The sequence below is a fragment of the Helianthus annuus genome, chromosome 9 (assembly GCF_002127325.2).
Source record: "Helianthus annuus cultivar XRQ/B chromosome 9, HanXRQr2.0-SUNRISE, whole genome shotgun sequence".
Taxonomy (NCBI): domain Eukaryota; kingdom Viridiplantae; phylum Streptophyta; class Magnoliopsida; order Asterales; family Asteraceae; genus Helianthus; species Helianthus annuus.
The window spans coordinates 130,747,240-130,819,328 of record NC_035441.2 but is presented as its reverse complement, the minus strand read 5'-3'; the positions used below and the strand labels follow the sequence as shown (position 1 = coordinate 130,819,328).

At 41.3% G+C, this 72,089-nt stretch overlaps 2 protein-coding genes across 2 annotated transcripts; both read right to left on the bottom strand.

Annotated features, from left to right (window-relative positions):
• Positions 1–40,706: 40,706 nt before the first annotated feature.
• LOC110876366 lies at positions 40,707–41,267 on the bottom strand. Its single transcript, XM_022124538.1, has 2 exons — positions 41,249–41,267; positions 40,707–41,197 (listed from the first exon to the last, which is right to left on the bottom strand). Exons 1-2 carry the CDS (start codon positions 41,265–41,267, stop codon positions 40,707–40,709), a joined length of 510 nt encoding a protein of 169 aa, XP_021980230.1.
• Positions 41,268–41,990: 723 nt separating this feature from the next.
• LOC110878702 (probable serine/threonine-protein kinase sky1) lies at positions 41,991–46,074 on the bottom strand. Its single transcript, XM_022127054.2, has 4 exons — positions 45,736–46,074; positions 43,315–44,109; positions 42,574–42,621; positions 41,991–42,479 (listed from the first exon to the last, which is right to left on the bottom strand). Exons 1-4 carry the CDS (start codon positions 45,916–45,918, stop codon positions 42,192–42,194), a joined length of 1,314 nt encoding a protein of 437 aa, XP_021982746.1. The 5' UTR covers positions 45,919–46,074; the 3' UTR covers positions 41,991–42,191.
• Between the last annotated feature and the right edge of the window lie 26,015 nt (positions 46,075–72,089).

Genomic DNA, 72,089 nt, shown 5'->3' with positions numbered 1-72,089 from the left:
CACAGAACCCTCCAGATCATCGGCATGGCCTGGATGTAGGACATACCGGTCAGAGAAAAGAAGGACTGGGTGAAAGCTGGAAAAGGATATGAATATCCTATGGTAAACGGAGTGGCAGGAAAGGCCACCCAGGCGTCGGAAACGAAATCACTCAGAGCGGTGGGAGTAAAAGACTTGAAGACGGTATCCGCCGGAAAACAGTGACGAATCCTATCTACATGAGCATCGGTAAAGCAACATCTCTCCGTAGGAGAGTCCTTAATGATCCCTTGGCTTTTCAAGGGACTGCTCTTCTCGTGATCCTTATGGGGAGAGTTTCGGAGCAACATACTTGTAGCGGAGAAAAAACAGAGCAAAAGCAGAAAAAACAGAGCAGGAAAAGGAAGAGAATACCTGATCAATCTTCGGTGGAGGTTATAAAGGGAGTATATCTTGAATTTAAATGAAGATTGATCCTAACCCTATCTCCTATTTATAATCATGATTTGCAGGGATGTCACCTCAATGACGTAAAGGTTGCAACGGCTAGTTCGAAATTAACGGCTAGTTATCCGAATTGTTCGTTGCAGATAAGATCAAAGCAAAATATAACTCGTTAATTTACAATGAACTCCTTATATTTTGGGGGCAATTGTTAGGGCTGGATTTTTACAATACATGATCCTCACATGTGATCCTAACCAGTGATCCTTGTTTCTTTGGCAGATAGTGATCCTCAGCAGAGTTCCAGGATCAGGATCACGGACCATCATAGGATCCTCATGCTAACAGTTGCTTTCGTTGAATTTAATGTTGTTTTGCAGGAATGACTAGCAGGATCCGCTCTTAGCATCACAATTAAAGGACACGTCTTTACAACTATGGCATGTGCTTAATCGGAGATGGACGTTGTGAAGGATATGGAAACTTGGCATGATTTAAGGGCAATAATTTAGGCTAGATTTACTTTTATTTCTAAAGGGGTAATGAGCTGATTATTAGTCTTTTTACCTAAAATAGGTCACCTACACTTGTATATATAACACTCTTCCTCATTCGGAAGAACACACAACACAACTCTCACACGCTTAGACACTCGAAACTATAGTGATCCTTGTACTCAGCTCATTATCATCCAAAGTTGTAACTATTTTTCTTATATTGAAGTTTGGTGATCGGTAGTTGCCATCACCCGAGGTTTTTTATGCCGGAGATCATACATTGATCAAGGGCTTTTTCCTCGTATAAATCATTGTGTCTTTGCATATTTCACATCGAAGTGATCCTTTACTTTTTCTACAAACCAAGCATCATACCCCATTTACATAAAGTTTGGTTGCATTATCCTTGTGAGATTTTTGACCAAAACAGTTGTGGTACAGAAGAAAAATGGGAAATGGAGAGTTTGTGTAGACTACACAGACTTGAACAAAGCTTGTCCTAAAGACCCATTTCCTCTCCCCCACATTGATGCAATGGTAGATGCCACTGCCGGGCATGAAATGCTGACCTTCATGGACGCATCCTCAGGATTTCAACAGATCCAAATGGAGCCTTTTGACCAGGAGGATACTGCCTTTATGACACCAACAGGTATTTATTGTTATACAGCTATGCCTTTTGGTTTGAAAAATGCAGGTGCAACATACCAAAGATTGGTAAACATGATGTTCAAAGACAAACTGGGGGACACCATGGAGGTGTACATTGACGATATGGTGGTAAAATCAAAGAAAGCTCAGGATCACCTCCAGGATATTAAGGAAGCATTTGATGTCCTGGACAAGTATAACATGAAGCTGAACCCTGCTAAGTGCCATTTTGGAGTGGGGGCAGGAAAATTTCTAGGATATATGGTAACCAAAAGAGGAATAGAAGCAAGCCCAGAGCAGATCAAAGCTATCCTGGATATAAAATCACCCTCAAATATGAAGGACGTACAAAGATTGACAGGCCGAGTAGCAGCTTTAAACAGGTTTATCTCAAGATCCTCAGAAAAATGCAAAGACTTTTATGATATCCTGAAGAAGAACAAGAAATTTGAATGGGGTGAGAAGCATGAAGCAGCCCTGCAGGATTTGAAGCAGTATCTCTCAACCGCACCTCTATTGATGAAGCCTGAGGATGGTGAACCATTATCCTTGTATCTGGCAGTATCAGGGAATGCAGTAAGTGCAGTACTCGTAAAGGATCATGAAGGTCAGCAGTATCCTGTTTATTATGTTAGCAAAAGTTTGTTAAATGCTGAAACTAGATATTCTCACCTAGAAAAATTAATACTGGCTCTAGTAATGGCATCAACAAAGCTTAGACATTATTTTGAAACACATAGGATTCATGTTAAAACTAATTATCCTGTTAAAAATGTGCTTAGGAAACCAGAAATGTCAGGTAGAATGGCTAAGTGGTCAGTAAAATTAAGTGCCTATGATTTAGTATATGAACCTAGAAATGCCATAAAGTCTCAGGCTTTAGCTGACTTTGTGGCTGATTTTAGTAGTGACATTCAGGATGAGGTAGACCTAGAAGTTCAACAGTTTGGAGAATCCTCAGGATCCTGGACATTATATACCGATGGTGCATCTAATGTAAGAGGAGTAGGATTAGGAATACTACTAAAATCGCCACAGGGGGACATAATACCCCAGGCTGTTAGATGTGAATTCCCTGCTACTAATAATGAGGCAGAATATGAAGCTTTAATTGCAGGATTAGAATTGGCTAAGAGTATGAATATCAAGAATTTGCAAGTATATGTTGATTCTTTGTTAATTACTAATCATTTTAATGGATCCTATGCAGTCAAGGGTGAGAAACTAATGGAATACCTCGGTATTCTTAAAAAATTAGCAGGATATTTCGATGTTTTTACGCTTGAACAGGTACCAAGAGAGGATAACGCTGAAGCAGATGCATTGGCAAATTTGGGATCATCAATCAGGATACCGGAAGGAATCCCAATACCGATATTACATATCCTGTATCCTGCAACGGATCCTCAGCATAAGGAAGTAGCAAGTATTCAAGATCCTGAAGTGGTGTATCCTGAAGAGGATCCTAAATCCTGGACAACTCCAATTATGAGATATCTCAAGGAAGGACATATCCCCGAAAATGAAAATCCTAAGGCATTTAGGATGAAGGTATCACGATTCACTATTATAAATAATATTTTATACAAGAAATCCCTTGCAGGACCATACTTGAGATGCTTGAAGGATCCTGAAGCCAAAGAAGTACTTCAGGATATACATGAAGGGGATTGTGGTAACCATACCGGGGGCAGGTCATTATTTTCAAAAGTGTTGAGGACAGGATATTATTGGCCAACAATGAGAAAAGATGCTGCAGAATATGCTCGAAGATGTGATGCATGTCAGAGGCATAGTAACATATTGCATCAACCAGCTGAACCACTATATCCTGTAGCATCCCCTTGGCCGTTCATGAAATGGGGGATGGATATAGTAGGGAAGTTACCGAAAGCTCCGGGAGGAAAAGTCTTTATGCTGGCTGTTAGGTCTGGATTTTTATAGGTGATCCTTACACATGATCCTAACCAGTGATCCTTGTTTCTTTGGCAGACAGTGATCCTCAGCAGAACTTCAGGATCAGGATCATGGGACATTATGGTGATCCTCGTACTAACGGCCACTTCCGCTTAATACAATATTGTTTTGCAGGAACATCTAGCAGGATATGCTCTAAAGACCATGATCCAGGGACGCGTCTTCACAAATATGGCAAGAGCTAAATCAGAGATAGACGTTGCACAGGATATGGAAACATGGCTTGATTCATGGGCAGCAATTTAGGCTAGATTATCTTTATTTCTAAAGGGGTAATGAGCTGAATATTAGTTTAGCTACCTAAAATAGGTCACCTACACACGTATAAATACCACTCTTCCTCATTCGGAAGAACACACACGACATACGACACAACTCTCAAACACTTAGACACTCAGTGATCCTTGTACTCAGCTCATTACTATCCGAAGTTGTAACTACATTTTTATTATATTGAAGTTGGTGATCGGTAGTTGCCATCACCCGAGGTTTTTTATGCCGGAGATCATCCATTGATCAAGGGCTTTTTCCTCGTATAAATCATCGTGTCTTTGCATCTTTATCACAGAAGTGATCCTTTACTTTCATAATTAACCAAGCATCATACCCCGTTTTCATAAAGTTTGGTTACATTATCCTTGTGTGATTTTTGACCAAAACAGTTTGGCGCCCACCGTGGGGCAATTGGTGCTTCATTCATAAGAAAATCTTTTGTTCGAAATCATTTCAGAGAGTTACATGGCTTCATCATTGAAGAACACGTCCACGGCGATGTCTGCGGTCACTTCATCACAGATCACCTTGCCTCCTCCACCGGCAGGATCTCAGAGAAATACTGAGAAGAGATCAACTCCCACTTCCTCTAAACCTCTATCTTCTTCTGCTATGAATTCTTCTATTCCCAGTACTAGTGATGTATTTGCTTTAATTTTGCAGATGAAGGATCGTATGCAGCGGCAAGATGAAACTAACGAAAGGATCCTCAGGGAAATTGGAGATCTCAAAAGACAAAAGAAAGCGGCAGAGGATCATTCTCCACTGATGCCCAAATCCTTGAGCTTTGATACTCCAATGATCACTTCCCAGCCATCAGGGATCCCGGACGTGCAAATTACAGGGGAGTCAAGAGGATCACATCTCAACTCGGCAGCGATGACTCAGACATCAGGCTCACATTTTCAGCCCGTAGGATCCTATCCTCAGTACATGGGATCCTTCAGGAATTCGGGAGCCTATCCGGAGACACAGCAGTTTCCAGGATCCTACTTTGTTCCAGGATCATCCCAGGTTCAAGGATCCTCCTTTGTTCCAGGATCATCCCAGGTTCAAGGATCCTCCTTTGTTCCAGGATCATCCCAGGTTCAAGGATCCTCCTTCGTTCCAGGATCATCCCAGATACCAGGATCCTTACAGATGCCAGGATCCCTAAAAAGTTTGCAAACAGGAAGTCTAGATGTCCATCAAGGGGACTTCATTCCAATGCAGACCATTGCTTCCACTGGTCCCTCCGTTGTTCCAGAATCCCAGCAATATGGATTCCCTAACTTGAACCCAATGGGAGGTAACACTTTAAATAATTATCCTACTACTAACCTTGGATTCATGCAGGATACAGGTACCAATCATGCTATGGCCAGGGAATTACAGAAACTAAAGGACATGATCTCAAGTGTTCCAGGGGTAGTCAAGCCTATCCCAGAGATTGCAGATGGAAGCCACAAGGTATCTCGCTTTGCACCACCAATTTGTGATGCAGAGGTACCCAAAAGGTTCCATATCCCTACCATGAAGCTGTATGATGGCACAACGGATCCAGAGGAGCATATAGCACAATACAGGGAAAGGATGGAAATCAATCCTATCCCAGAAAAGTTGAAGGAAGCATGCCTATGCAAAGGATTTGGATCCACTCTAACTGGATCAGCTCTTAAGTGGCTGCTAAGTCTTCCCCCCTACTCTATTACTTCATTTGCTAATTTAGTTAATTTATTCAATAACCAATTCTCTTGTAGCAGAAAATTTGAAAAATTAACTAGTGATTTGTACAGGATAACTCAAAATCATAATGAATCATTAAGGGATTATATAACTAAATTTAGTAAAGAATCCTTGGACATTCCCAACTTGGATATGGCTACGGCTGTTGAAGCCTTCAAAATGGGACTGCCTAAGGATTCATTATTCTATGATGATCTTGTTATGACACCATGCAGGAATTTAGATGAAGTAAGAACTCGAGCACTCAGGTTTATCCGGCTAGAGGATGACAAGAGGATCCAGGAGAGACAAGTGGGATCCTCAAAACCGGAGAAGCAAGGATCCTCCTTCAAGAGCAACAAATTCAAATCCTACCATAGGAATGAGAACAAGAATGTGCATGCTGTTGACCAGGAAGAGGATGATGAAGATTATCCTCCAATCTCAGAATATTGTTTCTCCGTCGATAATCATGAACTGATCCTTGCAATGCAGAATCTAGGTGAAAAGGCTAGATGGCCCAGGAAGAATGATAAACCATCCGGGACTAAAGATAAGTCCAAATGGTGTGCATACCATGAGGATTTCGGGCATCTAACTGAAGATTGCATAGCCTTAAGAAAAGAAATTGGATACCTGCTAAGCAAGGGGCATCTAAAAGAATTGTTGGGGAGAAAAAAGCAAAGGACCCAGGATCCTGAAAGGATCCCTGAAAAGGCTCCAGCACCTCCGGCAAACGCACAAGTGATTAACTTTATATCCGGAGGATCAGACATTTGTGGTACATCCTTTTCAGCGGCCAAAAGACATGCAAAAGAATCAAAAATGGATAATGGAGAAAGGCCTATTAGAACCTCAAGTGTCTCAGAAGGGAAGATGATAACATTTGATGAGGATGATCGCATTAACATTCAGGATCCTCACCATGATAGTTTAGTTATCACTCTCTTTATCTCTAACCATTTTGTCCGCAGGATCCTTATTGACGGAGGGAGCTCAGTGAACATTATCCAGCTTGATGTCTTGAAGAAGATGGGAATCCCAGAATCAGACATCACACCAAGATCCTCCGTGCTTGTAGGATTCAGTGGGGAAACGAAGAAAACTCTGGGGGACATCAAACTCCCAATCTACGTGGAAGGATTACATAATTACCAAAAATTTTGTGTTATTGACTGTTTATCCTGTTGCAACGTTATCCTTGGCAGGCCTTGGATACATGACATGAAAGAAGTTCCATCTACCTACCATCAATGTGTGAAGCTCCCTAGCCCATGGGGGATAATCAAGATCGACAGTGATCAGCAAGAGGCTAAGGATTGTTATACCTCATCTATGAAGCCAACCTCGAAGCCAAGGGAACAATAGCAATTACAGTATCCTCCAAGGAATGTCTTGGAGGCAAGGGAACAAGATGTAGATGAAATCCTCTTGGATCCTAGTGATCCTGAATCAAAAATCTATATCGGATCAGGGATCCTTGGCAACATGAAAGAAGACATGATATCCTTCCTCAAAAGAAGAAAATCTACCTTTGCTTGGAAACATGAAGATATGACAGGTATATCTAAGGATATTATTACTCACAAACTTGGCATTGACAGGTCTATCAAACCAATCCATCAAAAAAGGAGGAAGTTTGCACCAGAAAGGAATGCCATTATCCAAGAAGAAGTAGAGAGACTACTTCGAGCAGGTATGATCAGAGAGGTAAAGTATCCAAAATGGTTAGCCAATGTGGTTGTTGTCCAAAAGAAAAACGGAAAGTGGAGGGTATGTGTCGATTTCACTGATTTGAATAAGGCATGTCCCAAGGATCCTTTCCCATTACCCCACATTGACTCTATGGTGGATGCAACAGCGGGGCATGAACTGTTAACTTTTATGGATGCATCATCTGGATTCCAACAAATCCAGATGGAACCATCTGACCAAGAGGATACAGCCTTTATGACCCCAACCGGTTTATATTGTTATATTGCCATGCCTTTTGGACTAAGAAATGCAGGTGCAACATATCAAAGGCTGGTAAATATGATGTTCAAGGATCAAATTGGAAAAACTATGGAGGTGTACATAGATGATATGGTGGTCAAGTCAAAGAAAGCTGAGGATCACCTAAGGGACTTGGAAGAAGCATTTGATATCCTTGATAGTTACAACATGAAACTTAATCCTTCAAAATGCCATTTTGGTGTTAAGGCAGGAAAGTTCTTAGGGTACATGGTAACCCAGAGGGGCATTGAAGCAAGCCCGGAACAAATCAAAGCATTAATAAGTATCAAATCCCCTGCCAATGCCAAGGATGTTCAAAGACTGACAGGCAGGATAGCAGCTTTGAACAGATTCATATCGAAATCCTCAGAAAAATGCAGAGAATTTTACGATATCCTAAGGAAGAATAAGAAGTTCGAATGGACTGAGAAGCATGAGAATGCTTTACAAGCCCTAAAAGAGTATATGTCCTCAGCACCAGCATTAGCAAAACCGGAAAAAGGAGATGTGTTATCCTTATATCTAGCGGTATCCTCAACCGCTGTAAGTGTTGTCCTTGTTAAGGATCACGAAGGTACACAGTATCCTATCTACTATGTAAGTAAAAGTCTACTTGATGCCGAATCCAGGTACTCACACCTCGAAAAACTTATCCTTGCATTAATCATGGCATCGACTAAGTTAAGGCATTATTTTGAAACCCATACTATTGTTGTTAAAACTAATTTTCCAATTAAGAATGTCCTCAGGAAACCGGACATGTCAGGGAGAATGGCTAAGTGGGCAGTGAAGCTTAGTGCCCATGATATAAGATACGAACCAAGAACAGCCATTAAATCTCAAGCGTTAGCTGACTTTGTGGCTGATTTCAGTAGTGATCTACAAAAGGAAGCAGAATTGGAGGTCCAGCAGCTGGATGAGACCAAGGATCCTTGGATCCTACACACTGACGGATCCTCAAATATCAAAGGCACAGGGCTAGGGATCCTACTAAAATCGCCACAGGGGGACATAATACCCCACTCCATAGCCTGTGAGTTCCAAGCGACTAACAATGAGGCTGAGTATGAAGCCCTAATCGATGGCTTACAAATCGCTAAGGATATGGGGGTAAAGTATCTTAACGTATATGTAGATTCATTATTGATCACTAATCACTTTAACGGATCCTATGCTGTTAAAGGTGAAAAACTAACCAAATATTTAGAGATAGTCAAAGAATTGGCACTCTCTTTTGTTTCTTTCAGCTTGACACAGGTACCAAGGGAGGAGAACACAGGGGCTGATGCATTGGCCAACCTAGGATCATCCTTGAAGATTCCAGAAGATACAAGTATCCCTATCATCCATATCCTGGCTCCTGCTATTGAAAATCAGGTGGCCATGGAAATAGTAGAGGATACTGCAGTAATCCCTAGTGAAGAAGCTCAACCTTATTCAGGATCATGGATCCCACCAATAATGAAATACTTGCAAAACGGAGAGATTCCAATGGGAGAAAATCCTAGAGCTTTCAGGATCAAGGTATCTCAATTCACAATCTTGAATAATGTGCTATATAAACGATCCCTTGCAGGACCATATTTAAGATGTATTGAGGATCCTGAAATTGAAGAAGTGTTGAGGGACTTCCATGAAGGAGATTGTGGAAACCACACTGGGGGCAGGGCATTATTCTCAAGGATCCTTAGAACAGGATACTACTGGCCAACCATGAAAAGGGATGCTATAGAGTATGCTAAGAGGTGTGATCCTTGCCAAAGACATAGCAATATCCTTCACCAACCAGCTGAATTACTACACCCCATACCATCCTCTTGGCCATTCATGAGATGGGGGATGGATATAGTTGGCAAGCTCCCTAAAGCACCCGGTGGAAAAGTATTTATGCTTGCCATGACTGACTACTTCTCTAAATGGATAGAAGCTGAAGCCTTTGCTCAAGTCAGAGAAAAGAAGTTATATCCTTTATCAAAAGAAATATTATAACTAGATTTGGCATTCCCTCTGAAATTGTATGTGATAATGGTTCCCAATTCATTGGAAGCAGAACCACTAACTTTTGTAACAGTTGGGGAATCAAGATGATCACATCAACACCAGTTCACCCACAAGCCAATGGTCAAGCAGAATCATCCAACAAGATCATCATCAACAATCTGAAGAAGAGGCTAGGATCCAAGAAAGGGAAATGGGCAGAAGAGTTACCTTATGTGCTATGGGCTGATAGGACAACTCCCAAGAATGCCACCGGTCAAACACCCTTCTCTTTAGTATTTGGGGCAGAAGCAGTGATCCCAATAGAGATGGTGATCCCAACTGCTAGAACAAGTGCTCGTGATCCTGAAGAAAATACTACAATCCTAACTCAGGATTTGGATACTATTGAGGAAAACAGGGATCTAGCTAGGATAAGGATGGCAAGCTACCAACAAAGGATGGCTGGTGCCTACAACAAGAATGTCAGGATAAGGAAGTTCCAAGTCGGAGATATGGTGTTAAGAAAAGCATTTCAAAATACTATCAATCCTGCTGACGGGAAGCTAGCACCAAAATGGGAAGGTCCCTACTTGATTGAAGCTGAAGCAGGAAAGGGGGCATACAGGTTGCTAACCATGGAGGGAAACTTGTTACCAAGAGCCTGGAATGCTGTTCACTTAAAGAAATATTTCATGTGAACATGATCCTTCCTGCATGTGATCCTTACATAGAAGTATCCTTGAAGGATCCCGGAGATATCGGTGATCCTTACTCTGGTAATATGCTTATCCTAAAACTATTGCATTTTCTTACTTTTTACCTAAGGATAAGGATCATGTATCCTTCATCCTCTACTCACAAACCATTTGAGTTATGATAGTTCAGGTATCTTCAGCAAATCGTCAAAGATCTCCAAAAAGCACCACAGATCCTTGGGTCCAACCCCAGTTATCCTTGGGATTATCCCCAGTTTCCGCCAGCAGCGCACGATGATCCTGGTATAGTTCACGTCTTTGGGACCAGTACCCACTTTCGGGGCTGACAACCTCATCGTACTGGCTATATTTAGGATCCTACGTATAATGGTGGACGCACCATACATCCGTTCCTAAGGTTTCTAACGTTTTCACGTTAGCTAAGGTTTTGACATTTTCATGTCACTAAGTTTGGATAGTTGCCAGAAAGGGCCATACTCCAGTTTACATACGATCCTTTGGGCTTGTCCCCAGTTATCCTATGGGCTTGTCCCCAGTGATCCTCTGGGATCATCCTCAGTTATCCTGTGGGCTTGTCCCCAGTGATCCTCTGGGATCATTCTCAGTTATCCTTTGGGCACGTCCCCAGTTACTAATTTATCTTTGACATTGGCTTAGTCCCAAGTTATATCTCACTTTTCAGGTTCTGGAAGTCTAAACATATAAGGGCCCTTAATCCTTACTAACGATCAAAGTCTTATCTATGATTATCTTGATTGAAGGATAGGATCCTAACGTGGATCCTCAGGTATGATCCTTCACTATTTTTGATTATACTCTTTATCCTAACCAACCCTTATACTTTGACAACCGAACCTATGATCCTTGAACTAAAACGCTTTGAGAATTTTCAATATGAGGATATTTGATCCAAGATCATATCCTAAGTTTATTAAACACTTTGTCAACTCTTGTTATTTTAACAAATATAGCAATTGAGAAATGAGAGGATTATTGAAGGATAACAACACAAGATAAGCCAGAAAAGTTAAGTTATATTATTAAACAAAAGGATCATTAACCCTTTCAAAAGATTGTCAAAATTGCCAACCCACATTTCTACCAGCAAAACGTGGCCCGTCCACATGGGTTGGCAAAGGGTGTCCATTGTCTATGCGGTCTTAGCATTATGCAGGAAAGTAAAAGCGGCAGGATCACAAAGGCTTCATCCCCCAAACAGAGGATCCCTCCACCTTTTGCAATCCTACCCATTGTTCAAAGGATCCAGGATCCTTAACCCTAAAAAACTATTGTTCAGAAATTACAAACCATAATTGTTCACAAACACCACTACCACAAAAAACCACTACCAATCCTAAAAAATTGGGCTCCGGCTATGTCTAGAAGTTTCCATCATTGCCCAATCATGCAGCCTACACCTTCGCTGCTTCATCACCACCAGCATCTCCACCTTCATCCTTCTCAGCATCACCACCCTCTAGCATGGGGATCTCCTCAGCCTCATCCTCATCCTCCAGGTCTGCAAGCCTTGCCTTCCAACCTTCAACATCCCACGAGCTTTTGTCAAAGGTAGGATCCTGAGCCTCCTCGGCCATCTGAAGTTGTATCTTATACATAGCAATTGCCGCGGAGACCTTAGCATCTTGGGTGATCTCCTGCTTCTCGTTATCCATATCAATCAACCTCTGAGCAGCCTCAGCCTTCATGACCCGGAGTTCCTTCTCAAGATCTCCTATCTTGAGATCCTTAAGCACGCCCATTTGTTGAAGGTCAGCAATCTGGCTCTCTTGGTCCTCAACATGGCCAAGATAGGTCTCAATCTCGGCAAGTTTCTGCAACAGGAGAAGAAAAAGATAAGCATAAGATCATACGATCCTCAAGAAAAGCAGGATACGCTAGGCGGATAACCTACAGGGCCAGTGATCCTTACCTCATTCACATAGTCAAGGAATTGCTGACGGAGGAGGGGAAATCCTTGTAGATCTTCAGTGGTCTTCCTCTTTTTTCCCTTGCCCCGGATAGATGCTTTGGGAGCTGATGCTGAAGGACTGGCAGCAGGAGCCTTCTTCTTCTTTGAAGACGTGACATTGGCAAGATCACTTATCCCAAATATGGAGGTAGATTTAACAGACCTGGCAGATTTTCCAGCACCTACATAATTCAAAAACAAGATAAGTTCCCTTATTAAATTAAATACTTTTACATAAAATTTACTTTTTATGAGGATACTTACTTGACATTGTGGCAGATGCAGAGGATATCTCTTGAGAATCTTGGATAGTGATTTGGAAGCTTCTAACTTCAGGATCAAGCTTTTTAAAAGCTAACACTCTCTCTTTTGCAGCAGGGGTTAATTTCAGACGAGCAATGGAAATAGCTGCATAAAAGACAAAGGAAAAAAGACATCAGCGATCCTCATCATATGAGACAGGACTGATAGTGATCCTTCGAGGATCCTCTACCCTACCATGAGTGGCCCATTCCTTGGGCAAATCCTTCCCATCCGGGATTGAATCCCTCTTAACAAAGAAAAACCGACGTTTCCAGTTGGTATCATTCTTAGTAACTTTGAAGATTGGGTGATCCTCCCCAGCTTTCCGTTTCAACAAATATCGGTGAGAACCGAAGGTGGTGAGATCGTAAAACTCAGCTAACTCCGCCATCCCCAGATCAATCCCTTCCTGCTCGATGATCCTCTCGAAGGTATAAAGAACCCTCCAGATCATCGGCATAGCTTGGATGTAAGAGATGCCGGTTAAGGAAAAGAAAGACTGGGTAAAGTCTGGAAAAGGATACGAGTACCCTATAGCAAACGGGGTAGCAGGAAAAGCCACCCAGACATCCGAGATATAGTCGCTCAAAGCAGTAGGATCAAAGGATTTAAAAACGGCATTCGCCGGAAAGCAGTGACGAATTTTGTCTACGTGGGCATCACTAAAGCAACACCTCTCCGTAGGAGAATCCTTGATAATCCCCTGGCTTTTTAAGGGACTATCCTTCTTGGAATCCTTGTGTGGAGAATTCCGGAGCAACATGTTTTGTGACGGAATAGAAACAGAGACGGAGTAGAAAAAACAGAGCAAAGAAAAGGAAGAAGGGAAAGAGAGAAGAAGAGGATACCTGAACAACCTTCGGTGCAGAATATAAGGGGAGTGTATCTCGAATTTAAATACAAACTGATCCTCACCCTATCTCCTATTTATAATCATGATCTGCAGGATTGTCACATCTCTGACGTAATGATCACAACGGCTAGTCCGAGCATAACGGCTAGTTTCTTGGAGTCGCCCGTTAGAGATAAGATCGAAACAAAATATAACTCGTCTATTTACAATTAACTCCTTATATTTTGGGGGCAATTGTTAGGGCTGGATTTTTATAGGTGATCCTTACACATGATCCTAACCAGTGATCCTTGTTTCTTTGGCAGACAGTGATCCTCAGCAGAACTTCAGGATCAGGATCATGGGACATTATGGTGATCCTCGTACTAACGGCCACTTCCGCTTAATACAATATTGTTTTGCAGGAACATCTAGCAGGATATGCTCTAAAGACCATGATCCAGGGACGCGTCTTCACAAATATGGCAAGAGCTAAATCAGAGATAGACGTTGCACAGGATATGGAAACATGGCTTGATTCATGGGCAGCAATTTAGGCTAGATTATCTTTATTTCTAAAGGGGTAATGAGCTGAATATTAGTTTAGCTACCTAAAATAGGTCACCTACACACGTATAAATACCACTCTTCCTCATTCGGAAGAACACACACGACATACGACACAACTCTCAAACACTTAGACACTCAGTGATCCTTGTACTCAGCTCATTACTATCCGAAGTTGTAACTACATTTTTATTATATTGAAGTTGGTGATCGGTAGTTGCCATCACCCGAGGTTTTTTATGCCGGAGATCATCCATTGATCAAGGGCTTTTTCCTCGTATAAATCATCGTGTCTTTGCATCTTTATCACAGAAGTGATCCTTTACTTTCATAATTAACCAAGCATCATACCCCGTTTTCATAAAGTTTGGTTACATTATCCTTGTGTGATTTTTGACCAAAACACTGGCAATGACGGATTATTTCTCTAAGTGGGTTGAAGCTGAAGCATTTGTGCAAGTTAGAGACCAAGAAGTAGTTTCCTTCATCAAGAGGAATATCCTGACCAGGTTTGGAGTACCAGCTGAAATAATTTGTGATAATGGGTCCCAGTTTATAAGCAAAAGGACTACTGACTTTTGCAAGAGTTGGGGAATCAAGATGATAACGTCTACTCCGGTGCATCCTCAAGCGAATGGGCAAGCTGAGTCTTCAAACAAGATAATAGTGAACAACTTAAAGAAGAGACTTGGAGCCAAAAAAGGAAGATGGGCAGAGGAATTACCCTTTGTGTTATGGGCTGACAGGACAACGGTAAAAAATGCAACCGGCCAAACCCCATTCTCCTTAGTATTCGGAGCAGAAGCAGTAATTCCAACGGAAATGGTGATACCTACTGCAAGATCTATCCTACAGAATCCTGAACAGAATCCTGAAGCCTTATGTCAAGATTTGGATACCATAGACGAAAGAAGAGACGCAGCAAGGCTAAGGATGGCAGCATATCAACAAAGAATATCCAGAGCATACAACAAGAATATAAGGACTAGGAGATTTCAAGTGGGTGATTGGGTGCTAAGGAAGGCTTTTCAGAATTCTACTAATCCTGCCGACGGCAAGTTAGCTCCAAAATGGGAAGGACCATACGAAGTTGAATCAGAAGCAGGGAAAGGAGCATATAGACTCAAGAATATGGAAGGGGATATGCTACCAAGGTCTTGGAATGTTGTACACTTAAAGCTCTATTTCAAGTAAGAATAGAATTTAATTCCTATCTCAGAATGGTATGTATCCTATCTCTTTTAAATATATATGTTTATTATCTTGAACCCAATACTGACTTAGGCATCGGAGGGGTGTTAGCCAAGCTAACACCCACCTTAGTTTACAATTGTTTTGCAGAATATGCTCCAGGATATAGCTCCAGGATGTGTACTCAGGATAACTCAGAAGATTAGAGGATTGGCCCCCTCTCTCACGTTTAAGGGATACTGATCCCTTCACAGGTTTAAAGGTATTCACCTTTCTCCCGAATTGGGTTTAAACACCCCGCCTGGAGCGCAAGTTATTCAGGGATAGTTCAAGGTGGCGGGACCAGTCCATGTAAAAGTGGCTGACAATTTCGTTACTGTTGGCTATATCCTGAATTCTAAAGGTATATGAGGATTGATCACCCTCTCTCACGAAAGGGTATTTTCATACTCTCTAAGGTTTAAAGGTTTTCACCTTTCTAAGTCTTGGAATTTATACACTCCCGCCTGTAGCGCATGAAACTCAGGGTTTATCCCCAGTATACTAAGGGTTCATTTCAGGATATCAAGAGTTTTGCCCTGAGGTATGTGGAATTCATTCGAGTCAAGAATATGAATACATTTGTGTTTCTATGTTAAGTACAGGGGACATACGTCATACTATTCTGAAGATGGATTCGAGTTTATACGTGTGCACTGGGGACAAGCCTATAATGAGGAATTGAAATTGATTCACTAAGAATCTCTGGTATGATCTTTCCTTTTTACTTAGACAATTAATAGGTTGTATTTTGATATCTTTATCAGCATATCTTTCAGGATATCTACCAGGATATATCTGTAATATGTTCCCAAAAATGTTTGAACAAAACAATTTTCACAAGAGAAATTTATAACAATAATAATAAAGTCTAAGGAAGAGTTATATTATTAACATACCAAAAGATGTGCTCTTAGTTTCACCTAATAACAAGGCCCATCCACTAAGAGCACTAATAGTTCATTACCATATTTACCCAACAGTTGAAGGCTTCATCTCAAACCGAGACCCATCCACCTCCAACTGTTGTATTGTTCAAAATAAACCATACTAACTGATGACCAAGGGCTTCGTCCTGAAACTCAGGATCCCTCCACCTTTGGCCATCATATTGTCTACGTGCAGGAAATTAAAATTGTTCAACAGACAAGAAAAGTAAATTGTTCAAGACGTCAACCATTAAACCTAAAAAAGTGGGCTCCGGCCTAGGCATCAATATCCATCATCGCCCACTCAGCTGCCCTCACACAGCGGCATCCTCTCCTGCTTTCCCCGGCTTCTCAGCACCGGCATCCTCTCCAGCATCCTGTCCAGCATCCTCACCAGCATCCGCTCCAGCATCCTTCTTGTCTCCAGCCTGATCCGCCACCCCTGCTGACTTGGAAGATTCACCGGCTTCAGATGGGAGTGGCACAGCCTTGCCTCCGAGCTCCTTCAGCTTGACTACCCAGGATTCAATTGGCCAGGATGGGCAAACAAGACCTGTCTCCTTGGCCTCATAGGCCATCTTGATGCGTGCTTGTAACAGGAAGACAATAGCGGAAGTCTTGATTCCTTCCCGAAAATTGATCATGGCTTGATCGTGATCCATTTGCATGGTGGCCAATTTGAGCTCAGCATCCTGGGTGACCTTTTTCAGCTTATCCTCATAGTGCCGGCTCTTTGCCTCGGCGATGGCACCTTGGTCGGCAACAGTGGTTTCGAGCTGCTTAATCCTGGCTTCATGGAGGGCGACAGTACCACATGCATCGTTGTACAAGTGGAGCAAATGCTGGAGGCCCTGTGCATCAATAACAGGTACGAGTTAGAATCTATATATCTATAATGATCAAGATATCCTATCAGGATATCCTGTTAGGATATCCAGGCAGGATATGTGTGCAGGATATATATGCAGGGTATGCGTCAGGATATTACCTTGTTAAGGAAGGATGTCATCGGCTCTAAGGAATCGGTAAAGCTGAGCTCGTCATAGGAGAACCCTTCTGAGCTTGGAGCGCTGACTTCAAGGCCTTTCCTCTTTTTCGCCGTGGAAGCACGAGTCCTTGGGTTGGCCTTGGGAGCTGGGAGTGGCTTGGAGCTAGTAGCAGCAGGAGCCTCCTTCTTGACTATGGAGGGGGTTGGATAGCTGTCAAGTTCGTCAAGGTCTAGATAGACTGGGACTTTGCTGGAATCTGCACAAAGGGAGTAAAATTCTAAACCTTTCCTAAAGATATCAAATAAAAAACATGTGTCTACAGGATATCTTGTAGGATCCTTACCAGACATGGTTGCGCTTGAAAGAGGGCTTGGAGTTACTGGAGATGGGTTGAAACTTCTCTCTGCTTCTGGAAGGAGCCTGATGGCGTCTATTCTTTTCTGAGAATCTGCAAGAGGAGGTGCTAGCTTCCTAAAATCAGCTGTACAGGAAAACGACAAAGTCAGTTCAGGATATAAAGCAGGATAACAGGCAGGATCATCTTTAAACCCTAAGTCCTACCCTTCTTCAACCAATGCACCGGATAATCCGCTCCACCAGGGATTGAATCTCTTTTTACGAAAAAGAATTTGGATTTCCATTCCTCTTCATTCCTGGTGGCTCGGAGGATTAGTGGGTCACTGGAAGTAGAATAAAACAAGAATCGACAAGAACCGTGGCACCTAAGTCGGTATGCTAAAGGGAGATCGTGAACAGAAAGGTCAGGGATATGGTTGTTCTTGATTTGATCAAGAACGGACAAGACTCGCCAAAGCATTGGCATTGTTTGACTGAAGCAAATTTTTGTGACATCAAAAAACTCGGTGATAAATTCAGAAAAAGGAAATTGCAGCCCTAGAGTAAAGGGGAAAGCATTGAAACACAGCCACTCGTCGGAAACTATATCCGATCGGATTTCCCGGTCAAATGGCCGGAACACCGTCCCTTTTGGGAAGATGCCGGAGGATTTGAGGGCCGACAAGTGGGCACTGTCGAAGGAGCATATTTCCTTCTCCGGATCTTGGAGAATATTCTGGTGAATGAATGTGGGGGCGGAATCGCCGGAGCTGGATCTTGTCTGCCTTGTCATGTTGCCGGAATATTGAAGAGGGTGAAAAAGGAAGATGAAGTTGAGAGAAAGTGTTTACCTTTTTTCTCTTCGGAGATAGTTAAATGAAGATAAGGATGAAAAAGATATAGGGTGTGATGAGTAATTATAGGCCGGGTGGTTGAAAGCTATCACATCAATGGTCTTATCTCTTCATTGCCTCGTTCTTCGGGAAAAAAAATATAACCGTTAGTGACCAGGATACTTAACGGTAACATTTTTTGGGGACAATTGTTATGGGTGAAATTCTGAGCCTATATCCTGGAAAATATCTTGATATATATCTTGTTTATTGTATCTGTTTACATCCGGGATGCTGACTCAGGATATTGGTAACATCCTGAATGGTATCCTCAGGATCACTAACGGATTAAATGCAGGTACGTGGGTTAGAAGCTAGCAACGTTCATGAAGACCTTTTCTACTGAAGACTCGGTCCAAGTCGTTCACAATAAGCCGTTGAAGCCGCATTACTCGGTCTACAACGTTCACATTGGAATATTCGGGGCATCCCATGTTTATAGGAATTTTAGTTTGTAATTCGTTACTATAAATAGTGGGTATATCAGATCAACTAGGACATCACAATCACACTCTCAACACTTGCTCTCTCGCAACTTTCACAAAATTCATTGTAACACTTAGCGATCTGATCTATATCCTGCACTGTATCCTGAAGTTTAAAGCAATAAGAAGAACTAGGCAGCTGCGATTGTCAGCTCCCGAGGTTTTATGCCGGCGATCTAGATTGATCAAGGGCTTTCCTCGTACATCTCGTGTCATTTACTTTACTTTATTGCTCATTGTTTGATTGTAGATACAGCTCAATATCCTAAGCCGTATCCTGAACACTGTTTTTCCAAAGAACCTAACAATCATATTTTCAACACACTTTTTAGCACACTACCTCACTCAACTAATTTGATCACTTAATTGCTTCGGTAATTTTTGACCAAAACACCTGGGGTGTCACATCATCCCCCCGTTGATTTGGAATTTCGTCCCGAAATTCTGTAGTAGCTTCAGTCTCAGTAGTAGTTGCATTGTTCTGAAATAACTGGGGATATTTGAGTTCCATTTGGTCTTCTCATTCCCAAGTATACTCTGGGCCACGACGGGAGTTCCAACGAACTCGTACAAGAGGTATTCTAGTATTCTTGAGGACCTTAACATCCCGGTCCGTGATTTCAACAGGTTCCTCGACGAAGTGCAACTGTTCGTCGATAGTGAGTTCCTTCAAAGGAACTATGAGGGTCTCATCTGACAGACACTTCTTCAAATTCGACACGTGGAAAACGTTATGAACTGCACCGAGTTCTGCTGGTAAGTTCAGTTTGTAGGCCACCTTGCCTATTCTTTCAATGATTTCGAACGGTCCAACATACCGCGGATTGAGCTTGCCTCGTTTACCAAAACGAACCACACCCCTCCAGTGTGAGACTTTGAGTAGCACTCGATCCCCAACTTGGAACTCGAGCGGTTTTCTGCGTTTATCAGCGTAGCTTTTCTGACGGTCACGAGCTGCCGCCATGCGTTGTCGTATCTGTGCAATCCGTTCAGTTGCATCAACTACCATTTCTGGACCTGTGATCTGACTATCACCTACCTCTGCCCAACAAAGAGGTGATCGGCATTTACGTCCGTATAATGCCTCGAATGGAGCGGCTTGAATGCTGGTGTGGTAACTGTTATTGTATGAAAACTCCACTAGAGGGAGATGCTTTCCCCAGCTGTTGCCGAAATCAATAACACATGCCCGAAGCATGTCTTCTAGGGTCTGGATAGTGCGCTCAGACTGCCCATCTGTCTGGGGATGATAAGTTGTGCTCATGTCTAGCTGTGAGCCAAAGGATTTGTGCATTGCTTGCCACAGTTCTGAAGTGAATCGTGCATCACGATCCGAAATAATAGAGGTTGGCACTCCATGCCTCGAAACAACTTCTTTCAAGTAAATGTCTGCTAGTGTAGAGAACTTGTCAGTTTCCTTGATAGCCAAGAAGTGAGCAGACTTTGTGAGTCGATCCACGATCACCCAAATAGTATCGCTCCCACGCTGGGATCTAGGCAGGCCAGTAACAAAATCCATGGAAATTTCCTCCCATTTCCATTGTGGTATCTTTGGTTGCTGAAGTAGGCCTGATGGTTTCTGGTATTCCGTCTTGACCCTCGCGCAGGTCAAACACTTGCCGACGTAAGTTGCTATGTGGGCCTTCATGCTAGGCCACCAATACGTAGTTCTAAGATCGTGGTACATTTTATCCGAACCTGGATATACCGAGTAGCGGGACTTATGAGCCTCATATATTACCAGCTCGCGTAAGTTACCATAATGTGGAACCCAAATGCGTCCTGTTACGTAGTAGGCGCCGTCTTCCCTTTGTTCTAACCGTTGCCTTGAGCCGCGTAGGGCTTCAGCCCTGACGTTTTCTGGTTTCAATGCTTCTACCTGAGCATCTCGTATCTGTGCGGGAAGACTAGACTGAATAGTAAGTTGTAATGCTCGCACGCGTCTAGGCGTAGTGTCTTTCCGACTGAGTGCGTCAGCCACAACATTGGCTTTGCCTGGATGGTACTTGATAGCGCATTCGTAATCATTAAGTAGCTCGACCCATCGACGTTGTCGCATGTTCAATTCCTTCTGCTTGAAAATATGCTCGAGACTCCTGTGATCGGTGTAGATAGTGCACTTGGTACCGTACAGGTAGTGTCTCCATATCTTAAGCGCGAAAACAACAGCTCCAAGTTCTAAATCATGTGTAGTGTAGTTCCGCTCGTGAACTTTAAGTTGCCATGAAGCGTGGGCAATGACTTTATCCCTTTGCATCAATACACAACCAGACCCTGAATCGACGCGTCGCAGTAGACCACAAAATCATCTGTGCCCTCTGGCAATGAGAGAATAGGTGCGCTGCATAGCCTATCCTTTAGGTGTTGAAAAGCTGTTTCTTGTGTATTACCCCATCGATAGGTAACACCTTTCTGTGTCAGCAATGTAAGCGGCCGTGCGATCTTTGAGAAGTCTTTGATGAACCGTCTGTAATAACCCGCCAAACCCAAGAATTGGCGTATTTCCGTTGGTGTATGCGGTGCAGGCCAGTTCCTGATCGAATCTACCTTGGATGGATCAACGTGAATCCCATCCTTGTTTACCACATGGCCTAGAAAGTGAACTTCACGAAGCCAGAAGTCGCATTTTGAAAACTTGGCGTACAGTTGTTCCTTTCGAAGAAGTTCCAAGATAAGTCGTAGATGCTGCTCGTGTTCCTCCTGACTCTTGGAGTAGATCAGTATGTCGTCGATGAAGACAATCACAAACTTGTCTAAATAAGGCTTGCACACCCTGTTCATAAGATCCATGAAAACCGCAGGCGCGTTCGTTAGCCCGAATGGCATAACTAGAAACTCGTAGTGACCGTAGCGAGTTCTGAATGCTGTTTTAGAGACGTCCTCATCCTGGACTCTCAGCTGATGGTAACCTGACCTCAGGTCAATCTTGGAGTAGTAGCTCGACCCTTGCAGCTAGTCGAACAAGTCGTCAATACGTGGCAGAGGGTAGCGGTTCTTCACTGTCACCTTGTTCAGTTCGCGGTAATCTATGCACATCCTGAAAGTTCCATCTCTCTTCTTCACAAACAGTACTGGAGCTCCCCAGGGCGAAGAGCTAGGACGTATAAAACCGTTATCCAAGAGTTCTTGCAGTTGTTTAGATAATTCTTCCAGTTCAGTTGGAGCTAAACGATATGGTGCGCGAGCTATTGGTGCTGCTCCAGGAGCTAATTCAACCTGAAATTCGACCTGGCGTTGAGGCGGTAGTCCAGGTAGATCTTCAGGAAACACTTGAGGAAAATCTCATACAACAGGGATATCCTCTAATCTCTTCTCTTTCGTTGACGCATCTGTAACAAGTGCCAAAATGGCAGTGTGACTCTTTTGCAAACATTTCTGAGCCTTCAAAAAGGAGATGATGCCAACCACAGCACCACTCTTGTCGCCTTGAACCTCGAGAGGTTCTTTACCCGAACGGGGAATACGAACGATCTTCTCCTTGCATAAGATCTCTGCTTGTTGCTGGGATAACCAATCCATACCAATAACGATGTCGAAACTACCCAGAACTATAGGAATGAGGTCGATGGAGAAAGTCTGACCGGCTAAAATGATGTTACAACCTTTAACTACATGTGCGACCTCTAAACTTTTACCGTTGGCTAACTCTACCACATGTTTGGTGTTTAAGGGTGTTGGTGTACGTTTTAACATTTGACTAACTTTTAGAGACACATAACTGGTATCCGCACCCGAATCAAACAATATAGTAACATAAAAGTCGTCGAGAAGAAACTTACCCATAACCACGTTAGGATTATTCCTTGCATCACCCTGCCCCAGCACGAACACACGACCCCTAGCATCATTGCCATTATTGTTTCCCCCGTTGTTGTTGCCATTGCCCTTATTGTTGTTATTGTTGTTGTTCTGGTTCTGGTTTAACTGGGGCAGTCACGTTTGAAGTGGCCTTCAGCACCACATTGATAGCATCCTCTGTTTCCTCGCTGCTGTTGTTGCTGCTGGTTTCGTGGAGCAGGTGGTTGTTGTTGCTGATTCTGGTTCGTAGGTCGTGAGCTCCTGTAATCTTTAGCCTCATGACCCATATTGAGGCACCGCTGACAACGACCCTTGTTGCACTGGCCGTTGTGGTGCTTGTTGCAAGTATTGCACCTTGGGAGATTTCCCCGATATCCACCCTGTCTTTGATTACCCGAAGCTTGCTGACCAGGGCTCTTGTAGTTATCAGTCTTGCGCTGCTGAACCTATGACTGAGCTGTAGCTGAACCTTTGTTGGAATCCCCATCCCATTTCCGTTTGTTATCACTGAGAGTAGCGTAAGTAGTAGCACCGGTAACACTGATACGTTTAAGCAGCCTGTTCTGTTCCACTGCCTGGTCTGTGAGGCGATGAGCAAGACACTGAATATCCTGGATGTTAGCAAGGTTGGTCGATGTCACGTGGCTTTGAATTTCTGGTGCCAGCCCTTTGAGATACAACTCAATACGTCTGTTAGGAGGGTCCACCATAGTTGGACACAGAACGGCCAGTTCGTTTGACCTTTTAGTATATGCCTCAATTTCCGACCCAGTCATCTTCAAATGAAAGAATTCCACCTCTAACTTGTGGATGTCATCACATGTGCAGTATTCCCGTTTAATCAGCTCCTTGAAATCATTCCAAGGAGTGGCGTTAGCAACTGCCAATCCTAAAAGTTGAACTTGCGCATTCCACCAAGTCAGCGCGATTCCTTCCAGTGTGCCAGTGGCGTACTTCACCCTGCGAGCCTCAGGGCATTCACACATCTCAAACACGGACTCGAGCTTTTCAAACCAATGGAGGAGTCCCACCGCTCCTTCAGTGCCACTAAACATGCTAGGACGACAATCCATGAAGTTCTTGAAAGTGCAAACAGGTTGCTGAGCGTGTTGACCTAGTGTGTAAGAATAGGACAAGGTTAAACACAAGAGTTGGTTTAGGAAATGTAGGATCTAAGGATCCTAGTGTGATTCACAACTGCAGGGTATACTACCTGCTTGTGCAGCTACAAGTGCCGCAGCAACTTGTTCGTTGATGAGAGTCGTCAACTAGGCTTGAGTCAAGTTAATAAGTCCGGCCATGATCTTCATAGCAAATGTAACATAAGTGAGAAAGGTTCGCGAATAGCGCGATGACAGAAGAGAGTAAGCACACAAGTGTTCTCAATCAATAACGAATAGTAGACAAGGTAATCTAAGCATACCACGAGCAAAGTTCTATGTAATTCTAGCAAGTAGGTAAAGTAAACATGAATAGTAGTACTTATGATGTTGAGCCTTGCACGTGGAGCGAAGCTCGTTGTGGATCGTTGAGCACTGTACTGGTTATAGTCTGGTTTTAATAAAAACGTTTTCCCCATATTAAAACCAAGTTCTCTATAACCAATGGCTCTGATACCAATCTGTCACACCCCCAAAATCCACCCGCGGAGTATCACCGCTTGGGAGCGTGACTGACCAGGATCAAGCCACCAATCATATTGAACATGTAAATAATAAGTAAAAGTAAATGTATTTCAACCAAACCAATATGAAAGGTGTTCAAAACATAAGTGCAATATCAATGTTTAGCGGAAGCATGAAAATAAACCCAACATAAGTATGAATATGTAATGTCAAAATGTTAAATGGCCACAACGACCACGCCTCCCAGTGCAAGCTCCATGTATACCTAACGACCTGCAAGGCATGTAACAGAGAGTCAACAACTAGTTGAGCGAGTTCACAGTGGGTTGTTTAGTAAAAGTGTTCCTTTCGTAAAACGTTTGTTTGTTTAGTAACCCATGTATCGTTTATAATTACATCGAGGCCCTCCAGGCATGTTTGCAAAGATTAGTGGGGGTTTCCCATGTATTGTAGACTAGTTTTATTTGTATCGCGGCCCTCCAGGCATGTGTGCGAAGTTTAGTATCAGTATCGCGGCCATTCCAGGCATGTGTGTGAAGATCAGTATCAGTATCGCGGCCATCACAGACATGTGTGCGAAGAGTAGTGGGGGCTTCCCCTGTATCACTAGTCTAGCAGTATCTATAAGTGACCTTTCCCAACCGAGGTCAGTATTTCATAATTCCCAACAACAACGTAAATACAGATAATCATCCAATCCCATTCCCTAACCTGGGAATCCTATGCCTTGGTAAGAGTTTGAACTCACCTTGGTTTGCTCGGTTTGTTATTGTGCTTCTAGTGTTAATTAATGGTTAGGTCCGTTACACACGACCTAGGGTACATTGCACATAAACTCGATGTAAGTGTTTACGTTCAATTAGGGTTTACAATTCCTTGATGTCCAAACAACTGTGTTCCGTGTGATAGTTGTGTACAGAATGACATGACATAGCTTGTTCATACATACAGTATCATCCAGTAACATACAGTAAGATACAGTAACATACAGTAGCATGCAAAGTGTTCCTCATACAGGGTTTTGAACTTGGCATTATAAGTAAACTCGGATCCCTAGTGTTAACATTAGGCTCTAACACTGGTGTTTGCAATAAACTCAGACACTTATTTATAAATGAAATTCGGACCATATAGCATCAACAAACTCGGATCATGCTTTCCCTTCACAAAGTTCGGACCAAGCACCCCCCACAAAACTCGGACCAAACACCCCCTCTTAAAACTCGGACCATGTATCAATACTTAAAAAGTCGGACCATACATTACATCATAAAACTCGGACTCAGGGAGTCCTTATAATATTCGGACCATGTTTCACTTATATAATTCGGACCATGATTCATTTACAAAACTCGGATTTTTGTGACTTCACAAAACCCTGACACAAATCTTCGGACTAACAATCATGCAAAATATTCAAAACCAAATCACAATTTTCAATGGAACAGTTACAGGTTACGATCAAAACCCTACTTTTCATTCATTGGCAAATGTTGTAACCTAATAGACAATCAACCAATTCTAACATATCATGCATCTCATTGTCACGCATTTGATTACACAACTATTCACAAACCATTTCACAATAATCAGGAGGATCAATAAACACAGAACCATTATTTGGAGAACTAGGGTTTGCAAGAATCAAATAATCAATGATTAACAAGAAATAATCATTAAACATTTACCTTAGATTGATTCTAGATGAAGAGAGAGATCAAAAGTGATGATTGAGAGCTTGTGCCACCAAGAATGATGAAAAAGATGATTGCAGGAGATGATTGTAGAGGAATATTGAAAATACGTACAATGATTTGTGAGAGAGATTAGGGTTAGAGGTTATTAAGGTTTCACTAACTACTCTACTCACCCTTAAGTATCATCTTTTACATAAAACACACACACCACATATAATTTACAGTTTTATCATCAAGTTCATGTATTTGTTAAATCATTCGTAAAATAACACATAACCATGCAACAATTACAATACACTTTATCATATCACAATGTATACAGTTACAAAGCAAACAAATTGTGTAAGTAAACAACTAGACAAACAGTTAACGTGCAATAAATGCGAAAGTGGAATCTCGGAAACTCGAGTTGTCACATTATCCCCAACTTGAAAGAAATTTCGTCCCGAAATTTAGCATGCGGTTACTGAGGAAGCTAGTTAAGTTGTATCGTTTACTGGTTTCCCTGGGGTGTCACATCATCCCCCCGTTGATTTGGAATTTCGTCCCGAAATTCTGTAGTAGCTTCAGTCTCAGTAGTAGTTGCATTGTTCTAAAATAACTGGGGATATTTGAGTTCCGATTGGTCTTCTCGTTCCCAAGTATACTCTGGGCCACGACCGGAGTTCCAACGAACTCGTACAAGAGGTATTCTAGTGTTCTTGAGGACCTTAACATCCCGGTCCGTGATTTCAACAGGTTCCTCGACGAAGTGCAACTGTTCGTCGATAGTGAGTTCCTTCAAAGGAACTATGAGGGTCTCATCTGACAGACACTTCTTCAGATTCGACACGTGGAAAACGTTATGAACTGCACCGAGTTCTGCTGGTAAGTTCAGTTTGTAGGCCACCTTGCCTATTCTTTCAATGATTTCGAACGGTCCAACATACCGCGGATTGAGCTTGCCTCATTTACCAAAACGAACCACACCCTTCCAGTGTGAGACTTTGAGTAGCACTCGATCCCCAACTTGGAACTCGAGCGGTTTTCTGCGTTTATTAGCGTAGCTTTTCTGACGGTCACGAGCTGCCGCCATGCGTTGTCGTATCTGTGCAATCCGTTCAGTTGCATCAACTACCATTTCTGGACCTGTGATCTGACTATCACCCACCTCTGCCCAACAAAGAGGTGATCGGCATTTACGTCCGTATAATGCCTCGAATGGAGCGGCTTGAATGCTGGTGTGGTAACTGTTATTGTATGAAAACTCCACTAGAGGGAGATGCTTTTCCCAGCTGTTGCCGAAATCAATAACACATGCCCGAAGCATGTCTTCTAGGGTCTGGATAGTGCGCTCAGACTGCCCATCTGTCTGGGGATGATAAGCTGTGCTCATGTCTAGCCGTGAGCCAAAGGATTTGTGCATTGCTTGCCACAGTTCTGAAGTGAATCGTGCATCACGATCCGAAATAATAGAGGTTGGCACTCCATGCCTCGAAACAACTTCTTTCAAGTAAATGTCTGCTAGTGTAGAGAACTTGTCAGTTTCCTTGATAGCCAAGAAGTGAGCAGACTTTGTGAGTCGATCCACGATCACCCAAATAGTATCGCTCCAACGCTGGGATCTAGGCAGGCCAGTAACAAAATCCATGGAAATTTCCTCCCATTTCCATTGTGGTATCTTTGGTTGCTGAAGTAGGCCTGATGGTTTCTGGTATTCCGTCTTGACCCTCGCGCAGGTCAAACACTTGCCGACGTAAGTTGCTATGTGGGCCTTCATGCTAGGCCACCAATACGTAGTTCTAAGATCGTGGTACATTTTATCCGAACGTGGATGTACCGAGTAGTGGGACTTATGAGCCTCATATATTACCAGCTCGCGTAAGTTACCATAATGTGGAACCCAAATGCGTCCTGTTACGTAGTAGGCGCCGTCTTCCCTTTGTTCTAACCGTTGCCTTGAGCCGCGTAGGGCTTCAGCCCTGACGTTTTCTGGTTTTAATGCTTCTACCTGAGCATCTCGTATCTGTGCAGGAAGACTAGACTGAATAGTAAGTTGTAATGCTCGCACGCGTCTAGGCGTAGTGTCTTTCCGACTGAGGGCGTCAGCCACAACATTAGCTTTGCCTGGATGGTACTTGATAGCGCATTCGTAATCATTAAGTAGCTCGACCCATCGAAGTTGTCGCATGTTCAATTCCTTCTGCTTGAAAATATGCTCGAGACTCCTGTGATCGGTGTAGATAGTGCACTTGGTACCGTACAGGTAGTGTCTCCATATCTTAAGCGCGAAAACAACAGCTCCAAGTTCTAAATCTTGTGTAGTGTAGTTCCGCTCGTGAACTTTAAGTTGCCGTGAAGCGTAGGCAATGACTTTATCCCTTTGCATCAATACACAACCAAGACCCTGAATCGACGCGTCGCAGTAGACCACAAAATCATCCGTGCCCTCTGGCAATGAGAGAATAGGAGCACTGCATAGCCTATCCTTTAGGTGTTGAAAAGCTGTTTCTTGTGTATTACCCCATCGATAGGTAACACCTTTCTGTGTCAGCAATGTAAGTGGCTGTGCGATCTTTGAGAAGTCTTTGATGAACCGTCTGTAATAACCCGCCAAACCCAAGAATTGGCGTATTTCCGTTGGTGTACGCGGTGCAGGCCAGTTCCTGATCGAATCTACCTTGGATGGATCAACGTGAATCCCATCCTTGTTTACCACATGGCCTAGAAAGTGAACTTCACGAAGCCAGAAGTCGCATTTTGAAAACTTGGCGTACAGTTGTTCCTTTCGAAGAAGTTCCAAGATAAGTCGTAGATGCTGCTCGTGTTCCTCCTGACTCTTGGAGTAGATCAGTATGTCGTCGATGAAGACAATCACAAACTTGTCTAAATAAGGCTTGCACACCCTGTTCATAAGATCCATGAAAACCGCAGGCGCGTTCGTTAGCCCGAATGGCATAACTAGAAACTCGTAGTGACCGTAGCGAGTTCTGAATGTTGTTTTAGAGACGTCCTCATCCTGGACTCTCAGCTGATGGTAACCTGACCTCAGGTCAATCTTGGAGTAGTAGCTCGACCCTTGCAGCTAGTCGAACAAGTCGTCAATACGTGGCAGAGGGTAGCGGTTCTTCACTGTCACCTTGTTCAGTTCGCGGTAATCTATGCACATCCTGAAAGTTCCATCTCTCTTCTTCACAAACAGTACTGGAGCTCCCCAGGGCGAAGAGCTAGGACGTATAAAACTGTTATCCAAGAGTTCTTGCAGTTGTTTAGATAATTCTTCCAGTTCAGTTGGAGCTAAACGATATGGTGCGCGAGCTATTGGTGCTGCTCCAGGAGCTAATTCAACCTGAAATTCGACCTGGCGTTGAGGCGGTAGTCCAGGTAGATCTTCAGGAAACACTTGAGGAAAATCTCGTACAACAGGGATATCCTCTAATCTCTTCTCTTTCGTTGACGCATCTGTAACAAGTGCCAAAATGGTAGTGTGACTCTTTTGCAAACATTTCTGAGCCTTCAAAAAGGAGATGATGCCAACCACAGCACCACTCTTGTCGCCTTGAACCTCGAGAGGTTCTTTACCCGAACGGGGAATACGAACGATCTTCTCCTTGCATAAGATCTCTGCTTGTTGCTGGGATAACCAATCCATACCAATAACGATGTCGAAACTACCCAGAACTATAGGAATGAGGTCGATGGAGAAAGTCTGACCGGCTAAAATGATGTTACAACCTTTGACTACATGTGCGACCTCTAAACTTTTACCGTTGGCTAACTCTACCACATGTTTGGTGTTTAAGGGTGTTGGTGTACGTTTTAACATTTGACTAACTTTTAGAGACACATAACTGGTATCCGCACCCGAATCAAACAATATAGTAACATAAAAGTCGTCGAGAAGAAACTTACCCATAACCACGTTAGGATCATTCCTTGCATCACCCTGCCCCAGCACGAACACACGACCCCTAGCATCATTGCCATTATTGTTTCCCCCGTTGTAGTTGCCATTGCCCTTATTGTTGTTATTGTTGTTGTTCTTGTTCTGGTTTAACTGGGGCAGTCACGTTTGAAGTGGCCTTCAGCACCACATTGATAGCATCCTCTGTTTCCTCGCTGCTGTTGTTGCTGCTGGTTTCGTGGAGCAGGTGGTTGTTGTTGCTGATTCTGGTTCGTAGGTCGTGAGCTCCTGTAATCTTTAGCCTCATGACCCATATTGAGGCACCGCTGACAACGACCCTTGTTGCACTGGCCGTTGTGGTGCTTGTTGAAAGTATTGCACCTTGGGAGATTTCCCCGATATCCACCCTGTCTTTGATTACCCGAAGCTTGCTGACCAGGGCTCTTGTAGTTATCAGTCTTGCGCTGCTGAACCTATGACTGAGCTGTAGCTGAACCTTTGTTGGAATCCCCATCCCATTTCCGTTTGTTATCACTGAGAGTAGCGGAAGTAGTAGCACCGGTAACACTGATACGTTTAGGCAGCCTGTTCTGTTCCACTGCCTCGCCTGTGAGGCGATGAGCAAGACACTGAATATCCTGGATGTTAGCAAGGTTGGTCGATGTCACGTGGCTTTGAATTTCTGGTGCCAGCCCTTTGAGATACAACTCAATACGTCTGTTAGGAGGGTCCACCATAGTTGGACACAGAACGGCCAGTTCGTTTGACCTTTTAGTATATGCCTCAATTTCCGACCCAGTCATCTTCAAATGAAAGAACTCCACCTCTAACTTGTGGATGTCGTCACGTTTGCAGTATTCCCGTTTAATCAGCTCCTTGAAATCATTCCAAGGAGTGGCGTTAGCAACTGCCAATCCTAAAAGTTGAACTTGCGCATTCCACCAAGTCAGCGCGATTCCTTCCAGTGTGCCAGTGGCGTACTTCACCCTGCGAGCCTCAGGGCATTCACACATCTCAAACACAAGCTCGAACTTTTCAAACCAATGGAGGAGTCCCACCGCTCCTTCAGTGCCACTAAACATGCTAGGACGACAATCCATGAAGTTCTTGAAAGTGCAAACAGGTTGCTGAGCGTGTTGACCTAGTGTGTAAGAATAGGACAAGGTTAAACACAAGAGTTGGTTTAGGAAATGTAGGATCTAAAGATCCTAGTGTGAGTCACAACTGCGGGGTATACTACCTGCTTATGCAGCTACAAGTGCCGCAGCAACTTGTTCGTTGATGAGAGCCGTCAACTGGGCTTGAGTCAAGTTAATACGTCCGGCCATGATCTTCATAGCAAATGTAACATAAGTGAGAAAGGTTCGGGAATAGCGCGATGACAGAAGAGAGTAAGCACACAAGTGTTCTCAATCAATAACGAATAGTAGACAAGGTAATCTAAGCATACCACGAGCAAAGTTCTATGTAATTCTAGCAAGTAGGTAAAGTAAACATGAATAGTAGTACCTATGATGTTGAGCCTTGCACGTGGAGCGATGTGTCGTTGTGGATCGTTGAGCACTGTACTGGTTATAGTCTGGTTTTAATAAAAACGTTTTCCCCATATTAAAACCAAGTTCTCTATAACCAATGGTTCTGATACCAATCTGTCACACCCCCAAAATCCACCCGCGGAGTATCACCGCTTGGGAGCGTGACTGACCAGGATCAAGCCACCAATCATATTGCACATGTAAATAATAAGTAAAAGTAAATGTATTTCAACCAAACCAATAGGAAAGGTGTTCAAAACATAAGTGCAATATTAATGCTTAGCGGAAGCATGAAAATAAACCCAACATAAGTATGAATATGTAATGTCAAAATGTTAAATCAAAGCATTCACGATCCTTGACCACAACGACCACGCCTCCCAGTGCAAGCTCCATGTATACCTAACGACCTGCAAGGCATGTAACAGAGAGTCAATAACTAGTTGAGCGAGTTCACAGTGCGTTGTTTAGTAAAAGTGTTCCTTCTGTAAAACGTTTGTTTGTTTAGTAACCCATGTATCGTTTATAATTACATCGAGGCCCTCCAGGCATTGTTTGCGAAGATTAGTGGGGGTTTCCCATGTATTGTAGACTAGTTTTATTTGTATCGCGGCCCTCCAGGCATGTGTGCGAAGTTTAGTATCAGTATCGCGGCCATTCCAGGCATGTGTGCGAAGATCAGTATCAGTATCGCGGCCATCACAAGCATGTGTGCGAAGAGTAGTGGGGGCTTCCCCATGTATCACTAGTCTCGCAGTATCTATAAGTGACCTTTCCCAACCGAGGTCAGTATTTCATAATTCCCAACAACAACGTAAATACAGATAATCATCCAATCCCATTCCCTACCCCGGGAATCCCATGCCTTGGTAAGAGTGTGAACTCACCTTGGTTTGCTCGGTTTGTTATTGTGCTTCTAGTGTTAATTAATGGTTAGGTCCGTTACACACGACCTAGGGTACATTGCACATAAACTCGATGTAAGTGTTTACGTTCAATTAGGGTTTACAATTCCTTGATGTCCAAACAACTGTGTTCCGTGTAATAGTTGTGTACAGAATGACATGACATAGCTTGTTCATACATACAGTATCATCCAGTAACATACAGTAACATACAGTAATATACAGTAACATACAGTAGCATGCAAAGTGTTCCTCATACAGGGTTTTGAACTTGGCATTATAAGTAAACTCGGATCCCTAGTGTTAACATTAGGCTCTACACTGGTGTTTGCAATAAACTCAGACACTTATTTATACATGAAATTCGGACCATATAGCATCAACAAACTCGGATCATGCTTTCCCTTCACAAAGTTCGGACCAAGCACCCCCACAAAACTCGGACCAAACACCCCCTCTTAAAACTCGGACCATGTATCAATACTTAAAAAGTCGGACCATACATTACATCACAAAAGTCGGACCATGTGTTCAATCCAAAAGTCGGACCATTCATGCATCAAAAAGTCGGACCTTGTGCATTTCATAAAACTCGGACTCAGGGAGTCCTTATAATATTCGGACCATGTTTCACTTATATAATTCGGACCATGATTCATTTACAAAACTCGGATTTTTGTGACTTCACAAAACCCTGACACAAATCTTCGGACTAACAATCATGCAAAATATTCAAAACCAAATCACAGTTTTCAATGGAACAGTTACAGGTTACGATCAAAACCCTACTTTTCATTCATTGGCAAATGCTGTAACCTAGTAGACAATCAACCAATTCTAACATATCATGCATCTCATTGTCAGGCATTTGATTACACAACTATTCACAAACCATTTCATAATAATCAGGAGGATCAATAAACACAGAACCATTATTTGGAGAACTAGGGTTTGCAAGAATCAAATAATCAATGATTAACAACAAATAATCATTAAACATTTACCTAAGATTGATTCTAGATGAAGAGAGAGATCAAAAGTGATGATTGAGAGCTTGTGCCACCAAGAATGATGAAAAAGATGATTGCAGGAGATGATTGTAGAGGAAGATTGAAGATACGTACAATGATTTGTGAGAGAGATTAGGGTTAGAGGTTATTAAGATTTCACTAACTACTCTACTCACCCTTAAGTATCATCTTTTACATAAAACACACACACCACACATAATTTACAGTTTTATCATCAAGTTCATGTATTTGTCAAATCATTCGTAAAATAACACATAACCATGCAACAATCACAATACACTTTATCATATCACAACGTATACAGTTACAAAGCAAACAAATTGTGTAAGTAAACAACTAGACAAACAGTTAACGTGCAATAAATGCGAAAGTGGAATCTCGGAAACTGGAGTTGTCACACGGATCGCCGTCCGACCGAACCGTCGTTCGATCGACCGACCTGAAGGGTAGAGATACTTCTCTGTTTTCAAAATGCTAGAATGAAAACTTCAAAAGGCAAGCTATCATACACAAACGCATCCTCACCAAGCGAGATGACAATCCAATCGAATGGCCACCCGATCGGGTGACCATCTGAACGGATTGCCATCCGATCGACCGGCCATCCGATCGGATTACCATCCGATCGGATTACCGTCCGATACCTTGACACCTTGTATCGTTTTACGCGCCGCTTATTGTTTATGCTATCATTCTTATCAGGCTAATCTTACTCTAGCGCTCCCTTCAATCCATCATCGCTGTGAGTATACTCGAACCCTTTTTGCTTTACGCACTTTTGGGTATTACATACGTTACTTATTCTAAATCACATCGAACACACTACGCAATACTTTAAACGTTAACCGTTACCGCATGTTATACGTGACTTAATGAATGCTTGTTTGTTATGTTTACACATGGATTGCTGTCTGCCTTCCTTAGCAACGATAGTACTATAGTTTGGACTCAGCACCTGTTCACTCAAGGGTTGTTAAGGACAATTAATTACATGGCTCACAGTGGTGAGTGTGTATTACGAACTGCCTCGGGTAGTCAACCCGTAGTCATTGGTATTGATAGGATCATGTCGATAACTTACGTGCTTCATTTCACACTGTGTACGTGCTCGTTATGCATAAACGATTTCGAACTCTATAATATCTATTAAAGTTGTATCTCACCTTTACACTATGTGTATTGACTTTTACTTTAACGTATATGGCAGGTGCTTAAAATGTTTAAATGCTTGGCTTGCTGTGAAATCGAGGCTAGGAAAGGTCTAGAAACAAATAAATGAATTGTCTGTATTTAAATTCTGAGTTGTCGAAACAGAACAATTTGTCTTGACTTTGCCTGTAATAATTATGTTACTTTTTATGTCATGGTATGGGACGTGATGTTTTAAATAATTGGTAATCATAGTTGTTATGGAAACTTCTGAACAATCTGTATCGCTCAGTGCCACGCCCCGATGTTTCCGCCATCGGTTGGGGTGTGACAGATTGGTATCAGATCCATAACTATAGGGAATTAGGCAAGACTCGACCTAATTCGGGTCGATGTCTTAGAAACAACCTAGTCTATAGTTAGGTACCAAAAGACCGACTTGTGCACACCCTATAGGGGTTTTGTACGAACTTACTTGCTATTTCTCGCTATTCTCGCCTACACTACACTATCACTGCACTCTAATTTTCGAAAATAAACAAGTGATTAGGTCGAGATTAGGTGTGAAAACCGCAAACTCTCAACTAAATTGCTTGTTCGACCCGCATTTTACCTATAAACGGGAGAATTCGCGTTGAATCAGGAGTGAAATCCATACTTTGATGCACAATTCTTCCTTATTTTATTAAAACAGGAATGAAGTTGTTAAGTCAGGGGTGAAACCCGAACCTTGATGACTTGTTCCGATCTCTATTTTTGGTTTTACAAAACTCTCACCAAAGTCTCGACGGACTCCAACGACTTGAAGTTGCACTATAGCTGTAAGGATGCGTGCCGATCGCCCATATTCGAGGCGAGAGCACAGTCCCGAAAATCAAAGTGTGTACTGAAAGTCCTTGTGAATAGTCGAACCACTTTGGGTAGTCAATGTCTATCAAGCCGCAGACAATCTATTCTCGATTTTTACATGTTTCGATTCTGAGCTCGCAACTGCCGACTCTGATATTCGTCGTTTTATGTGGATTATGTGTGTATTATGTGATTTTATCTGTTTATGTGTTACGATTTTTGATGATTTATTCGCTTTTTGCTATCGCTTTGATCGACACACACAACCCGCACTGCACATCTATCTCAACACGCTAACAAATCGCTACTTATGGATGATCGTATGCTATGTTACTCGTTTATGCTATACTACTCGCTGTGTATTCGCTAATCGCAATCGCTATTCTCGAACGCGCGCGGACTTTGATTGATAGGTTTTTGTATTCTGACTGCCTCTCGTGCTTCTGTGCTTATGTGTTTCTGTGCTTTACGTGCTTATGTGCTTCTGTGCTTATGTGAATATGTGATTGTGTGCCTATGTGTTTACGTGATCGTGATCCTGAGCTTTAGTGGTATTAGACGTGTGAGGTGAGATTCGATTTTATTGTGTTTGAGTCCTATGGCGATGTCTGTTGCAGACAATGTCGTCATCTGGACCCCGTCACCCCCGAACTACTCGTCAAGAACAGAGAGACAAACGCCTTGCTGCACTCGTCGTTAAGCAAGTGGCGAAGGTTGTTCCTCAGATCGTGAGTGAACTATACGAGAATGTGAGCAAGTCTTCGGAGGAGTCCAGGACTAAAACTCCTAAAGCTACTCCTAAAGCTGCTTTTAGCTTCAAACATTTCAAAGCTTGCGTACCGAAAGAATTCACTGGCGAAGATGGCCCTACGGCTTTATTCCAATGATTTGATTCGATCGAGGTCACCCTGCGCCAGAGTGGCTGTCCTGACAATCTCTGCACTCTGAATGCTACTGGCGTCTTCCAGTCCCGTGCTTTAGACTGGTGGACGGCCGAGAGGAATAAACGCGGAAACGATGCAGCTTATGGTCTAACATGGGATGAGTTGAAGAACGTCATGTTGGAAGAGTTTTGCCCTCCCCATGAGCGCCAAAAGTTGGAGGACGAATTCTAGCATCTGAAGCAGAAGGATGGTGACAACGCTTCTTTAACTGCTCGCTTCAATCAGCTCAGTATAATCTGTCCTGATCAAGTGAAGACTGCTGATATGACGATCAAGAAGTATATCCGAGCTCTGCCGGATTGTGTTGCAGATTTTGTGCATGCCTCAAAGCCAGCAACAATCGAGGAAACTTACCTGCTTGCCGCCGAGATCAACGACAAGCGAGTCAAAGCTGGGTTTTGGGATAAAACTGCCAAGAACCAGCATCAAGCTACCGCCGCACCAACCATTGAAACCACCACTGCTCCTCAGTCATCAACGTCCTCTCGTCGCAATAAGAAGAACAGCAACTCCAGCAACAAGAACTGTGATGTCACTACTGCTGCCCCGCTCCAAGCTGTACCAGCTCCACAGCAGACTCAGCACCGATCAGCTACAGCACCAGTCACCCACGCACCGCCTGCAAAGCGTGCTTACACTGGTCCTCACCCTGCTTGCACGACATGTACCTACCATCATCCAGTGGGTATTGCCTGCCGATTTTATGTGCATTACAACATGTACGGCCACTTCACTGCCAACTGTCGTACAGGTGCTCGACAAGCACCAGCTCAAGCTACTGCTCATCAAGCTCTACTTCCTGCCCCACAAGGCCAGCAAGCGGCTCAGGCACCCGCGATCAACGCAAGAGTCTGCTTCGCGTGTGGTGATCCACTGATCCCAACCATTTCGCGAAAATGTGCCCGAACAGTGTTGTGAAACAAGAGCCACGGCATCAGCAGCCTCAGCAACAGCAGCAGCAGCAACAGCCTCAACAGCAACAAGCCGCCCGCGCCCGAACCTTTAACATCAATGTGCGCCAAGCCTAGGGTGACAACAACGTGGTCAATGGTATGTTTCTCGTGAATGGTATTTATGCTTCATGTTTGTTTGATACTGGAGCCGATAACTGTTTTGCATCGTTTGAGTTCGAAAAGCTCCTTAATAGTAAGCGCTCCCATCTCCCCTCAACGTTCGATGTCGAAGTTGCCACCGGAAGAACTGTCGCCGTTAATTCTGTTCTTCGTGATTGTACTCTTAAGCTCAATAGTTACGTCTTTCCGATTGATCTCATTCCGATGCAGCTCGGAAGTTTTGACATCATAGTAGGCATGGACTTTTTTCGAGAAACCCATGCTGAAGTTGTGTGCTTTGATAAGATGATTCGATTCTCGCTCGCGAATGGTGACCAACTGTATGTTTATGGCGAAACTCCCTCGAAAGGTTTTAAACTCATGTCATGTGTCCAAGCTAGCAAGTATCTCGGCAAGGAATACAGAGCTTTCTTGGCTAATATTGTAGTAGCGGAGAAGGAAAAGAAAGGAAGACCTAGTGTAAACGATGTTCCAGTGGTTCGAGAATTTCCTAACGTTTTCCCTGAGGATCTTCCCGGACTTCCGCCAAGTCGTGATATCGACTTTCGTATCGACCTCATTCTTGGAGCGAACCCTATTGCTAAAGCTCCCTATCGACTCGCTCCGTCCGAAATGCGTGAACTCTCGAGTCAGCTCCAGGAATTGCTTGATAAAGGCTTCATTCGCCCGAGCACCTCTCCGTGGGGCGCACCAGTCCTCTTCATCAAAAAGAAGGATGGGTCGTTCAAGATGTGCATCGACTATCGAGAATTGAATAAGTTGACAATCAAGAATCGTTATCCCCTGCCTCGAATCGATGATTTGTTTGACCAGCTACAAGGTGCTACGTGTTTCTCGAAGATCGATCTACGCTCAGGCTATCACCAGCTACGCATCTAAGAGGAGGATATACCCAAAACTGCTTTTCGCACTTGTGACGGCCATTATGAGTTCGTTGTTATACCTTTTGGTCTAACTAATGCACCCGCGGTTTTCATGAATCTGATGAATCGCGTGTGTAAACCATTTCTTGACCGCTTCGTCATCGTGTTCATCGATGATATCCTGATCTATTCCAAGTCGAAAACCGAACACGCGCAACATCTACGTTTGGTTCTCGAACTGCTCCAAGGGAATCGACTCTATGCCAAGTTCTCCAAGTGCGAATTTTGGCTGGAGGAGGTTCAATTCCTCGGTCATATTGTCAATAGTCAAGGTATTCATGTCGATCCAGTGAAGATTGAAGCTGTTAAGAGTTGGATTACACCGAAGAACCCGTCTGAAGTTCGTTCTTTTCTCGGACTAGCGGGCTATTATCGACGATTTATCGAAGGGTTCTCTAAAATCTCCGTGCCACTTACCTCTCTTACGCATAAAGACAAGCCTTTTGTTTGGGGAACCGAACAAGAGTTTGCTTTCTAAACCCTCAAGCATATGCTTTGCAATGCTCCCGTCCTCACTTTACCCGACGGAAACGACGACTTAATCGTCTATTGTGATGCCTCGAACCTTGGTCTTGGTTGTGTTCTCATGCAACGAGACAAGGTTATCGCCTACGCATCTCGTCAGCTCAAGATCCACGAGAAGAACTATACAACCCACGACCTTGAGCTAGGCGCAGTTGTTTTTGCGTTAAAGATTTGGCGACACTACCTGTATGGTACCAAGTGTACGATCTTCACCGATCATAGGAGCCTACAACATATCTTTGACCAGAAAGAGCTAAATATGCGTCAACGCCGGTGGGTAGAACTTCTCAACGATTACGACTGTGAGATTCGCTATCATCCAGGCAAAGCAAATGTCATTGCCGACGCTCTAAGCCGACGAAGCTATTAGCATAGCGCTCGTAATGTTCCCGCCCAGCATTATCTCGAAATCCTCATCCGCGAAGCCCAACATGCTTGTTTTACCGAACGCACCTTTAAGAAGGAAAGAATCTATCACGATGGAGCCCATCTTGTGAATAAGTCGAATGGGATATTCCATTATTTGAACCGAATTTGAATCCTCAAGCGGACCGATTTGCGATAGATTTTGATGTACGAAGCCCACAAGTCTCGATATTCTATTCATCCTGGTGCCGATAAGATGTACCAGGACCTTCGCTACAAGTACTGGTGGTCGGGCATGAAAAGGGATATCGCTCTCTATGTTTCGAAGTGCCTGACTTGCTCGAAAGTCAAGGCTGAGCACCAAAGACCCTCTGGCTTGCTTGAACAACCCCCAATCCCTATGTGGAAGTGGGAAAGTATAGCTATGTACTTTATAACGAAACTTCCGCGTACGCCATCAAGTCACGAAAGCATTTGGGTTGTCGTTGACCGTTTGACCAAATGTGCTCATTTTCTGCCGATACGAGAAGATTACAAGGTAGAAAGATTAGCCCGAATCTACACCGATGAGATCATTTGTCGACATGGGACGCCTCGCGACATCATCTCTGACCGTGATGCTCGATTTACGTCGCGTCTTTGGGAAACGTTTCAAACAGCTCTCGGTACTACGCTTAATATAAGTACCGCTTTTCATCCTCAAACCGACGGTCAGACTGAAAGAACGATTAGTACCTTTGAAGACATGCTCCGTTCGTGTGTCATAGATTTCGGTGGTAATTGGGACGTGATGATTTAAATAATTGGTAATCTTAGTCGTTATGGAAACTTCTGGACAATCTGTTTCGCTCAGTGCCACGCCCCGATGTTTCCGCCATCGGTTGGGGTGTAACAGAACTGTCTATAAAATGAAGCAAGACAATGGAAACTATGTATTTCAGTTATCGTAGTGGGAGTTGGCCATTGCTTAACAGCCGCTACTTTTGATTCATCCACCTGTATGCCGTCACCAGAAACAACATATCCCAAAAACAGGACCTTAGGGACCATGAAGACACTTCTTCTTGGCTGTATACAAGTTATCCCTATGGAGCAAGGTCAAAACCTGCCTTACATGCTCATTAAAATCAGGGCTATAAATAAGGACATCATCAAAATAGATGACCACAAATTTACCAATAAAGGGCCTAAACAATTGGTTCATGACGCGCATAAACGTACTAGGGGCATTCGATAAACCAAAAGGCATCACTAACCATTCATACAACCCCTCATGAGTCTTGAAGGCGGCTTTCCACTCATCAGCAGAGCTAAGTCGAATCTGGTAGTACCCACTCTTCAAGTCTAGTTTTGTGAAAATAGTGGCACCGCTAATTTGGTCAAGTAAATCATCAAGTCGGGGAATTAGAAATTTGTACCTCTCAGTGATCTTGTTGACTGCACGACTGTCAACACACATACACCGTGTTCTATCCTTCTTTGGAGTCAACAGAGCAGGAACAGCACAAGGACTCATGCTTTCCCGAACATACCCTTTAGAAATTAAGTCTTCAACCTGTCGACGCAATTCCTCATGCTCTTTTGGGCTCATTCTGTAATGGGGCTTATTGGGTAGTTGGGCCCTCGGTTCCAAATCAATGTGGTGTTGGATGTCTCATAAGGGTGGCAATTTGGCAGGTAAATCATCAGGGAAAACATCAACAAACTCCTCAAATAGCGGAACCGTACATTCAGGAATTTTGACTTCCTCAGGCACTGGCTTCCCTATCAAAATAAAAACATTGTCTGCTTCCTCCAGCTCATCTTGAAACTGACTAAGGGTCAACAGAGTACCCGAATGTTTTGTGGTTAGCTGCTTAGGCTTGCTAGGAACAAGAGTTATCTTCACACCATCAAACAGAAAGCTATAAGTATTGGACCGCCCATTATGCTCTATACTATGCTCATACTCCCAAGGTCTACCCAACAATAAGTGACACGAGTCCATAGGGACCACATGACACACATCATCTTTATATGTGAACCCAATAGAAATAGAAACAAGGGCTCTCTTAGATACCGTTACTTCGCCTCTCTTTTTAAGCCACTGAAGCTTATAAAGCTTGGGATGACTCTCTCTCTTCAAAGCCAACTTCTGGACAGCCTCTTTAGAATCAAATTATAACAACTTCCAGAATCAATAATAAACGTTCAAACCTTTCCCAAAATGGTACATGTTGAGTGGAAGATGTTATGCTTAAGCCAGTCATCCCAATCTGCCTTTGGTGTATAGTAAGAGCGCCTGACTACCAGGTTCACCCCAACATCACCAGTCACAACCTCTTCCTCGTAGACTCTTCCTCGTATTCAGTTTCTTCATCGTACACTGGGGTATTTTCGTACTCTTCATACTGGTCATCCTCAGACTCGTTTGTAGTGTTGTTTACCGGCCTTTTTACACTCAGCTTGACGATGACCCGTTTCACCACAATTGAAACATTACGGGCCACTACTACTAGCCCCCTTAAAAGTTGGCCCGGTATTGTTAACCCCGGCATTTGCTGACTAGGCCCGCCACGAGGTGCCCCACTACCCGACCCAACATTTCCTCCGGCAAGGGCATGAGCAAATGAACCACTCACCCGACGATTTTGTATATATATGTGTGTTAGTATATGAAATAATCCCCCCTCACGCCGCTATGATTTTCACAGGAGCTGGAAAAAAACACCCAATAGCGCCCGCCGTAGTGGTGTTGGCGGCGCTATGGGGGCGCCAAATATACTTTTGGCGTGATATAATGCTGCACTACAGACGGCCTAACAACCAAAACAAGTTAAGTGAGAAGGCTGTCAGATCCACACACAACCTTTGCCTCACAACTTTTAACAAGATAATCAAACATGAATAAACTTCATAAAATCACAAAACAATACATACATGTGTTTATGCAGTTTTCTACCAAAAATTTAATTATGAATTGAACCCGTGTGTGTATGTATATAATGTATATGGTTCAAATGAGAACCACAAAATATTTAAAAACTACCATATTCCCTTGTAAATTTCACAAATGAAGTGAATATTTTGAGGTTATGTCAAAACTTCAAATCAAGTGATAAAATCCGATACAACTGCCTTGTTCTGTAATTGATTTTTATCACTTGACCTGAAGTTTGGACATCTGAGAATCCAGGTTCTGGACACTAAATTCAGATGATTTGTTGAGCCACGGGTGTTGCAAACATTGGTGAGCAGTGGGTCGTTTTTCTGGTACAAAATCAAGAATGGGAATCAAGAAGTCTGCAAAATCACGCGCATCGTTCATGCAGAATTTATATTTCTCAGTCAACAAGCAAGTGAGAGGACAGTGTTTCAATCTACGTATCCGTTTGAGGTCACCATATCTGTCAAAGTAGTCTTTCGATCGAAGCCCTCCAATGGCTATCTGTTGTTATCAGTTGTCAACAAAACAAATAGATCATTAGAAAAAAACTACTAATATAACCAATGGTCCGGTTAATTAATTAGTTATTTATTACCTTTCGTGGCATCTTCCCGAGCATTTCCATCATTAAAGCAAGGTGGGCCTGTAATCATTCCAGATCACCAAATCAAATCTAGGGTATTCACAACGCAAATTGATCAAACCGCCCAAACCATTAAGGGATTGGTTTGTATTACCCATTTGGCAACTAGGGGTGTAAACGAGCCATGCCAGTCGTAAGCTACTCGGTTGGCTCGCTAGAAACAAGCTCGAGCCTAACAATAAGCCCGTTTATTGAACGAGCCCGAGCTTCACTTTTCGGGCCTGAGTAGTTTCGCGAGCCTAAACGAGCCTATTTTTTATATAACTTTTATTTGATATATTAAATATACATTTACATAAGAATTATTATTATATACAACATATTGATAAATATAATTAAATAATATATATTATATGTTACAACAAAAAGTATAATTATATATAGTTATAAATGTATAAAAATAAATTAATAAAATAATTAATAAACGACCAGAGCCCGGTCCGTGATCGAACTTGAAAAAACTAATCAAGAGCCAAAGTGAAGCTCGAGCTCGGCTCGTTTACACCCCTACTGGCAACTAGTGAAAGAATGAGAAAAGGTTGAGTAACAGGTCAATTTTGTACGTGGCCCGAAAGATATAGCATTACAAGTATCGACCCATACATAAGTAAACAGAGCGAAGTTGCTACCTTTAGATACAAAATAATTTAAATAAAGAAAAAAGTGCTGAAGAATGAAATCCAAAATACGTACCTCATCTTCACTGAAACTTTGTCCGGATTTGGGAGCAAACATCATCTCGCCAGTAGCAAGCTCAAAGGCGGTGCAAGCAAACGACCACATATCAGCTGAATGCGAGTAGCCCGACTGTAATATAACTTCAGGAGCTCTATACTGTCGTGTTTGAATTTCATCTGCAAGTGGTCTATTAGCCCAGCATGCATTCCCAAAATCCACAACTTTACACCTAAAATCAATCCCGTCAAGACACCTGTCTCTCGTTGTAACGGGCCGCACGCCTCCCAAAGAAGCACGTCTTGCGGTTATCCTAGCAACTGCCCGTCTAGCCCTCTGCTTTAGCTTTTTCTCAATAGGATTAACTACATATCCACCACCGTTATACATACCCCCCTCGGGTTTACTAAGAATGGGGATCGTTTTTGACCGAATTGGGTCATTTGAAGGATTTATGGTGGAAACAAGAAGTATATTTTCGGGTTTTAGGTCCGTGTGTATTATACCAAGTTGTCTGTGTAAATAGTCTAATGCGGTTAGTATGCATCTACAAATATCCCTTACTTTGTTTAATGGAAGGCCTTTATAACGGTTGTATTTTATTAGTTGGAGAATGCTATTGCCGAGAAATTCGAAGACCATGCAAAAATGTTGACCGTTTGGGCCTCTATGCTTGAAGTGGTCCACTAATCGTATTACACATTTTTTGTTCTCTGGGTCATGTTTAGTGAGTGCAGAAACAACTTCGATTTCATGAATGGCAGATTGAGCAAATTCACGCGCGCTTTTCTGGATCTTGAGGGCAACATAGTTCTACATCATCAGTTGTGTAACAACAAAATATTAGATATGGTTACCAAAACGCTAAAAGTGTGTTTTATTATTTTATTTAATACATTCTAAATACACCACAGCTTTGATAACCACAATTCCAAAGAAATTATGACACCTGGCTTATGTCTTTAAGAACCCGCTATGCAGTTAATGCGGTAAAATATCGGATATCGGTCAAGGACCGATATTTGAGATATAGGTTATCTCGGTGAGATATTGGTGGGATGTCGGTAATTTTAATATAATGCATTATTTATATATATATATATATATATATATAGCAATTTAACACTAATAATTCAGTGATATATCGGTTATACAGGTCAAATATCAGTGATATAGCGATTATATCAGTCAATATCGCCGATAATATCTGTACCGATATTTTACTAGGGGACCGATATATCACCGATATTAACTGCATAGAGAACCCGTCAATATCAATACCTATTCCGAAATTTCCTAATACGACATTCTTTAACATATGCTGTATAAGATGATTCGGTAATTATTTAAGCTGGTCACGTAACTCTCTGCTTCCTTTTGCAGTGACAATCTTAGTGGCGGATAAATCATAAAAATATCACCATTAAAACAAGATAACAATCATCACCTTGAACAATTGTACCACCATCAACTTTGATTTTTGGTCGAGATAACAAGATACTAACAACGTGGATTTAGAAACACTAAGCATTTTGTAACAGACCCGAAATACTTAATTGATGCAACTGTAACAGAATTACAATCTAACAAACAAAGTAGAAATGATACGGGTTAAGATTAGAGTGTTCCCGGAAACTACCCTTCTGAAAACAGTGTCTGCTTACTTACTACCCTAAGCAGGCCTAACTGTTCATTAGTTCTTGATTAAGAGCCAGATGAACTTCAATGGATATACCACCTTGGTTTAAAAAGCGGGAGGCGCTCCGAAGAGTTTAGCACGCACATCATATACGTACAGTACAGCCAAATAAGCCTTGTTTATAGAGGAAAGGTTTCCTTCATCCCACCCTACCAATAGCTTTGCTACGAGTGGGATTTTACTCGGTACGTTATGTTTGTTTTACAACCATAAGCGGTGGTCCTGTGACAAGGTAAAGCCTTTTAAAACACTAAAGTGTGAGGTATTGGGTTCAAGTCTCACAAGGAGCAAGAAATTCGCCGTTAAAAAACGTGTTTTACATATATTTCTTCATCCTTTTGGGTTTTTTTTTTAAATATAAACCTCGTTGAGACCCGAACTTTGACCAATATTGACCCAGAACTACATGACCTGATTCTTTTTCCTAAACACCATTTTTAAACCAAGGATATACCCTTTTAACATTAGTCTACAAATCCTAAATTTAAGTAGCATTTTTATTAAATCAAATGCAGCAGCAGCCCATGAGTAAAACATAAAGGAAACTATCTATTTACAGATACAAACATAATAATATTAATAATAACTTCCCCTTTGGAAATAACGAATCACCAAAAATTTTATAAGTAGCATTAATTAAAGGACCATTTCATATCTTCATAACTTTGTAACTAAATGTAATCATAGCAAACTATCACTGTACATGATCATATATCAATCAAACAGAACAAAAAACTTACAGATGTTTGAGAATCATACACAAGCCAAACAGTGGAGAACTGGCCCCATCCGAGCTTCCGTTGAGCGATGTATCGACCACCGGAGAACTTATCGCCGATTCGAACCGCGTGGTAGCCTCCTCTCCTGTACGAATTCATGCATTCATCCTCTGACCCAGATGAAGAAGACGAACACGACATCATTGATTGATCTGGATTAATACCCACTTGATATTACAAAGAAATGTTGGAGAAGATTTGGGGGAAAATATTGATTTTGGGGGGAAGAAGAAGAAGAGTGGGTTTGTTGATAGACGCTCTCAGCATCATACACTATCAAGTGTTTCTACTGATAAAGGGAGACCGAACTGTTTATTGAACTTGTGATAAAGTTATACTGGGTTTTACTATCATTACGATACCCGCACTTAGTAAAGTAATCATACAAGAAAATATAAATATAAAGTCGGTTAAAAGAATATAACGTACATTACGACTTAACATATGACCGGTAACAGCATTACATAAATTAAGGAGTGTTATCTTTGTATTTGTTATGTATTATTTATTTTCTAGTATAGAACTAGATTGTATTATATATTGTATCATTCTGTGCATAATAGAATCATTGATTGAGAACCCTTACATGGTATCAGCCAATTAGGCGATCCCACCCTCCCTCCTCTCTCATCTTCTTCGGCCCACCCCCTAACCCTAACCCTAACCCTAATTCTTCTTTTTCCCTGCCTTCTGCCGTCGTTGTGTTCTTCATGGCCGCCTCCTCAGCCTCCAATCCCATTCCCCTCCACTCTCTCCTACACTTCATTCCTCTAAAACTCACTTCCACAAATTACCTTGCATGGACACAGCAGGTTACTCTTGCTCTTTCCATGCAGAACCTTCTTGGCCATATTGACGGCACAGCCTCCATTCCAGCCGAAACCATCACTGAATCGGAAAAACCTGACAAACCGGTCCCCAATCCTGCCTATGCGACCTGGTTAACCAGTGACCGTTCCGTCTGTCTCCTTCTCCAATCATCACTCTTTGAAGAAGCCATGTCTGAAATCATTAGTATTTCCAATGCTCGTCAAATATGGCTTGCGTTAGAGACTGCCTGCAGTCAACGCTCTACTCATCGCATGCACATGCTTCGTGACACCCTACGGCTTTTACAAAAAGGATCATCCTCTATCACCGAGTTTGGTCGCAAGTTCAAAAATATTTATGACCAACTCGCGGCCATCGGACACCCTGTTCCTGAAACCGACAAATGCCACTGGTTCTTATCTGGTCTTGGCACTGCGTTTGAACAGTTCTCCACTACCCACCGTGCCCTCGGCACGGCCTCTTTTAGGGAACTTCTTGGAAAAGCCGAAAATCAGGAGACATGGCTTGCCTCCATTCACGGCTAACAAACACCCTCAGCCGTCTTTGTTGCTCAACCGTGGTCGTGGTCGTAGTGCAGGTCGTGGCAGAGGTAAACGACAGCCTCATTGCCAATTGTGTAGGAAAGATGGCCACTACGCAAATCTGTGCCCAAACCTTGCCTCTTATGCTCAACAGGCTACTCCTACTGATGCCAATTTGGCTCAAGCGTTCCATGCTCAGTGTAACCTCACTGAGGAGTATCCTGACTGGACATGTGTACAGGTGCGTCTGCCCATATGACACCCTCTGAACAGGACCTTACCCATACCTCGGGTCATCTCCGAAATGACTTCGTCTGTTTTGGGAATGGCCACACATTGCCGGTCACCCAAGTCGGCATTGCGCCTCTTACCCCTAATATCTCCTTAAAAAATGTTTTAGTTGTGCCCCATCTCACAAAACGACTTCTTTCTATTAGCAAACTAACAAATGACTCACCCGTTAATGTTTTGCTCTCTAATAATTTTTTTCACATTCAGGATCGAAAAACCAAGGAAATCCTGGCAAGGGGAACATGTGAAAATGGGCTCTATATCCTCCGTGAAGGAAATCAAGCGTTTCTTGCTTCTTACTCGAGTCGTCATCTTAAAGCCTCTTTTGAACGCTGGCACGGTCGTTTGGGTCATGTGTCTTTTGATATTATTACTAGATTACATAAACTTGGTTCATTATTTGTAACTTCTTTGCTACCTAAACCTGGTATTTGTTCACCTTGTCGGTTATCTAAAGCACATCGATTGCCCTTTGATTTAAATGATAAACGTTCTTCGCATGCTTTAGATATGGTTCATTGTGATCTTTGGGGTCCTTCACCGGTCACCTCTACTGATGGTTATCGCTACTATGCCATATTTATTGATGACCATTCACGTTTCACATGGTTTTATCCACTAAAAAATAAATCTGACTTCTATGCCATATTGTTAATTTTTATTCCTTTCGTTCAAAATCAGTTATCCAGGAAAATTAAAATTTTTCAAAGTGATGGTGGCACTGAATTCACGAATCATAAAGTTCAAAAACTTTTTCAAGAACAGGGCATCCATCATCGCCTATCATGTTCTCATACGCCTCAGCAAAACGGCCGTGCTGAACATAAACATCGTCACATTACTGAAATCGGTCTAGCCATGCTATTTAACTCTCATGCGCCTGCCACTTTGTGGACAGACGCTTTTGCTTCAGCCACGTTCATCATCAACCGTCTACCAACTCCGTTGCTTGATTTCAAGTCCCCTTATGAAATCTTGTATGCAACTCCTCCCACATATTCCACCTTTCGTGTTTTTGGTTGCCGAGTTTTTCCCTACCTACACGATTATGCGAAACACAAACTCTCCCCTAGAAGCTCCGAATGCATCTTCATTGGTTATGATGCGAGCTACAAAGGGTATCGCTGTCTTGACCCAAAATCTCATCGTGTCTACATCACCCGTCATGCTCAGTTTGATGAGGACACTTATCCTTTTAGTGGACCCACAAACCCTGTTGATGAAGCCACTTTGGTCTTTTTTAATTTTGATGAATCACCTTACCCAATCTGCCACAAAAAAAACTAATCATGCATGTTGGAAACATAAATCACGTACGTAATCATGCATGCCCTATCTCACAGTTCAAAAATCGCATCCCCTGTTCTACGATCTTAAACCATTGTTACTGCCCTCTGACTCCAATCGAATCAAAGCTTGGTCATATTCCTGCATCCTCTGTTCCACGGTCTGAATCAAAGCTTTGTCATGTTTCTTCATCCTCTGTTCTATGGTTTGATTTCGAGGGTCGACATTTTGATGAAACTTTTCAAAATCAACGATGAATTTGAACCCAATTCGATGAAATTGACCGAACAATAGCCAATTTGAAATGAAACGAAAAGAGAATTGAAACGAATTGGACGAAATTGATCAGACCCATCCTAAATGAAAATTTGATATAATCACGCACGTTGTCGTACGTGATGTACGTTAAGCCGTAATGTATTTTACACTTTCTCTCTCTCTCTCTCTCTCTCTCTCTATATATATATATATATATATATATATATATGGGAAGGTTCATTCGAGAAAAAGTTTAATGTGAGAATAAAAAGAAGAAAGGGCATATTAGTAAAATATTATTTCATTTATAACTCATATCATTAATTTTTCTCTCTTTAATTAATTAGTCAACTAATCATTAATTATCCTACATTGAATCCAAAAAAAACCTACACATATCAAAATTTTCCTACATATACGCTACATATTATAGAATTTTATCCTACACAGTCGAAATTTATCCTACACACCTCAAAATATATCCTACACAACTCATAATTTATCCTACACAATTAGTAATTTATTCTACACTTTAAATTAAGTTGTTTTTTTAAATTTGATAAAAGTATATATTTTGAAAAGGAGTTACAAATTTAGTTTAGTTAGTTATTAAAAAGGGAAGAATACAAATTAATGATTTATGTAAGTTTACCAATATACCCTTATATTAAAATTAAATGCAAATATTAAATGAAGTAAAATGAAGCATTCTTATTGGTTGAAACTTCTTCTTATTTCTTCTTACAAAAAAATTCTTCTTATTTAAACCCTCCACTATATATCCGTTAGGAACCACCCTTTATTGCGAGAACCGCAAGAACCAGTGTGAACACATGGCATTTTTGTAATTATATTATGTTTATACAAAACACGCGTTCTTTTTTTTCCTTATGTCATTGTTATCTCTATTTTAGGGTTTCAGTAGTTCACCAGTTCATGGTCTTCACACTCGGTTGAGAGGCATTCACGGCGGCGGAGAGCCGTGCACGGTGGTTTTCACGGCTGATGTGTGTAAAATGCAACATATAAATCACATCAATTAAGGCATAAAACTAACCCTTTTTAAGTACTAATGTTGGAAAAAGAGTGTTTTTGTCTTCCTTTTGTATTTTCAGGATGAAATGAGCTCAAAATCACAAAAGAAGCAAAAAGACAACTAATTCTACCATAAATACAAGAAAAAGGAACAAAAGTGGACTGCCCGGACCCTCAACGGCACCTCCCAAGGCAAAGGAGAAGAAACAGAGTCTGAACACGCCCCGTGTCCAGCGAACACGGGGGCGTGCCCAGGAAGCAGCAGAAAAGACAAACCAGTAGAAGCTTCCATTGCCCACCACGGGGCCGTGTCCAGCGAGCACGGGGGCGTGGTGAAAGTACAGCAGGCGCATTAATTGTAATTCGCAATTACAATTAATGAAGTGAGAGAATGTCAGACGGGCACGGGGCCGTGTCCAGCGGACACGGGGCCGTGTCCAGCCTTCTGTTCAGCCTATAAATAGAGGAGCTTGGCTTCATTCTCTCTCATCCCTTGGCACACCACCTCTCTCACACTTCATCCACCACCCACCACCACCATAACACCATCATCCACCACCATCATCCATTGTCCATCGTAGAGTGTGTGAGTCGTCTCGGGATCCAAGATTGATCGTAAGAGTTCTTGACAATCAAGGCCATGTTTGCCTAAGTCTCTTACATCACTTGGTGAAGACAAGTGTTTAGTATAATACTTTTTATTTTTAATCTTTTGCACTTTTTATTTGGTTTTGTATTAATGACTTTAATAACTAGTTACTTATGTTGAAGGTGATCTTTCCTTATCGTTTGTCCGTGGTGTCTTGGCATTATTTTACTGTCTATATAAAATAAAAGATTTTCACCATTCATATCTCCACGGTCTATATGGAGGTATGTTGGCTACCTGGTCGGGGGTTAAGGGAACGGTTTGGTAAGGGTCTTGCCCTTGTTCAGCGTTTAGAGGTCCTGCTTGGGACCTGGGTCAAATTTAGTAGGATCTCCTTCAATGCCCATAGGTATTGGATGGCGGGGATCCAAACTCTTTGACCCCCTCATAAGTTAACTACTATTAATACTATAACCCGGCTATTTAGGACTGTATCCCTGCTGACTCAGACTACTTAGCCGAGGGTAACGTCACCGCCAAAAGCGGGGCCTACCACAATTTGCATTAATAACTTAATTCATTATCTTTCAATAATCCGACCCTTTAGGATTGTATCCTTGCTGACTCAAACTACTGGGTTGAGGGTAACGTCGCCTTCAAAAGAGGGGCCTACTACAATAACTAAGATAATCTCTTAAACAAGTGCAAAAGTGCGAAAATAATCAAAGGTTATACTAATACACGTGTCGGATCCAAGTGATTCATCTTGTCTATCTGTTTTTATTTTATTTTTATTTTCAGCATTTAGTTAGTTTTTATTTTTCTTAGTTTAAAACATTTTTCTCACTTTTTGATTTGATTAGACGTTGAGGATAAACCGGTATTAAAAGCTCTTGTGTCCTTGGACGACCTCGGTATCTTACCAACACTATACTACGTCCACGATGGGTGCACTTGCCCATATGTGTGTTTAGTGTTAGTGAATATCGTGTTTTATAAATTTAAAACTTGGCTAAAAGTGTAAAAAGGGGCTTAAATACTCATCAAAAATATAACACACTTCACGCACATCAAGTTTTTGGCGCCGCTGCCGGGGACACAAGGATTTTAAGAAAGTTAGGAATCAACGGCCTAATCATATTTTTATTTTTCTTTAATTTTTTTTTTAGGATTTTTCTTAGATTTTTAGCTTCTGCAGAGCTCAACACGGGGCCGTGCCCGCTGAACACGCCCCGTGCTCAATCATTGGAACTGGCAATCCTGTTTTAAGTCAGACAGTAGGCTAAACACGGGGCCGTGTCTACTCAACACGCCCCCGTGCCCAAGATTCAGTTGCTGAAAACAGAACCGTTAGATCCCGGCGGTTGGTAATTTCTGACACAAACATGAGTGATAGTAATTCTTTTTACTTTCGGCACTCTTATGGTTTGTGGTGTCGAATATGTGGAGGCGAACATGAGGAATTAAAATGTTTTTTCCTCACTTATAGGCCCCACTATATAGACCCACCGATTCCTTGTAACCTTAAGAGGAGCGAAAGTAAAAATAAGCACTATTTCTCCCTCGAATGCGCCCAACCAGATATTCTAGGAGAAATGCTCCTTGACGAGCTATTTCAACTAGAAGAACTACTTCTCAATTGGTCAAAAGAACCCAGGAAGGATTTTTTAGATCCATCCCAAGATGATGACCATAAGGAAATGTTGGAACCGCATTCCGACAACCTCGTTGCTCCCGAAAATACCTTCTTACCTAGAAAAGACGCGGACGATAGTCGTCCCTGTGCCGATTGTGCCGTGAAGGACTCCCCTTCGACTTCGTTTGATGCATACATAGACCTGAGCGATTCGGCATACACCTTCTTTAACGAGAGCCCGGGAAAGGGTTGGACTTGTCCACCTAGAATGAAAATAGGAATTACCCTCACCGACAACCTCTTGCGTTCTCGCCTTAGTATAGGACAATTAAGGTATCTTAGGCACTTTGGGGTTGTTCCAACAAGTCAAGAGCCACCCGATATAGATTAGCTCCTTAGTAAAGACAAAACTCCATAAAACAGCCTGCCGACACGGGGCCGTGCCCGGTCAACACGCCCCCGTGCTCACTCAGAAGATTCTCTGCTGATTCTGTCAGAATACGGACAAAATGTGTCAGGATTTTTTCTGCACACGGGGCCGTGTCCAGCGGACACGGGGCCGTGTCCAGTGTGCTGTCGTTTTCTTTAAATGCAGCCTGAATCCTGCTCATTTTTGACCACTTCACCAAGCAGAGATTCCAGGGATCTTCACATATACCATCCTAGGTAAGTGCTAAAAGAAGGTTCCTAAGGACCCTCTTGTCTTTTCCACTTTTGTTCATTTCTCCTTCTTCCAAAAATTTTTCAAACCTTACCTCCATGGAAGCTTGGAAACCCATGATTCCAACCTTCTATGAAAAGTTTGTAGGAACTTTTTCTACGGATTCTTGTATAAAGTTAGTTCTATAACTTTGTTTTAAATTATCTGAGCTTAAAACACAATAAAAGTGTATTAAAATAATTTAAAAACCTGGAATCGATAGACAAAAAAGTCCTGCAGACAGCTGAACACGGGCCGTGCTCACTAAGCACGGGGCCGTGTTCGAGGTACTGTTTTGCAAAAGTTTAGTTATCTTCGGTTTATTTCGCAGAAAATGGCCAGCAGAAACAGCGGAACATCTTCAAGAAATAACCGAAATGGAAGGAGATCGTCCACGGCGGAGGATTCCCTAGTAAACTACGTTTACGCTTTGAGGGAAGCCATAGACGAAATGACGGGGGTCGAGGAAGCATTGGTGGACCGTATTAATCATCTGACGGTAGGTTTGGAGGGCTGCCTGCGAGAAGTAAACCTCCTGCACCAAAGGTTAAACCTTCTCGCTTCCCCGCCTTTGGTTCCAGTGATAACCCAAAGGGCGTGGAATGTAGTACCCGAGGTCATCATTCCAGCCGAATGGCACGCCATGCACCAAGTACCTCAACCAAGGGTGGTGCAAGGAGTCCCGGTGAGCGTTCCTCCCCGAGACACGGAAGAGAATGAAGCTACCTTCTACCTCCCAAGGGAGATAGAAGAATGGCTTTGAGTAACAACTGAGGAGTCATCGGCTAGGAAGAGTTACTACATCGGGAAGCTATTCCCGAAATTTTCCTAAATAAGTAGAACCCTTATGATAACCTTATGTATCCCTTAGTTATTTAGCTAACTTAATGTAATGTCTCTCTATTAGCAATGTTATGATGGTTTTAAGATTGATGGTTGTTTTGAGAATAAAACACACTCATGGTGGTAATGGATGAAAAAGGGAACGAGAAAAATGGAACCATGCACGAAGAACAGAGCAACCCGACAAAAATCTCCATCACAGAAGGCTCAACACGGGCCGTGCCCAACCAACACGGCCCCGTGCTGAGCCCCTGCAGAAAATCACCCAGTTCAGGTAACTGGACACGGGCCGTGTTCAGCGGACACGCCCCCGTGTCCAGGCTTCTGTTTCAATTCTGTAATTTTTGTTACTGGCACTTGACCACGGGGCCGTGCCCGGTCAACACGGGGCCGTGTCCAGGATGCCAGTAACATAAATCTTTGCTTTTTAACCCACTTTTATACATTCTAATCAACCAAAAACATTATTTTTGGACACATTGAGGACAATGTGTAATTTAAGTGTGGGGGGGATGCTAAAACCTTGAAATTTTGCAAAATCCTAAACACAAGCCTTACACAAAACTCTATTGGAAACGCTAAACACCCCAAATTTTTTCAAAAACTTTTTCATTTTTTTTATTTACTTGTCTTAGTTTAAGTTGGGAATAACAAGTTCTAAAAAGGTTATATTTTTACAAGTTTACAACCGATAGCGTCGTGATAAAAAAAGAACCAACATAAGAAAATTATGAAACGGTATAACAAGTCTAGTTAAAAATTCGATTATATATGTTTGGTCACATTAAAAACCCATTCCCACAAAAGTGAGTTTTGAGCCTTTATTGAGCACAAAAATACACATATTTAGATTAAATGCTCATTTTTCGTTTCTTGTGTGAATAGCCGCTCGGTCCTTACAAATCTAGAACTTGCCACGACGATACATTCCCGGTCCTTACCAACTTAAACCCAAGTAAGTAAATGATGGAGGCATTAGGACTAACCAATTTTCTTTCAAAACCATTATTTTTCATTTTTTTTTACCTACCCAAAATCCCCCTAGATAGCCCCTTTGAGCCTAAACCTTTCATTTCATTACCCCAAAACCCTTTTTATCCACCAAAAACCTTTTTTTTATTTTAGTAACAAGCTCGTTTTTTCGTAAACTCACCTTTTTATGTGACTATCGAAAAAAAAAAATAAAAAAAAATGATGATGATGAAGTCAAAAACAAACAAAAGCTATAAAAGCTTGTTTGGAGAAATACTTCAAAATAAAAAGTCACTAAAAACAAGGTACTTCACGAAAACCGACGCTTGTTACGATTTTCGCCCTTTTTACTAACCACTAACCAACCACCCACCTTTAAACCCAAGCCTTCACCCCAAAAAAGTCCTCTTGATATTTACAAAGGTAAAAAGTTAAAAAGGATGAGGATTGATTGCTTGGCAAGCATATGGAAGACGTGAGTTCCGTGCCGCTCTCGAGTGATTCACTAAAATATACACCTTCGGCCGAGTGTTGAGTGATCTCCCGTGAGGTATGTGAACTTGTATATAAATGGAATTTTAATAAGGCATGCTATGCCCAAATAAGTAATTCATCTTATGAAACGTTCAAAATAAATCATAACGAATAGGATTGTAAATAAATAAAAATAAAACCTATAAAAACCTTGGATTCCCGACACTCTAGGACAAGCTAAAAAACTTCTCTTCTACCTATTCCATTTGGGAGTGTAAGCCACATTTAAAGAGTTTTGCTTGAGGACAAGCAAAAGTTCAAGTGTGGGGGTATTTGATGTGTGTAAAATGCAACATATAAATCACATCAATTAAGGCATAAAACTAACCCTTTTTAAGTACTAATGTTGGAAAAAGAGTGTTTTTGTCTTCCTTTTGTATTTTCAGGATGAAATGAGCTCAAAATCACAAAAGAAGCAAAAAGACAACTAATTCTACCATAAATACAAGAAAAAGGAACAAAAGTGGACTGCCCGGACCCTCAACGGCACCTCCCAAGGCAAAGGAGAAGAAACAGAGTCTGAACACGCCCCGTGTCCAGCGAACACGGGGGCGTGCCCAGGAAGCAGCAGAAAAGACAAACCAGTAGAAGCTTCCATTGCCCACCACGGGGCCGTGTCCAGCGAGCACGGGGGCGTGGTGAAAGTACAGCAGGCGCATTAATTGTAATTCGCAATTACAATTAATGAAGTGAGAGAATGTCAGACGGGCACGGGGCCGTGTCCAGCGGACACGGGGCCGTGTCCAGCCTTCTGTTCAGCCTATAAATAGAGGAGCTTGGCTTCATTCTCTCTCATCCCTTGGCACACCACCTCTCTCACACTTCATCCACCACCCACCACCACCATAACACCATCATCCACCACCATCATCCATTGTCCATCGTAGAGTGTGTGAGTCGTCTCGGGATCCAAGATTGATCGTAAGAGTTCTTGACAATCAAGGTCATGTTTGCCTAAGTCTCTTACATCACTTGGTGAAGACAAGTGTTTAGTATAATACTTTTTATTTTTAATCTTTTGCACTTTTTATTTGGTTTTGTATTAATGACTTTAATAACTAGTTACTTATGTTGAAGGTGATCTTTCCTTATCGTTTGTCCGTGGTGTCTTGGCATTATTTTACTGTCTATATAAAATAAAAGATTTTCATCATTCATATCTCCACGGTCTATATGGAGGTATGTTGGCTACCTGGTCGGGGGTTAAGGGAACGGTTTGGTAAGGGTCTTGCCCTTGTTCAGCGTTTAGAGGTCCTGCTTGGGACCTGGGTCAAATTTAGTAGGATCTCCTTCAATGCCCATAGGTATTGGATGGCGGGGATCCAAACTCTTTGACCCCCTCATAAGTTAACTACTATTAATACTATAACCCGGCTATTTAGGACTGTATCCCTGCTGACTCAGACTACTTAGCCGAGGGTAACGTCACCGCCAAAAGCGGGGCCTACCACAATTTGCATTAATAACTTAATTCATTATCTTTCAATAATCCGACCCTTTAGGATTGTATCCTTGCTGACTCAAACTACTGGGTTGAGGGTAACGTCGCCTTCAAAAGAGGGGCCTACTACAATAACTAAGATAATCTCTTAAACAAGTGCAAAAGTGCGAAAATAATCAAAGGTTATACTAATACACGTGTCGGATCCAAGTGATTCATCTTGTCTATCTGTTTTTATTTTATTTTTATTTTCAGCATTTAGTTAGTTTTTATTTTTCTTAGTTTAAAACATTTTTCTCACTTTTTGATTTGATTAGACGTTGAGGATAAACCGGTATTAAAAGCTCTTGTGTCCTTGGACGACCTCGGTATCTTACCAACACTATACTACGTCCACGATGGGTGCACTTGCCCATATGTGTGTTTACTGTTAGTGAATATCGTGTTTTATAAATTTAAAACTTGGCTAAAAGTGTAAAAAGGGGCTTAAATACTCATCAAAAATATAACACACTTCACGCACATCAACGGCATATAGATAGTCGGTGTTCACGTATTCCTCGGCAGTTGCAGTCGGCACGGTGTTTACGGCGGCATATGGCGTCTTCTAATTCATCATGTGTCGATCCTCGTATATCTGATGATCTTCCTCATACATTGTCTGAATATCATCCTCATACAACATCTGATGCCGACTTTGGTGGTCCATATGCTGTCAATCCCGTTGACAGTCACAGAATTACGTCTAAAACTGTTGAAAGTCGACTTACCCTTCATTATCTTTTGACACTACTTCGACTGGTACAACACCTACAAATATAGAACATCAAGAGTTGCAATTCATTTGATTTGTGACTAAAGGTATTATGTTGACTGTAAATGATGTATATACTTTGTAAATGATATTGTATTAAATGACATGCACATGTGCATTATATTGACTGTAAATGATGTTGTGTTAAATTATATGTATAACAACCCTCGGTAAAACCGACACCCTCATAATATTTCTGACACCCTAATATATCTTTAAATATATCAATATGTCTTTATATGCAACCCGTATGTGAAAACCGAGCCCAAATTAGAATATAATATATAAAATAAATTAAAAACAATAATTATTAAGCTGAGGCGGGCCGCGTAGGACCTCACCTCAACTTAACGCGGCCCGTATGAAGGTGTAACCGGACTCCGCTGAATTCTTTAGTTGACGCGGGCCGCGAGTGTCTCAAATGGTGGCGCAGCCCGGTGATGACACGTGTCATCATCGTGGCAGACCTATACGCTGACCCAGCCAAGCTACGCGTTGACCCAGCGTTGACGCGGGCCGCGTAAGCTTGGCCTGTTCTTCACGCGGGCCGCGAGAAAGTGCGATTACAGCTCTATAAATAGAAGGCAACGGCCTTCAGTCCGTCTCGCTCAAATCTTTCTTTTTTTCTTAATTTTCTGTAGTGGCGTTACTATACCCGGGCATTATACCCCCTAAAATAGCGAGGTTCTGCTACGATGTAAGTATTATAACCCCTGGAGACGTATTAGATACGCTGCCCGATTGATCTAGGGTTCCGTAACGGCTGTCGTGGTTCTGCCCGACGTAGTCGTTGGAATGCCGTCTCGGGGAGGGTATTACTAATGTTAAAATGGGTTATTATACTAACACACGTGCATTTGTGTAAATTATAGATATTCACCAGGAAACCCTAAAGAATAACCTAAAACAGCAATGTGAGTAATCTCCTTTTTGTTAACTGTTTTTACAAAACCTTAAATACCTTTCCATGCGAATGACAGTTATTGAGTATTTGTAAGAATACAATTATCGTGGGTATGTTGGGGTTTTGTATACAAAATTTGTTACAACCTGGTTAAGGAGTAACATTTCCACAAGTCGGGTGTCGACAGTACCAACGGGTGATAATTAATATAACTTGGAAACAAATGTAATTGCGGGATCGCCCTCAATACTGTTCACTGTGAATTTTATTTAAACTTGATTAAACTGGGATTCACTCACCAGTGTTTCCCACTGACAAAATGTTTTAAAACGCGTTTCAGGTAACAAAATGTGAAAGCCAAATAGAAGCCAGCTGGACAGCACTGGAGGCTTGGAAAAGTGGCAATAAAGTTACCTAAGAATAAAATGGATGTTTTATTAAATAAATAGGATTTATTCCTATGAAACGTGTGTATTGAAAACTTGGGTTTTTACCCATATGTTTAATGTTATAAAACATGGTGGTTTACTCTGATTAAATATTTCCTAACTACGGTCCTGATGAAAATTTCCGCTGCCAAATTGGATAAATAAATGTGATACCACCGAAACTGGCTCACGGCCGCCCGCTCCCGGGAACTAGGGACCGGGGGTTGTGACAGAAGGTGGTATCAGAGCTATGCCACTGATTCAGCCACAGAAGTGTTCTGCTGACATCGAAATACAAAAGTGTTAGGAAATAAATTATGGAAATACGTGTATAATTGTATTTCTTGCTATGTGTTATCTGACTATTTGTTAGTTTACAGTATGAGCGACCAAGGACCTTCTGACGCCTATCGTCAACTGTCTGGTTCGCCTAGGAGCGAAGGCACCTCCTCTTCTCAGCCTGCCCTCTCGGGGTATTCTGCTGACACAGAAGAAGGAATCTTTGTGTTTAAGGCTCAGTCTGAAGAGCCATTTCCTCAGAAAAAGAGGGGATGGTTCAGTAGGGGAGCGCACGAGCGTAGGAAAAGAATGAAAAAGTTGCAGGAACAGCGAGTGTTAGCCGCAACAAAAAGAGAGACTGATGCTTATAATCAGGACATGCTCAATAGGGGTATCGCTAATATCCATATTTTAGCAACCACTGCTGCTGACCCAAACCTGGAACAAATGCTAGCACCACAACCACAAAATCTTGACCAACCCATGGAAGTAGAAAACCAGATAGAAATGTCTGATTACAACCCGGAGGAGATACCTAGGGTACCTGCACCAGATCCCCTAGACCCAAACAGTTACGACCCCTGGTGGGACAATGTTAGGGACTACGTGCAACAAAACCCAATACAGGAAAATGTGCCAATGCCCAACTTAGGAGCTTACCCAGGGTTAGATCCTCAAGATCCCTACAACATTAGTGATGCATATGTTAGGGAAATTTTAGAGAATCCATACCCGTACCAAGCCCCTATGCCTCCGTATCAGGAACCCGTACTCCAGTTTCCAAACCCAGTCCTAGAACCTGCACCCCCAATGAGTGCAGAAAATGTCCAAGAACTTAGGACTTTTGGGGAGGAAATTTTAGAAAGCAGTGATCGAATGCGACAGGTGGGAGAACGCCTCGTATGGAAATACGATGAGCGTAATATGGATTTTTGGATGAATCCATATCAGTGAAGGTGATGGTAGAAACAGTAATAGTAATAATAATAAATTAAAATATATGTGTGTATGTGTTAGAAAAAAAAACAATACCCGATGCCTACTATTAGTATTGTAGCTTTACATTTCAGTCAGTATTGTAATTTAAATTTCAGTACTAGTGTGTAATGATGCATACTATATAAATAGAGTAAAAGTCGCAATGCTCGACGCTTTTGGTTAAAAGTGCGTGTCGTATGATTGGCTATATTCAAATACTAATTGTGATATTAATATTTGGTAAATTGTTTAAAATTCAGATGGCCGACGAGGAAAATCAGGATAATCTGAATAACGATAACCAGAGTAACATTAACGTGGTTAATGAGAATCCGGACAACAATAACAATGGAAACCAAATGGATAACAGTGTCGTTCAACATATAGTGGCACAAGGAATTATAGATGCAATGCCATTTATTATTCAAACAGTTCAAGAAGCGAATAATAAAAGTAAGCATAGCAGTAAACGACCAAGTGAACTGGAAAACAGCGTGAACAATGGACCCGTACTTCAAGCGCCCATTCCCAAAAGAAGAAGAACCATGCCATATGGTTGTTCTTACAAAGAATTCTGGTCCTGTAAACCAATAGAATTCTCGGGCAATGAAGGACCCATTGCAGCCCTACGCTGGATAGAGAAAACTGAGGCCGTTTTAAAAATAAGCAAATGTGCTGAAGAAGATAAGATAATGTTTGCTTCAAATCTGTTTAAAAACGCAGCCTTAGAATGGTGAAACACTATCCTCCAGTCAAGAGGAAGTGATAAGATTTATAACATGGAATGGGAGGAATTTAAAAATATGGTAGAAAGGAAATTCTGCCCTCCCAACGAAAAGGAACAGATAGCAAATAAGTTTCTGAATCTTAGAATGACCGGGGTAGACAGTAAGGGTTACACTACCACATTCTTTGAGTATGCTAGGATAGTACCAACCCTTGCATCACCTGAACCGGTATTAATCTCCCGTTATATCTGGGGATTAATTGGAGAGATTAGACATGTAGTCAAGGCAGCTAGACCCCAAACTATAGAAGAAGCTGTAGAACTAGCCAATACCTTGACAGATGAGTTAATCCGTACTAGAGAAGAAGACCAGAGGAGAAACCTAACCCAAAGGCTTACCCAAGAATTCCGTTCTGGGAATTCCAACCGTAGAAATATAGGTTCTACCTCTGCACCATACTGCAGGAACTGCAAGAAGAAGCATTCTGGAAGATGCTCTACTTACTGCAATTACTGTAAGGCGCCAGGACACAAGGAAGAAAATTGCAGAAGAAAAGCCAGTAATGGAATGTGCTACAACTGTGGAGAAAAAGGTCATATTAAGACAAACTGCCCAAAATTGACTCCAGCTGCAAACAACAAGAATACTAAAAATGCTAGAGCATTCGTTTTAACTGCAGATGAAGCCAGGATGATTCCAGATGTAATTGCTGGTACGTTTTTAGTTAATGATATTTTTGCTAAAGTATTATTTGACTCTGGTGCCAACCAAAGTTTTATTAATACTTCATTTTGCAAACTCCTAAATCAATCATTAACTAAACTACCACAAGAATGTTTAGTAGAAACCGCAAATGGAGAAACTGTTAGAATTTCTGAAATCTTGCAGGGAGCAAGAATAGAAATTTTTAATCAAAAATTTATTGCAAACCTTTACCCAATGAATCTGGTAGGATTTGATGTCGTATTAGGAATGGATTGGTTAATAGCCAATAAAGCAAATATCTTATGTGATCAAAAGTCAATACAGATAAAATCACCAAGAGGTGAAAAGATCACAATTAAAGGAGATAAGCCATCTAGACCCACTAAATTCATCTCTGTAATGAAAACTGCAAGTTGTATAAGGAAAGGATCTATAGTGTATTTGATTTCTGTAATCACTAACACTAAGGGAAAAGAGTTAAAAGACATTCCAGTAGTGTCCCAATTTTCAGATGTCTTTCCAGAAGAATTGCTAGGACTACCGCCAGACAGGGAAGTTGAATTCAGAATTCACCTGTTACCAGGGACAGCACCGATTGCCAAAGCACCTTATCGTTTGGCACCCGCTGAAATGCAAGAACTAAAGAAACAATTAGACGAATTGTTGGAGAAAGGATTTATACAGCCAAGCTCATCGCCATGGGGAGCACCAATTTTATTTGTCAAAAAGAATGACGGATCAATGCGTATGTGCATTGACTACCGTGAATTGAACAAAGTCACGATTAAGAACCGGTATCCATTACCAAGAATCGATGATTTGTTTGATCAACTTCAAGGAGCTCGATTTTTCTCTAAAATCGATTTAAGATCAGGATATCATCAATTAAAGGTACAGGAAGAGGACATTCCTAAAACCGCATTCAGAACAAGGTATGGTCATTATGAATTTACTGTCATGCCATTTGGTTTAACCAATGCCCCAGCCGCATTTACGGACATGATGAACCGAATATGTAAGCCATATTTGGATAAATTCATAATTGTTTTCATAGATGATATTCTAATTTACTCTAAAAGTAAAGAAGAGCATGCAAAACACTTGCACTTACTTTTAAGTTTATTGAGAAAGGAAAAGCTTTATGCTAAATTTTCAAAATGTGAGTTTTGGATAGAACAGGTACAATTTCTCGGACATTTAGTTAACCATGAAGGAATTCATGTAGACCCAACAAAAATCGAGGCAATTACCAAATGAAAAACCCCAGAGTCACCAACTGAGGTTAGAAGTTTCTTAGGATTGGCCGGTTATTATAGAAGATTTATCCGAGATTTTTCTAGAATAGCCATTCCTTTAACTAAGTTAACCTGTAAATCTGTTAAGTTTGAATGGGGACCAAAACAAGAAGAAGCCTTTAGAATTCTTAAGCAAAGATTAACCCATACACCGATACTAGCGTTACCAGAAGGAACTGAAGACTTTGTAGTCTTTTGTGACGCTTCTAAGTTAGGTTATGGATGCGTATTAATGCAACGCCAAAAGGTTATAGCTTATGCATCTAGACAGCTTAAGAGTCATGAAGAAAATTATTCGACCCATGATTTGGAATTAGGAGCCATAATTTTTGCCCTTAAGATTTGGAGACATTATCTTTATGGTATTAAGTTTACCATATTCACGGATCATAAGAGTTTAAGATATGTCTTCGGGCAAAAAGTGTTGAATATGAGACAGAGACGCTGGATGGAGTTACTTAGTGATTATGATTGTGATATCCAGTATCATGCAGGAAAAGCCAATGTGGTGGCTGATGCTTTAAGTCGAAAGTATCATGAAAAGCCAAAAAGGGTACGTTCTCTTAAATTAAATCTACAAGTAGATTTAAACAATCAGATTAGAAAAGCACAAGAATCAGTAATCAAGGAGGATACTGAAAAATTAAAGGGAATGATTAAGGAATTAGAACAAGGAACAGATGGAATTTGGAGGTTCCATAAAAAGAGAATGTGGATACCTAAATTAGGAAATTTACGTCACCATATATTAGAAGAAGCTCATAAGTCTAAATATACGATGCATCCAGGAAGTAATAAAATGTACCAGGATTTAAGGAAAAATTTCTGGTGGATAGGAATGAAAAAGGATGTAGCAGCTTATGTTTCTAAATGTTTAACTTGCTCACAAGTTAAAGCTGAACATCAGAAACCCTCAGGTTTGTTACAACAATTAGAAATACCAGTTTGGAAATGGGAATTGATAACAATGGATTTTGTTACCAAATTGCCTAAAACAAGGAAAGGTAATGATACAATCTGGGTGATTGTAGATAGGTTAACCAAGTCAGCTCATTTCTTACCAATGAAGGAAACCTTTAGTATGGAACAATTAGCTAAATTGTATGTAAATGAAATCGTTTCTTTACATGGCATTCCTTTATCAATTGTTTCCGATAGAGATAGCCGTTTTACTTCTCATTTTTGGTCAAGTTTCCAAAAAGCAATGGGAACCAGGATAAATCTAAGCACAGCTTATCATCCTCAAACGGACGGACAAAGCGAAAGGACAATTCAGACAATGGAGGACATGCTTAGAGCTTGTGTAATTGATTTTGGAGGTAATTGGGACGAACACTTACCTTTAATAGAATTTTCTTATAATAACAGTTATCACACAAGTATCAATGCTGCACCATTCGAAGCACTTTATGGACGAAAGTGCAGAACCCCAGTCTGTTGGGCAGAAATTGGGGAAAAACAATTATCTGGACCCGAGATAGTACAAGAAACAACTGATAAAATCATTCAAGTCAAGGAACGACTGAAAACAGCACGTGATCGACAAAAGAGTTATGCCGATAACAGACGCAAACCATTAGAATTTCAAGTGGGAGATAAAGTATTATTGAAAGTCTCTCCCTGGAAAGGAGTGGTAAGATTCATCAAAAGGGGAAAGCTAAGTCCCAGGTATATTGGACCTTTCAAAATTCTTAAAAGAATAGGACCTGTAGCCTATCAGCTACAACTGCCAAAGGAAATGGTAGGAATACATGATGTATTTCATGTATCTAATCTCAAAAAGTGCCTAGCTGATGAATCACTCGTAGTACCTCTCAAAGATATAGAGGTTAATGAACAACTCAAATTTGTAGAGAGGCCTCTACAGATTGAAGATAGAAAAATTAAAAATCTCAAGCATAAGAGATTAGTTCTGGTCAAAGTGAAATGGGACTCCAAAAGAGGACCTGAATATACATGGGAACTTGAATCAGAAATGCAAAAGAAATATCCACACTTGTTCCAGTAGATCTCGAGGACGATCTCTAAAACAAGGTGGGGAGGATATAACAACCCTCGGTAAAACCGACACCCTCATAATATTTCTGACACCCTAATATATCTTTAAATATATCAATATGTCTTTATATGCAACCCGTATGTGAAAACCGAGCCCAAATTAGAATATAATATATAAAATAAATTAAAAACAATAATTATTAAGCTGAGGCGGGCCGCGTAGGACCTCACCTCAACTTAACGCGGGCCGTATGAAGGTGTAACCGGACTCTGCTGAATTCTTTAGTTGACGCGGGCCGCGAGTGTCTCAAATGGTAGCGCAGCCCGGTGATGACACGTGTCATCATCGTGGCGGACCTATACGCTGACCCAGCCAAGCTACGCGTTGACCCAGCGTTGACGCGGGCCGCGTAAGCTTGGCCTGTTCTTCACGCGGGCCGCGAGAAAGTGCGATTACAGCCCTATAAATAGAAGGCAACGGCCTTCAGTCCGTCTCGCTCAAATCTTTCTTTCTTTCTTAATTTTCTGTAGTGGCGTTACTATACCCGGGCATTATACCCCCTAAAATAGCGAGGTTCTGCTACGATGTAAGTATTATAACCCCTGGAGACGTATTAGATACGCTGCCCGATTGATCTAGGGTTCCGTAACGGCTGTCGTGGTTCTGCCCGACGTAGTCGTTGGAATGCCGTCTCGGGGAGGGTATTACTAATGTTAAAATGGGTTATTATACTAACACACGTGCATTTGTGTAAATTATAGATATTCACCAGGAAACCCTAAAGAATAACCTAAAACAGCAATGTGAGTAATCTCCTTTTTGTTAACTGTTTTTACAAAACCTTAAATGCCTTTCCATGCGAATGACAGTTATTGAGTATTTGTAAGAATAAAATTATCGTGGGTATGTTGGGGTTTTGTATACAAAATTTGTTACAACCTGGTTAAGGAGTAACATTTCCACAAGTCGGGTGTCGACAGTACCAACGGGTGATAATTGATATAACTTGGAAACAAATGTAATTGCGGGATCGCCCTCAATACTGTTCACTGTGAATTTTATTTAAACTTGATTAAACTGGGATTCACTCACCAGTATTTCCCACTGACAAAATGTTTTAAAACACGTTTCAGGTAACAAAATGTGAAAGCCAAATAGAAGCCAGCTGGACAGCACTGGAGGCTTGGAAAAGTGGCAATAAAGTTACCTAAGAATAAAATGGATGTTTTATTAAATAAATAGGATTTATTCCTATGAAACGTGTGTATTGAAAACTTGGGTTTTTACCCATATGTTTAATGTTATAAAACATGGTGGTTTACTCTGATTAAATATTTCCTAACTACGGTCCTGATGAAAATTTCCGCTGCCAAATTGGATAAATAAATGTGATACCACCGAAACTGGCTCACGGTCGCCCGTTCCCGGGAACTAGGGACCGGGGGTTGTGACAATATGCACTTGTGCATTATGTTAATTGCAAATTGTATTAAATTATATGCACATGTGCATTATGTTGAAAATTAGACTATGTCGTTGATGTATGGATTCTGAATAAGTGCCTTATGGAGGACTATCCAATTATGTACAGAATGGCAGCAAACAAAGGGTCTTGGGTGGCAGACAACTACAAAAAAATAGGGGAGGTGACTATGTGGGATTGGCAATGGAAGAACAAGCCGATAACCGGGGAGGCATGGGTGGAGTTTATGCAGCTTTTGGTGCTGCTGAGAGACACCAGAATGAAGACGGGTTAAGATGGGTGGGGTTGGCACTCGGAAAATAAGTCGACTTTTAATGTTAAAACCGTTAGAGAGGATTTGTGTGTCACAAGGGGGGGACCCGTCGAGTGGCTTAGTAATGACCTGGAACGGCTGGGCTACACCTAAAGCCAATATGTTAGCATGGAAAGGCGTTGAAGGCTGGTTACCGACAAAGACGGAGCCAGAAAAAAAGAGGAATTCAGATCAGCAACACATTGTGCACGGGTTGCGGATACGAGCAAGAAACTGTTGAACACATCCTCATTACGTGTTAGATGTCGAAAACGCTATGGTGGATGGTCGGAGCATGGCTGGGAGTAAAAGATTTACATTCTTGCTCAACAGTGGCAGATATTCTCTCTTTTTCTTGTAAGCTGGATATTTCTAAGAAGAAGAAAAAGGCAGTCAACTGCATAGTGATGGCTACATTATGGATCATATGGTTGAGCAGAAATGAGAATGTATTCAAAGTCGTGCAGTTTTCAAACGCTATAAGACTGGAACAAGTCAAGGAGTGTACTATGTTGTAGATGAAAGTTAGAGCCAAAATGGAGAATTTAATGGAAAATTTAGTGACTGAAGAGTGGTACACCAGTGGTGTGAATGTCATAGAAAATTAAGAATTTATATGTTTATTGTAAGCGTACTTCTCTAGTTCCTGGCTAGAGTTCTGGTTTGAATATATGGCATCTTGTTATGTTCAAAAAAAATATGTCATTATATATAAAATGATAATGCTCGTGTGTGTGCATTATGTTGACAATTACATTATGCACACGTGCATTATATTGACAATTACATTATGTATACATTTAATGACAATATGTAACAACCGCAAAGTACATAATTGTACATATGTTTAGGATACCAACGGTACTTAACCGTACATATGTTTAAAAAACTACTAATACCACATATTTTCTTATTTATATTATTTATCATGCACATGTGCATTCCACTAGAAACACCCTCTATTACTACAATATTAAATATTTTTTATTTACTATTTACACAGGAATATTAAACATTTTTTATTTATTATTTACACAGGAACAGTTATGGCTGATGTACATTCTTCGCTTAATGGCACCCCATGTTGGATACCCGATGTTGATGCTGAATACATCCCTACTATAAATAGTACGTTTTTAACAATTGGGATGATGTTGTTATGATGTACAACACGTATGCTACGAAATCCGACTTTTTCCACTCGTATCGGTACATCAATAACAAAAAATATCTCGACAATCCTGCAATGAGCAATGAATATACGTACACATCGATACATATGTTGCTCAAAAGAAGGACAACAAAAAGTCACTGATTCTAAATCTAATGCAATGAAAATATGTTTACGACCATGATTCGCGCAACTGTGAAAAATAGTCAAGGCTACCAAACTTGCTGCACGAGCAGCTAAATGTGTTGCTTAACTCCTGATCCCCCCTGATGATGAACCTAATTCTTGTTCTGATGATGTTGATTCCAATGACACTGATGAAGATGCTGATGATGATCCAGAAGACCCCCCCCCCCCACATATATATATCTATATATATATGAACATGAGCAATCTCTTAGACGTTCATCCAGGCGTCGTAAATCAACCGACGATCCTCTATTGGACTATATATGATATCAAACAATTTCTAAGCATTATTCGTCTTGTTTATGATTTTTTGTTTACAATCATTTTTGTACTATCTGTTTTCATATTCATAGATTATGATTGTGATCATGATAGTTTGTTATCAATTACTTATTAGACACGATCATATGTGATTTCATTATTGACCACCTAACATATATTACCAACATGGTTACTGTTTCGAACAATGCACATGTGCATACATGTTTAGTGTTTCACTCCACATGGTTATTGTTTTGACCAATGCACATGTGCATACATGTTTACTATTTCACTACACATGGTTATTGTTTCGAACAATGCACATGTGCATACACGTGTATTTTTTAATTACATGTAATCCGGTTTCCTTTACATATACATCAACATATGCAATGTGGTACCCCATACTTAATAGGGTACCACAGACGTAATATGATATAAATAAATATACAATATTTCAAAATATACACATATGCATTACCGACATGTTTATTGTTTTTTATTAATGCACATGTGCATACCAACATTAACACATTATCACACAACTTTTGTGTTACAACAAGTAAATATAACACCCTCATCATAAGAATCACATAATCTGATCAACAATCATTATTGCACATATGCATCACCAACATATACTATACCAAACAACATATTACATCCTAAATTAACAAATATAACTATCGGTAATACATTATACAATACCAATATGTATGATATTTCAAATTATGCACATGTGCAATACCAACATTCCCTCTACCAAACAACATCATACATCATATATTAACAAACATCATCATTCGCCTCTGATAACGGCAATTTTGTTGCTATCTTCACCATCATGCTCTTAAGTTGCATGTCTTGAATTTCTTTATCTTTGTCGAATCTACAATCAAACTTCTCGCCACTCCCTTTATACATCTCCATATATCGCATAGCGAACACCCGACAATCTGTGAAGTAATAAAAACTAGCCTACAACTAACCTAGACACTATTGGTAATACTCTGGAAAACCCTAAACTAGACCACAAAGACAGGAAAGTGTACCTATCGAATGTAGTAAAGCCCAACGGAAGTCTGGATATCAAACCCTATAGATAATGTAATAACTAAACTAGACTACAACTAAGAACTAGACGAGGTTTAAAAAGTTTGTTTGGTTTTGAAAAATGGAATTTTGATTGCTTAAGAAAATAAATTAAGGAAAACTAGAACTACTAATGTCGAATTGATTACTTAAAGGAATCCAATAATGGGAAAAGCACTACCTAGGTTAGGAATCCTAATTGTGAATATTGGACTTCTCTCGGTTATGGAAACTATGATGGAACCCTGATCTTATAATACGACACCCTTAGATAATCTAGTGGATCCCTGATCATTCTCCGAGTGTGACCTAAAAGGAAAACCCTAAGGGGCGTGTGAAACTCACCGATTGGTTAGATTACCTATTAGTCTCTCCAACAACACTAATGTACCCTAAAAGACAGATTACCTCTGAGTCTCGTTATCTCAATACACACTAAAGTGCAAGGGGTAACCTAAGAACAATCGAAAAGACACGATATAACAAAGATACTATGGAATTTAAGGAAACCTCCTCTCAGAGCCTTTACACCTAAGTACCTAATAACAGATAATGCCCAACTATATATATCACCTCTAAGCTATCTAGATAGGTAGAATATTCAAATGTAATAAACCCTTAATCAATGTTCCTATCGATTACCACGTCTAGCAAAACCATATAATAATCACAAACACACAGTAAGCGACCTAACATGTAACTATAACCGAAAGACATTCAACAAGAAGCATGTTGAACATAAACCAAAGATAAATAAGTTCTAAATACGCAAACACATCTGTTCAATCATCAATAGGTTCTTTACACTAGTATTAATCTAACATACAATCCATAAAACCGAGAAAAGTATCAGTAATCAACAATTAATCATCCATAGCATAAGTTGTATCAAGATTTAGCCAACAATCATGTTATGAAACATAAACAAAGTCTTAAAGTTCATCAACATGATGTTCAACAATAACCAACCCAATTTGCAACTCCTAAGCTACCTATCGTAGCGTAGTAAAATTTAGGTAAGAAACAAGTATCGAACCCAAAAGACTCAACTTCTATTAATCAAATTTTCTTTTGTTACCAACTAGTCAATTAATCGATTTTGTTTGGTTTGTAAGGCAATAAAATGAAAGAGAGAAACGTAAATAAAAAATAATAGCAAACAGGGCCGGCTTGGGCCAGGTGCAGAGTGGGCCACCGAACAGGGCCCACACTCTCAAAGGGCCCATAATTTTAATTTTATATATATATTTTGTGTATATATAATTTTTGAGCAGGATTTTAATTATCAATGTATTAATGGTCCGGTGGTGTACCGCAATTATTGCACAGAAGTAACCCAAGTTCGAAACACGTTCTTTACTTGTTTTTTGGTTTTCATCAGCCTATTCTTTAGGTTTAATCCCTTTTCTATTTCCCATCAGCTTTCTTTTATTTTGTTCTTTTCTTTTTGACTCTTATTTTTATTCCCTTTAGTAAATGTCACCTATTGTTTTTAGTTATCCCAATAGCTTTCTTTTATTTTTTATTTTCTATATGCCACTTATTTTTAATTTCCTTCAGTAAATGTTACCCACTATTTTTAGTTAAACACATAATTGTTAATTGTTCTCTTTTAGATGTTTTATATAACTAGATTTGTAATATACTTTTAAGTTTTATATATAGAATATTAATTTAGTAACTTCTTGTCTAAAAAGCATATTATAATGCACTAAGGCTAGAGGGTGTGGGATGGAGCTCATAGGGGTTTTATCAATACACGTCAGCGACACATAGGATCCACGTCAGCCCCAGTTTAACTTGCTTGGTGTGGATGGTGGCGCCAAGGGGGCGCTATAGGCGGTGATGTGGCACGATGAAGCCCTCCATACCCTCCAACCTAAGATCTTAAATATGTTTAGTTTTAGTTTATTTAGGGGCCTATATATCGTCATATTATTTATTTTTTATAAGTTTATAAATAGGGCGCCTTCTTCTCTACTTGTACAGGCCCCTAGAAGGCTGTTGGATTCTCGGAGACGGCACTTGTCACTTTAATAATAAGAAGACACGGATTCTAATCCCGGCATCCTGAGTTTTGTTTTTCTTTTTGTTCTTTATCTATTTATTAAATGCAAATGACATTAATTGCCTAATTTTGTCAAGTTACATTAAATGATTGGTGTTGATTCAAATGACATTAATTCATTTTCATATATTTAATTTTTTATATATATTCTTTTTAAAATGTTTATAGTTAAGGGCCCGTATTTTCTGTTCGCACAGGGCCTAAAGATTTTCGAACATTCTCGGAGACGGCCCTGATAGCAAATGAGTGAAGAATAACATATCACACAAGGTATTGCTCGGGGTGGAATCCATTTAGGATGAATTAATATTAAGTTAATAACTTGGTGGTGTGGAAAACCATATTACAAATGCTCGGGGGTCTTGGTCAGGTTGTCGACGCTTAAGATTAAGTTAACAGATTATATTATTTGATGTTATTGTGGAAGGCTTCTGGTCAAGTTACCGCGGCCCTCAACCTCTTGGAAAACTTGTTGACTAAGCCACCTCTAGGTATCTAACTACTTTTTCCTCTTACAATACTGCCACCACGCGACCTCTATTGTCGTGATCGTGGTGAGGTCCATAGAGACATATGTTGCGTAGTAAAAATCTATCTATACTATATAATAAAGTAAATCTATATGTGACACGTGTCATTTGTTGGAGGCATCTATTTTTTTGATTTTCCCTCCTTTCTTTCCTGTTTATCT

Coding starts and splice junctions, on each gene's coding strand:
- LOC110878702 (XM_022127054.2), bottom strand. CDS start 45,918: ATGATGTCGTGTTCGTCTTCTTCATCTGGGTCAGAGGATGAATGCATG. Junction 44,110..45,735: donor TGTATGATTCTCAAACATCT/GTAAGTTTTTTG, acceptor CTGATGATGTAG/AACTATGTTGCCCTCAAGAT. Junction 42,622..43,314: donor AAAGTTTCAGTGAAGATGAG/GTACGTATTTTG, acceptor GAATGATTACAG/GCCCACCTTGCTTTAATGAT.